General features: G+C 47.1%; 2 protein-coding genes across 2 annotated transcripts in view; both read right to left on the reverse strand.

Annotated features, from left to right (window-relative positions):
* Positions 1 to 4341, reverse strand: part of LOC135883412 (small ubiquitin-related modifier 3) — a 22851-nt gene extending 18510 nt beyond the window's left edge. Inside the window, exon 1 of the mRNA XM_065410511.1 lies at positions 4194 to 4341. Within this exon, the coding sequence (XP_065266583.1) occupies positions 4194 to 4214 (21 nt within the window). The 5' untranslated portion in view covers positions 4215 to 4341. The remainder of the gene's footprint in view (positions 1 to 4193) is intronic.
* An 18192-nt stretch (positions 4342 to 22533) lies between these two features.
* Positions 22534 to 48405, reverse strand: PTTG1IP (PTTG1 interacting protein). Its single transcript, XM_065410387.1, has 7 exons — positions 48252 to 48405; positions 35394 to 35446; positions 29967 to 30075; positions 26548 to 26653; positions 26344 to 26409; positions 24956 to 25002; positions 22534 to 22718 (listed from the first exon to the last, which is right to left on the reverse strand). The coding sequence occupies exons 1-7, from the start codon at positions 48349 to 48351 to the stop codon at positions 22675 to 22677; spliced, it is 525 nt and encodes a 174-aa protein (XP_065266459.1). The 5' UTR covers positions 48352 to 48405; the 3' UTR covers positions 22534 to 22674.
* Between the last annotated feature and the right edge of the window lie 23379 nt (positions 48406 to 71784).

A 71784-nucleotide genomic window follows, 5' to 3' on the forward strand; every position in this document is an offset into this window, starting at 1 on the left:
GTTTAGATTTTTAAACAGCAATGACTGTCCTTTAAGTACTGAGAATGCAAAGTCCTAACCACCCTCTTCATCTTAAGAATCATACAACTATCAGAAACATTCTCCCAAGCTATCAGCAGAAGACTGGTGAGCTCTCCAAGTAAGCCAGTGCCATAGCTCAGGTCAGATCCTCCACTACTAGGTGGAGATTTCACCCTTTCCTTAAAATGTCAGACTCCTCCAGATGAGCACCAGTAAGAGAGAAAGTGATCTTCTCCAAAACAGTCTCTAGAAAAGATTCCAGGTTCTGAAGGGTACAATCCAGAGAGGAAAATATCTATCAGCAGAGCCACAGAAAAGCTATACCAAATACAGCTAGTCAAGTCCAGTCCTCCTTGGCCCCTAGATTGATTCTCCCTTCCTTCGTCTCAAGACTGCTTCCAGCACAGGAAGTTTCTAATCCCAATGGAAGGAACAAGGACCATTAAGAATTTTGTGGACCAAAAGTTTAAAAGCTCACTGGGGAGCGGCTTTGAATATTTGCCCATTGTCCTACAAAACAACTTTAAATCTCCAGTCTTTGCTCACATGTCTTTATCATAAAGTCACCCTAAACCTAAAGTTGCCCACAAAAGTCAAGAAAAAGCTAAAGATTTACAAGTTAGCACTCTGCTTCCTGTATAACTATCTACATCATTGCTAGTTTTTCCACCAGAACCCTTCCCTGCAACATTCTAGCTTGCCACAATATGTGGCTTAGAGCTTTGGACACAGACCTCCAAGGGCAATCTCATTCTATTCTATATAGGTTCTTACAATGCACTGATCACGGTATCCAAACACCTTCCAGTAGCATGGTAAGTGACGTGACTACACACCTGTCATATATTGTTTGTTCTCTCATCCTCTCCTAGAGGGAGAAGTGTGTTCAGGGGCGTATGTTGGTTCGATAGTGTCTGCTCCCGCCCCCACTGCTTTTTTAATATATGTGTTGTTAGGTGTTTATAGTAGAGAAGGCAAGGTGAAAGAAATGCACCTTGTACTTGGAACAGAAAGTGGTGAGGTTTGTGGTAGTACGTAGTCCCGGGGGAGGGTGTCTCCAATGTCTCAGACAACCCCTAGAGAAAGCTCTGTCTTCTGCACAGACAAGCTTTACTCTTATTGTTGAGAGTTCCACTGTGCCAGAGGAGTGGGGTTGTTGACCATGGTCTTCATACCTGAGCTTTAGACAATCTTTTAGATATCCTGGGCCCAGGGCAAGGAGCACTTTTAAGATAATGATTGAGACCTTGAACTTGATTCGCTATTCTGTGGGAGGCCAGCGTAGAGAACAGAAAACCGATGTGATGTGCTCATGGTAGCCCATGTTGCTGAGGAGATGTGCTGCAGCCTTCTGCACTAGTAGGAGTTTCCTAAGTTCTGAAGGTTTCACGCCCATGTATATCATGTTGGTGTAGTCCAGGTGAGAAGTGCCAAAGGCACGAATAACTAAGGCCAGGTCTTTGTCCACCAGAATGGGACAGAGTCTCCTAGCTAAATAGAGATGGAAGAAAGCACTGCTTGCAAATGTTGGCAAGTGAGACTCAGCGTCAGTGAGGAATCCAGGAGTATTCCTAGACTATGGACTGAACTGACCAATTGTGGGTGTGTCTCTCAACCAACGGAAACAGCACCATGGCTGCAGGCTTTTCAAGATACTTTCCTTTTGCCCACCAGCCTCACCTCTGTCATTCAGGCTCCCTTTGGTGAGATTACACTTTTCAGGGGATCCCCCCAAAAGACACCAACGAATTCCTCAGACTTGAATGAGATCTTGGCCAACCAATCCTCTTTCAGAGATTTAACGGAAAATTTCAGCTGCCACATCTCTTTTCCTCCACCAGAAAACAGCCAAAAGCCCCTCTGCAGTGTCTTCTCTAGACCAGTGGTTCTCAAAGCCTGTCCGCCGCTTGTTCAGGGAAAGCCCCTGGCGGGCCGGGCCAGTTTGTTTACCTGCCGCATCCGCAGATTCGGCCGATCGCAGCTCCCACTGGCCGCTGTTCGCCACTCCAGGCCAATTGGGGCTGCGGGAAGCAGCGCGGGCCAAGGGATGTGGTGGCCGCCCTTCCCACCGCTCCCATTGGCCTGGAGCGGCGAACCGCAGCCAGTGGGAGCCACGACCGGCCGAACCTGCGGATGCGGCAGGTAAACAAACCGGCCCAGCCCACCAGGGGCTTTCCCTGAACAAGCGGCGGACCGGCTAAGAGAACCACTGCTCTAGACTACAAAATCTTTTCAGCCAAGTAGCCCATCATCTCCACAGGAAGACTAAAGAACTTTCTCCTCCTGAACCGTACCTCTTGACAGATGGGCTCTGAAGATTATTCACGCAGGTCTTCTCAGTAATTCCCACGCCCTTTCTTTCTGGCCTCCTCACCACCCCATAAAGTAACAAGTGTTATCTAACAGTGTCTCAGATATCACCAATTTAAGAATGATTGTTCTAATTCCAGCCAACAAGAAGTTCTTCAGTTTCTATTCAAGGTTCTTTGTGGGTAGAAAGAACATGGGATTTCAACTTAAACCTGGTAGTAAATAAACCCCATTTCTGCACACAATTTCTGGCTCATATCATTCAAGAATTACCTCTGAAAGAATACCTTTCCTCTGTCAATCTCAATGAGACCTACCTTCAAATTCTGTTTAGTTCAGCTCACCTGTGTTACATTTACTTCACAATTTAGGACAACTGGCTGTGGTACGTAATGCCCTTTGATCTCATCTACTCACATTTTCAGAGAGATGCAGTCATAGCAATAGCGAGTCTGAAACAAGGCAGCATCCAGAATTATCAATATATGGACAACCTGCAGTGAAGGTTTGATCATACTAAAGTGCTTTTCTTAATACGCACAGAACTATCAAGGTGCTGGCGAACCACAATTTTGTTTTTAACCCTGGGCAAGAAACTCAGAAGCTTCCACACATTTCAGAATCAAGGAACTTAGTAAGTACCCACTGGCCATGCCTCCACTAAAGAGGCACAGGTGTAGCCTGTATCAAGCACGTTCTCTGGGCACTGCTGCAACTCTGGTCCTCAGAGAATTTTCTGGGACTACCAGGAAGAGGCACTGGCTCATCAACTGATCCCACCTCTATCTGTTCAGCTTTCCATCCTCTGGTAAAAATCTTTTCTTCTTCTGTGACAAGCCCCTTAATGGCAATATGGCTGTCACGTGGTTCTTCGAATGAAGAAGTGGCAAGTTCACTTTTCCAATTGTTAATATTCTATTTTTCGTACATGTATGGTAGCTGTTTGTAAAATTGGTTATATTTCTCAAATGAACATTGTTGCAATCCCATACTGTCCAGGCAGGTCAATGAAAGCAGGTCAACTGGCCAAGCTTTGTCGCTTCTCAGCTGGACTAGAGCAATGCAATGTACTTGGGCACATATTCTTCAGCATTTAGCAAACTCCACTAGTAGGGAATGTTGCAACATGTCTTCCTCAGCAACACAGGCTACTGCGAGCACACCAAATCCTTCCTCCGCTCACTACAGTCGCTGCATACAGATTTTCAAATCAAGGTCAAAGTCTCAGGTCTAATCTTCAAGGCGCTCTGTGGCCTGGGCCCAGGAGATCTAGAAAGACCACCTACAGCCCCAGGATGAAGACTGCAGTGCACAACTCCGCTCTGGGGCCAGTCTTTGACACCGTGGAATGAAGGCCTCCAGAAACCGAGGTCCGTCCTGACCTCACCACTCTCGGCTCCCAGTGCAAGGTGTATGTCTTTGACCTGCCTTCTTGACCGCGAACACACAGCCACAGGTCCATTTAAACAGGCCCTACCCACTACCCAACTGGCGCCCCCGGGGAGCGACCCCGCAGGCCAGGAGTTAACACGCTGCCGGGATGGGCGGCGGGCGCTCAGCGAATGGGGGCGGGGCGAGCGGAAGGGAGCGAAGCGGACGCTCCCCACGACGGCACGGCGCAGCGCCTCTCCGCGACGTCGCCCCCAACCCCAGGGAGGCCCGACCCGCAGCCTGGTCGCGCTCCCAGCATCCCTCGCGAGCGGGCGGGGCGCGAGACCCCGGGTCCCTTCGCTATGGGGCGGGGCCGGCAGGCCCCAGGGAGTCCGCGGGCCCGGGCTGCGCAGCGGGGAGCCCGCCTCTGGGCCGGGCGCGGGCCCGGCAGCCCCGCGCAGGGTGCAGCGTGCGGCATCCCCAGCCGTTACCTTGGGCTTCTCCTCGGACATGGCGGCGTCGGACGGGTCCGGCCTGGCGGGAGCGCGGAGGGGGCACAGTCACACTCTCCTCAGCTCCCGCGTCTCTCCCGCCGCAACTGCCCGCGAGAGCGCGCTTCGCCCCCCAAATCCCCGGCCTCTGATTGGCTCCGGCGGGCCCACGTGCCTGTGCGCGCTCACGAGGCGCGCTCGCGAGCGATTCCTCATCGGGGGCGCGCTTTAGGGGCGGAGGCAGGTAGCGCTGGGAAGTGCGTCATCGGGGAACCGGAAACGGTGGAGGACGACGCCAAAACGGGGGGGAGGGGCGAAGTAAGTGGTGCTCAGAAAGAGGGGGGTAAAGGGGAAGAGGGAATTCCCCACAGAACCTAGGGAGAGGGGCAGCACAGAGCCCCTCGGGTCAGCTCCTTCCAGAGCTTGGGGGGGGCAAGGGAATGGGGACACCTCCCCCAAAAGCCCTTGGGGAGGGGCAAAGGGAGCAGGAAAGCTCTCCACAGAACCTATGGGGAGGGGCAGCACAGAGCCCCCTGGGTCAGCTCCCCAGGGAGAGTGGGGGAGGGGCAAAGGGGACCCTGCTGTCCTATTGCCTGCCATACGGCCTGGTGCTGCCACTATCACAACTGTTAGACAGAAGCACTTTTGCCATGGGGAGATAGCAAATGGGATATGTTGGGTAGTGGCGGTTTGGGTAGGGGTAGTTCACCTCTCTGAGACACCCAGAGGTACAAATGCAGGTAACGTATACCTCTGCAATAGCACTTTTCACCAGCAGGTTGAGATCAGTATTGTTTTCCCCATTTTAAAGATGGGGAAACTGAGGCTGCATATGGGTATACAAATACTTGCGTCCCCGTGTGTGCGCTCATGACTTCCCCCCCAGCACACCCATACCTACATGTGCACATTCATGGAAACGTATAGCTCTACCTATATGCATAGCTAATGGACACTATATATATATATACACACACACATGTAGAAATGAACATGAACACATACACAGTGATGCAGGTACCTGCATAAACATGTATGATCACATGCACACAGGAAAACAGGCACAAATGTGCTTGTACATGGAAAGACATGCACAAACATATACACTCTAAACAGCCCTCTTGAAAACCCACGTGCACACTCAGGCTGTATCTACATCATAGATTCAAGGACTGGAAGGGACCTCGAGAGGTCATCGAGTCCAGTCCCCTGCCCGCATGGCAGGACCAAATACTGTCTAGACCATCCCTGATAGACATTTATCTAACCTACTCTTAAATATCTCCAGAGACGGAGATTCCACAACCTCCCTAGGCAATTTATTCCAGTGTTTAACCACCCTGACAGTTAGATGTTACATCCTAACATGTATGCACACGTAAGAAAACATGCACAAAGTATACATACACTCTGTTTTCCCATACATGCACAAAACCATAGAAACATGAATGAGCATGCACGTATGCATATATAGCTTTGCACATATGCACATACACAAAACACACAACTGTATATGCTCACAAAAACAAAGCAACCACACACTTGTGCACATACAGCAGTAACATACGTGCATACTAAACGTGTACGCAAATGCCCCTACACAATTCAGACTCATGTACACAAAAGCACACACGTTCATGTACAAAAAAACTGCACATATGTATGTATACATATTTTGGGGGTGTATTTGCCTAGGAATGTATGTGCACAACATGCTAATACATATACAAGACATGTTATACATGAGATCAGACTAGATGATCACAGTGGTTCCTTCTAGCCATGGAATCTATGAAAAGACTTGATACAAAACCACACAAATGTGTACATAATATCATACATATGAATACATGAGTGTATATATGTATACTCACAACCCCTCACGCATACATATGCATGTATGTATGTGCACACACAAGCAATAGTTCACACACGTCAGTGCAACGTACTTCCCGTGTAGAAATAAATATGAGTTACACATAAGGAACAGGGATAGCAGTTCCTGGCTTCCTTACACCATAAATTCCTCTCTTTTGGTGAGGAAGAGAGACTGACTGCTGGTCCCATTACTTTTGTATAGCAGCCAAAGTAATTTCCCACCGTCCAGGATCCTAACAGAAATAGTCTATCTGTTTTTTGTTAGGAATTACTGCATGTGTACCATATGATTTGCAGCAGTTATCTCTTCAAAAGCATTCCTTGAATTGGTATAGCAGCTAACGGTGGGATGACAGAGGTCACCTGCAAACAGGTAAGTTATTTTAGCAATGAAGATAGCTAGGGCCAGACAAGACTGAACCCTAAGCAGTATAACAATTTGTAATCAATGTATAGCAAATCTATGGTCTTCCAGGTACTCTGCAGTTGTCACTCTGTTGCACAACCTGGCCTCTCAGAACTTCCTGGAGTCAAACTAGAGCTGCTGCTCGAAAAGCACAAGCCCCTACTTCCTGAGATAATTAAGAAACTGAGCAGTAAATGATAACTTAGTGAAACAGTTCTAATTCTCTCCAGTAGAGGACAGTGGCACACATGTTGTATGCAGCATAGTTGTAGCTGGGTGGGTCAGGATATTAGAAGTTAGTCCAGTAAAAGATATTACCTCACCCACCTTGTCTGTCTAGTGATACACATAAACCGTTGCCCCAAGGTTATTTTCATAGGAATTTTTTCTCATGGGCTACCTCCCCCCATTCATGATTGTGCAAACCACTCCTTCCATTGATTAATAATACCTACCTGTTATGTAGCACTTTTCATCCATAAATCTCTAATAACATCTCTGTGGCAACTACAACAGTTTTTACATGGAAAAGTAATAGGAGGAATGTATTTTTAGTGGTCTTTTTATATAATTTAGCAGCAGGCAACAAGGATGGGAACAACCATCTCTCCCTGCACAAATCGTGAGGTGCAGTTTGAGAACTTCTGCAGCACCCAGTCCATTAAAACAACAAAGAGTAACCTGATAAACTGAAAATCTATTATGGTATGTTATGTATTCAGTGCTGCTAATAAGAGTCCTGGATTCTGAAGCAGGTGCTCTGTAACTCAGTGATTCCACCACACCTCGATACAGAGAGATCCAGATCAGGTTTAGTCTAGCTGTGATTCTGAGCATGTCACTGTTGGAGGGGCTTTTCCCCTCACACAGCAGAGCTCCCAATCTCCCAGCAAACAGTCCTTTAGAACAAGGGGGGTAAAGCCCGGTCAGGGAAAGAAAACCAATTTGGAACATATGCAGGTGATGATGTTGGTTATTGTTGCTGGCAACTACCCATCAGCTAGAAAACAGATGTTTCTTTTTAACTGTGATTACTAAATCAAAACCCACCCCTCCCACACACAAGTTCCTTCCTCTTTTCCTGCTAATTTCTGATCTAATGCTTTATTCTTTAGCTTACCTCCGCCTTCTTTCCAATGCTAAATTAACTGTTAACATCCCTGCTTCAGTTACAGAAAGCATCTTTTTCTTGGAGTTGCCTAACCCGTATTCCTTTTCTCCCTTTAAATAGTCTCTCTCTTTTGTCTAGGTCCATATCCAAACTAGAGCTGGGTGGGAATTTTTGGATGAAATGTTTTTTTGGTCAGAAAATGCTGATTCATTGAAACAATTTTTTCCCCCACAGAAACAGAAGTTTTCTCAGCTCCAGAATGGAATCTCTGGTCAAAACCAGAGCGAAAACACAAGGACCCAGAATAGACACTAGCCCAGTGGTTAGGGGCACTCACCTGGGAGACCCAGTTTCAAGATCTTGCTCTGCCTGATTTGGAGCAGGGACTTGAAGCTGGGTCTCCCAGATGAGAGCCCTAATCACTAGGCTTTTGGCTATTCTCTTACCCTCATTCTCATTTTTCAGGATAGGTCTTGGATTCATCTTGCTACAGAATGGGAATTTTATTGCAGGATGGACAAAACCTGTTTCACGCCCAGCTCTATTCCCAGCTCAACTAATTGCCCTCCAACCCCACTTCAAGATTTCTGGCTGCTGAATGGAGGATGCTACTGACACTCAGCCAAGCCAGGCATCAGGACTCCTTCCCGTTCTCTGTTCTGAGCCTTAAATCAGCTCTGTTTTTCCAACAGAGTACATAAATCTGCCGGGGCATAATAAGAGAAATAAGAACAGCCATACTGGGTCACATCTATGGTCCATCTAGCCCAGTATCCTGTCTTCCCACAGTGGCCAATGCCAGGTGCTTCAGAGGGAATGAACAGAACAAGGCAATTATCAAATGATCCTTCCCCTGTCCTTCGGTCCCAGCTTCTGGCAGACAGGGGCTAGGGACACGCAGAGCATGGGATTGCGTCCCTGACCATCTTGACTAATAGCAATTGATGGACCTAAACTCCATGAACTTATCTAATTCTTTTTGGAGCCAAGTTATACTTTTGGCCATTACAACATCCCCTGGTAGGGTGACCAGATGACAAAACTGAAATATCGGAACGTGGGGGGGGGGGGGGGGGAGGAAGGGGGCGGCAGAGGGGAAAAAAAAAGCCGCTGTAGCCCCCCCCCTCCGCACCAGCTCGCCTCATCTCCACCAGAAGGTGCCCAGCTGGTGCAATCCCGCAGGCAGCCCCAGAGTGGGGGCAGCACGCCCCAGCCCCCCAATTCCACTCTGGTCCCGCAGGGGAACGAACGGGGCTGTTGCTGCCTCCGCCCTGGGGCGGGGTTTCCCTACAGCCCACCCTGCGGGGCGGCGCAATCCTGTCACCCCAAGTGTGCCCAGGCCTGGCCCGCACCCAGCTGCCCCGCAGAGCACCGCGGGCGGCCCCGGAGTGGGGGCAGCAGCTGCCTCCACCTGGCGGGAGGTGAAGCCCTGTTGGATCCCCGCACGGGCAGCTGCTGCCCCCCCAATCCCACCCATGGGCGCGTACAGGGAGCCGGTTCCCCAGGCGAGACCCGGGGCTGCCCCTGCAGGTACCGCCCCACCCTCCGGCCTGGCCCCAAGCACAGGCAGGACTCACTCACCCCACGCTCCCCTGCGTCCCCCGGGCCTCCCTCCAGCGCTTGCGCCGCCATACAGCTGATCGGTGCAAGTCTGGGAGGGAGGAGGAATTGTGTGCTTGGGGAAGAGGCGGGGATTTGGGGAGAGATCCAAAGGGGGAATGAGGGGGCGGAGTCGGGGGGGGGCGCGAGCCCCTCCGTGCTCCGCCTGTGCGTGGGAGCGGAGGGCAAAATTGCTTGTTTGTCCAGTGTCCCGACCGAACATTGGTCGGGACGCGGGACAAACAAGCAAATATCAGGACAGTCCCGATAAAATCGGGACGTCTGGTCACCCTATCCCCTGGCAACAAGTTTGTGACAGAGTATACAGGGCCCAGAGGCCCTGCTGGGGAGCCTTGGGGTCCTACCACATCCCTTCCCAGAAAAAGAGCAGTGGAGGAGAGTCCTCCAAGGGGCTTAGAGAGGCTGTGGTGGAAGCAGCCTATCAGGGAGGCTACAGGGAGAAGCCAATCAGAGGGTTGCAGGCCCCTATAAAAGGAGCTGCAGTATCAGAGAGAATCAGTTGTTGTCTGGAGCCAGAGGAGTGAGAGTGTTGCTCCTAGCTGCCTGATGGACCTGTTTGAGCATGAACAGAGAAGTTGCTGGTAGGGACTGGAGGAGCAAGAAAGAGCTTCTGGCTGGCTGGCTGCTGGGACTGAGTACAATATTGCCCTGAGATAAGGCTAAAGGAATGTACCAGGGGTTGTGGGGAAGTGGCCCAGGGAAATGTAGCATACAGAAAAAGAACACAGCAGATGGCTGCTACTGATGGGGTCCCTGGGATGGGACTTGGAATAGTGGGTGGGCCTGGGGTCCCCCCCACTAGCCGTTAGGAAAGTGACAAGCCCTCAAGAAGGGGAATTTACATAGGTGCAGGAGAAGGGATTGAAGACCCCAAAGAGGGTCAGTAATTATTGAACTGAGATACACCCTCAGAAGGAGATCAATTGAACTGAATGATTCAGCTGAAGAGCTGGGGCCAGAGAGGATAAAGACATTGTCCCCAGGGAGGGAGCCCTGGGGCACAGCCCCATACCAGGGCCAGGATTGTTTAAAGACTGTGGGACTGGTTAAAGACTGAGCCCAGGGAGGGCTATAGGAAACCAGTGAGGGTACTGAGACAGGCCCCTTGACTGCAAACTGAGCCTGGGGAGGGCTACAGAGACATTCCAGCCAAGAAATACTGTGATAGGCCCCTGTTGGACTAATTAAGGACCTGAACCCAGGGAGGGCTACAGTTTGAGTCTCTTGCTATTTGCTCTTCCAATTCTTTTTTGGCCTGCCTAATTATACTTTTACACTTGACTTGCCAGAGTTTATGTTCCTTTCTATTTTCCTCAGTAGGATTTACTGTCCGATGTTTAAAGAACACCTTTTTGCCTCTAGCTGCTTCTTTTACTTTGTTGTTTAGCCATGGTGGCACTTTTTTGGTCCTCTTACTGTTTTCTAATTTGGGGTATACATTTAATTTCAGCCTGTATTATCATGTCTTTAAAAAGTTTCTACACAGCTGACAGGCATTTCACTTGTGTGACTGTAGAGTGAGAATGCATGTTTAATCTATCTCTAGGTGCGTGGGATAAAATTCTATTGTACATCCATCCTATCAGCCAAAATAGTAGCAACATAATGTTCTGCATGGCTGAGGTTTTGGTATTGACAAATACAAATCCCTGTTACTTTGCTTTAATTAAAAAGCCGGACACTAAAATATTTCCTAGCTTCTGCAATGAAATCCAGTGCTTTTCTGTCAGGCAGGCAGAACTTCATATGTTGCTAGACAGAAACAGCTTGAGCTAGCTACTGGAGTCTCTCACTCTGGTCTTTCTATTCAAAAGGACATGTTGCCTTGGTGCACCCTGCCCAAACAATGTGTCCTTTGTTGAGACACATTGCCTTGGTGCACCCTGCCCAAACAATGTGTCCTTTGTTGAGCACCAAATTGAGACTCCAGGAGCTACCTGGAAAGGCCACCCAGAATCAGCTGCAGCTGGAACTAATGAGAATCATTCCTCCTATGGCTAGAAGGGCTGGGAGCAGGCAGAAGCCAATTGGTCCATCAGGTTGGACAAAAAGGGCTGGCTGCTTTTTCCAGTGTCCAGTACTGAGTGAAGCTGGGATGGGGGAGGAAGGGAAATTATTCTACTCTATTCAGCACTGGTGGGGCCACATCTGGAGTATTGCATCCAGTTTTGGGGGCCCCACTACAGAAAGGATGTGGACAAATTGGAGGGAGTCCAGCGGAGGGCAATGAAAATGATTAGGGGGCTGGGACACATGACTTATGAGGAGAGGCTGAGGTAATAGAGCTTATTTAGTTTGCAGAAGATAAGAGTGAAGGGGGATTTGATAGCCTTCAACTACCTGCAGGGGGGGTTCCAAAGAGGATGGAGCGAGGCTGTTCTCAGTTATGGCAGATGACAGAAAAAGGAGAAATGGTCTCAACCTGTTGGGGGGGGGGGGGAGGTCTAGGTTAGATATTAGGAAAAACTATTTCACTAGGAGGGTGGTGAAGCACTGGAATGAGTTACCTCAGGAGGTGTTGGAATCTCCATCCTTAGAGGTTTTTAAGGCCTGGCTTGACAAAGCCCTGGCTGGGATGATTTAGTTGGTGTTGGTCCTGCTTTGAGCAGGGGCTTGGACTTCTATGATCTCTGTGTTCTAACTTAAGAAGCCTGGCCAGAGCTTAACTCTGATTGCACCCTTTTTTGTCAAAGTCAACACAAGACTGTTTACTGTGATATGTAAGGCCCAGGTGGCCATCCTAGGTTGAATAGTGATTTGATTGCTATAAGACAAGTCAGGGTCACTTGGCGAAATGCTCCTCTGGCTCTGAATTCCCCTTTGGGAAGAAGGGGCTGATGGAAGACCTCCTGAGACTCCTGCATGATGACAGGCCCAGGCTGAGACCTAGTGACTGTATCTCAAGGGGCAACAAGAGGCCCAGTGATTCAACAGCAGCAACATAGCCAACAGCAAGAGAGAGTTTCAAGAGTCAGCGCTCCAGCAGGTGACCAGTCTAGCCCTGTCAGAGTAGTAACACTAGGTACTGGCCTGGCCCTTTCCAAGCTGGGGCCAGGTGATGATGTTCAAGTGGGCAGCAGTAATGGCCCAGTGGGCTAGGGAGACCTGGGCTGTATGGCTCGTACCTTTCCAACCTAGGGACATCCACACCCCCACCAGCCTTTAGAGGATAGCCTAAAGGCTACTATACTTGACAGGATAGGAGTATCCCTAGAGACATATCACCACTAATTCTGGACAGTCTTCCCCTTCCGGGTCACCACCCTGAACTGTTGCCCAATGCCAGCAGGATTAGGCTTTGCCCAAAGGCCCACACTTCAATGGACACTGTAGACTTGGTGGCATTAGAGCAATATTTAGAAGTTCTTCTGGCCACTATTCAGACACGGTATCACCAGCATAATCTCAGCTCACTAGTAGTCATGGTTCAAACTGCCAAAGACCATTGGGCCACAGGTTGGCCCAGCAAGGTTGATCAGCCCAAGCCAGATGGCCACAGGCCCAGCTCACAGAGAACCCACCATTGGCAGGCAGGAGAACCCATAGAGCAAGTCTGCTACTTACTGAGATGCCCTGAGACATTTCATCAGAACTATACCCAGACTTCTGTGGAGGACTGCTGGAGGAATAACCAAAAACTAGCAACTCAATGGTCTGTTTCTGTTGCAGGAAGCCAGGACATATTAGTCAGTCCTGCCTCCTTATGAAGTGCAACTACACAGGATGTGAGGCCATAGAGCTCTGTGGCCTCTGCCTCAGCAAATGATAGGTGCTACTGGGCATATTTGGCCCCAGTATGTGGGGGGCAAATGGTGTCAGGGTTAGTGGATTCAGGATTGTAATGGGATACTGGCCCTGGAAAGCAGGAGGAGATAATTACCTTGTTCCACAGAAGGCCTTGAAGCAGTCATTGGTGGTGGGGAAAGGAAGTTGGTTCTCCTGGGGACAATCAGCTTCTGGGAGAGGGGAGGAGTAGGAAGTGGTCTGGGTTTTTTCTGTAAGGGCCTAGAACTAGGAGCTTTGTGAGGGGGAGGCAAGGCTCCCCTCTCTCCCAGCTAGTACCAACAGGTGTTTAGGGTTATTAGACCCACCTGGGGAGGATTGAGAATGATTTGATGACTGGGCAGGGGTGTCAAAAGGAGGTGTCAAGCCAAAGAGTTGCTGGAGGGAAAGAAATCAACCAGCACCCAGTGGCTGTGAAACCCTGGACTTAAGGGGAGGGGCCAAAAGGGGCTTCTGGAAGTCAGAAGATACTCAAACTAGACCTTCAGAGAGGGGGACTATTTAAAGACCTTTTTGCTGTAAGGTATTTCTGGGGACTCAAAGGGACTCTGAGGCAGGGTGTCGGGCACCAGCTCACGCTAGTAAGGCCTAGCGGCTGGAGTAGAGGTCAAAGCCAGACTTAGTCAGGATGGGTCCAAGGGTCGTACTGGGGTGAGAACCAAGATCAGAGCCCATACGCAAGCCCAATCAGTACTATAGGTGGAGTCAGGTGCAGGCCAAAGGTTGAATCTGGGTAGTGAGGATCAGGGGCATGGGGCAGGCCAGAAGGCAGAGGCAGGGCTGGAAGGGGTCAGTAACAAGGCTGGAGCAAAGTCAGAGTAGGGCAAGGATAAGGCTAGAGCAGGGCTTGGACAGGAACCAGATCAGGCTAGGAGTCTAAAAAGCCTGTTACCCTATGAGGCAGCAGGAAGGTCCCTGGTCTGGCAGGGCTTTTAGACAGATTGATCTGCAGCTCTGGTGGGGTTGGGGAAATACCCAAGCTAGGGTGTCATCTGATCCAGGTTCTGCTTATGGATGGGCTGCCACCGCATGCCTGACGACTGAGTCACTGCAGGGTAAGTCAGTGTAGTTGAGTTGTTGCCACCTGCCTGAGTGGTGACTCAGTGTGATCCTGTCGGCCATGACAGTCCAACCAATAGCAAAGGAACTGGCGTAGGTCTGTTGATGGGTAGGTTTGCCCCTGGTCTTCACCCAGCAAGGGATTAAACTTCATGACCCACTTACTACAGGAAGTGTGGCAGCTCTCCAGGTCAGACCCTGCCAAACCTTAGTTCAGCAGCCCCAGATATATGAGCTGCTAGAGAAGTTTAATCAAAACCAGGGTGAAAAAAATCATGAACACAGACCCCCGAACACTGAGCCTGGCTTCTGCTGTACCCTTTCTGTGGGGTGCAGAAGGTGCTGCAGACATTGCTGGGCTTTTCACGCTGGAGTTACTGTATGGCCAACCATGCACAAGTAAATCTAGATCTCCTTAAGGAAGCTGAGACCACTCCTCCCACTCCCAAAACATACCACAGTACGTCCAGCAGATGTGGGAGTGTCTGGACCTTGTGGAACGACTTGCCAGGGAGAAACTCCTATGATCCCAGCAGACCCAGGCCATCAAGAAAGCGTATCAGCCTGGGAACTGTGTGCTACTGCTACTCCCCAGCAAATGGCAGGATCCATATGAAGAATACTAAATCCACTCAGCCCGTGGAGCAATAGCACCAACACAAGCAATCCATGCACTATGCCAGGTAGTCAATGCCTGAGTACCACCTGTACATTTTTCAACAGAGCAGGCACAGACCCTGCCCCACTGGGAAGCAACCTTGCTCAAAGCTTTGAGAACACAATCTCTGGCAGTATGCGTGGGGAAAGATTCCCAAAACAGAAAACTTTTTTGGCTGGTCTATTGCTTTGGTAGCTTTACACACGTCAAAAAGTTAGCAGTGTTTCCCATGACTGTTGACGCATCCAACTGCAGAACAGAAAAGTGGCTACATCTTATTCAAGGCACACATTGTTCTTTGACATTTTCTAACATGACTTGTGTTCTGTGAGAAGCCATGGCCCTTGATAGAGAAATGAGGGCTAAAGTGTTTTGCTCTCTCTTTCAACATTACTGACACTACATCCCTAGCAACTAGTAAAATCAGTTTTTGACAGTGTTTAGCTTTCCTGCTTTTGCAAGGCACAAACTAGCTTGATACATACTTCCAAAGCTTTTGAGGGATCATTGCTAGTAATACAGGCAGATTTTATCATTTTCTTTTCTGTGGGTAATTCAATTAGTCATTGGAAAAAAAATCCCAATGGTTTGCTTTTAAATCCAGTACATATTGATTTCAGGTAATGCTTAAAAAGGAGTTGGCTTTAAACTCTCATTTGCCAAAATTATTAACAAACACCAGGTTGTGGAGAAGGATTGTCTTAATTTCCTGGCTATGTGCATCTTAACCACTAACATTTTGCATCATCTCTTCTTGCAGCTTTTCTGTTCTTTTAATATACAGCTTCTTTATTCCAATTCTTGTCTTCACTATTACATTTCTTTTACCCTTCCTGGTTATATCCTGTTGTGTCTGTTCTTACTGCTCACATAAAATATACTGCCAACTAGTGGGTGGTACACAATTCAACAAAATCAACTTTAAAAAACAACAACACTGCACTCTGATTAAAAATGAGCACTATATACTTTCAATACACACACTAAATGGCTTGAGAATTGGCTGCCAGATCTCAGAGTAGTTGTCAGTAGGGATTTATCATTGAATGGATGTTTCTCTAATGAGGTTGCTGTAGGGATCAGGGCTAGGTCAGATGCTATGCAGTAGCTTTTGTTAGTGATCTGGAAGTAAATACAAAATTACAGACGGAGCAGAGAAGAATGGTGTTAGAGTGCTGATCAAGGAGACCAAAGGAGTCTAGTACGATGGAGATGGAAATTAAACAGGAAGGAGATGAGAGAGGAATGGAGTAGGGTGAAAAGATGGTGGAGCAGAAGTTACAGTTCAACCGAGTATGAGTGAATGGGCAAAGGGAAGGGGGTGGAAATGACAATGATGAAAGGACAAGGGGCAGTGTTCCAAGAGGCTGCAGTGCTGGCATGATGCTTTTGGTCAGGTGGGTACTAGATTGTGACTTCTGGTTCACACACTACCTTGTAACAGACTCTTTCCTCTCTCAGGACTATCTTAAAATACTGATACTTCTAGCATTGAGAGCAATGGGCCCCTGTGCAGCAAGCCAGGAAGACTGAACAGATCCCAGATGCATGTAGCCATAGCTACCAAGTTTTGGGCCACTCCATGCACATCAAGCAAGCCATAGGTCCCGACTCCATGGGTGCTCCAGGGCTGGAGCACCCACAGAGAAAAATTAGTGGGTATCACAGTCCCCGCTCTGATGAGCTGGCCAAGTTGTGCAGATATGGGAGCTGGGACTAGGACAAACTCATCTGAGGTGTCATTGGCTAGGAACAGCTTCTAATCCCTGCTGAGTTAGGCTGCATTCTGATAGCGACAGGCTTTGTGGCTTACGGGCAACATACTGAACAACAGCTCCTGCTCCCATGATGCCCTCAAGAATGACACTTGCTTTCTAGCTTCTGCCAAGTTCTCCCCTTTTTGGAGCATGCCCAGGCAGAGTCTCCCACACTCTGGCCACACACGCAAACTCACGCTGCTCTGGCTCCTGCAAACTCTACCAGCGAGTGCTCCACCCTGTTCTTAATGGGACAGTTCCCTTAACTGAGCCCAATGTTAACACAACATCCAACTTCACTTCTAAAGACATTGTGCACTAGCAAAGTTTTCAATAATTACAATGATTTCAGGGTCCTATTACATTCTTTTAACATGGTTTGTTTTAATATTGCAAAGTCAAACCTCTCAGAGGTAGGAAGTGCTAAAAATAAAGTTTTCCTATGCAGACATCTGCCCTCTTGTGCATATGCATTCTAAGATCACATACTCTTCCCCACACAGGTGATCAGCAAGGTTTGCTCCCAGGCACTTCCGCTCCACAGCACAGATGTCTTCCCGTCATGCTGAAGGAGCAACTGTAGCTAAAGTGGACAATTATCCACTGCCCTCCAGCCCCTAGAGGGAGACACACGTCACTCTTTTTTAGTGGTTTTACACCACTTTAGGAGGCAGCAATGGAATGGTGGAGATCACAGGACTGGGCTCTAGAACAGAACATGGTTGTGTTTCCAGACCAGACAGCCAAGCACACACCAGGTACATGCTGTCTCAAAAGCTGTGTGACTGGTGTCATAATTCTTGGGGTGCTGATGGGCACCTCCTACTGTCTGGACACTGAAAAATCCCGAGGAGCGATACAGCTACTGTCTCCTCTCACCGAGAACTTTTAAGCCCTTATTTCACCCTAACATGACTGACAGGGCTGAAGAGGTGGGGCCAGCCTTTCCCAGAGTGCTTCCTTAACCCCTCCACCAACAGTGCACGGTTAATACACCCCATCACACTGAGTTAGAGACCTGGGTTCTATTTGCAGCTCTGGCTGAAATAACAGGCTGGACAAAGGTCACCTCGTTTGTAAGATTCACCAGGCTCCCAGGGTAAGGAGATGCAGCCTGGGTCAGTAATAAGAGTTATGAATGGCACACACACAAAAATCATTTATAATGCTCAGTAGCAGAGGTAAGACCAGCAATCCTCATCTCCTGGCTCCTAGGCCAGTTCACTGTCCCCTAGGAAAAAAGTGTTAGGGGGGCAAGTGTCTCTCTCTCTCTCTCTGAACATGCCTGATATCTGGGGAGGCGTGCCCAATGCATGAGTCATGCACGTCTGTCTCCTCAGCCTGTATATCTGCCACTCTAATCTTCCTCCACCCTCACTGTCAAGGTCATTAATTGTATATTAGCATGAACTCTCCTTAGGACACGCATTTTGTATTCTGCCTGTAAAGTGCCATAACAATTTGATAGCTGGATATGAACAAGAATGCCCAGCCCTAGGTGAGGAGGCAAGAGTGGCTAGTTTATAAACTTGATGCTGCCCATTCCCAGCTTCTCTAGCATCAAAGGAACACAGGCCCCAATGCTGCTAGATTAAGCATGGAGGGGAGATATGGACTCTATCAAATTTGAAGTAAATTAGCAGGTTTCTGGATTATGACAAACAAAAAGCCCAATTTGAAAATTTACTCGCTTTACATTGTAGCAAAAAAACAAATGGAAGAAACAAATCCAGTAAATAATTGTCACAAACTAATGAAGAGGAGCAAAGGTTAGTTGATTTTTTTAATAAAATGGAGGAGACTGTAGTCCTTTCCCTCCAGTGATCAATGGACAAAGGAGAGCTTTTCCACTAACAGTGTTAGGGACAAGCAATTCACAAACCACAACATTTTAATCTAGCTAGATCAAAGCTAGCTTGAGTAACAATAGAGTGACACCATGGCAGCATAGGCTAGCCCTGCTCCGCCTGGCTCTGGGTACATACTGCTGCCTGCGAAGCTGCTAAATTATACTGAGTAGCTATACCAGCCAGTTCCCTGTGTGTAGACAAAGCTTAAGTTTACCAACGCATGAAGGTACAGTGGACAATGGTTGGCTATCCCTCCCCCTACACCACTCGACACCTCCCAGAAGAGAACTTGTTTCCCACATACCTCTGACACAATCAGGCTCTAGCCACCCAAGGGAAGAACAGTAAGTTTAAACCCCCAAAATGAGCAAGTTGAACCAACTGATATAGTACAACAACAGTATGCAAAGTGTTTTGAGGAAGGTCTTTTATGAAAGCTTGTAATGTTCTGAACAGGATGGTCATTACAAGATATGCATGCAGACTGTGGTTATGGATCTAGGTATTAGTGTATCTAGAAAATCATGCTCATTTCAGCCACCTCCCAGCAGCAAGGGGCACATTGCAAGCCAGGTATTTACATGAAACTAGCTCCAACTAACATTGTTCAGCACAGGAAGAGATAAGTAAGGGCCATAGGAGTTAATGGAAAGGCATTGAGTATCCCAGCTCTTGAGTCTGGATCATGTGAATGAACATGGATCATCATGGTCTAAAAGAAAAAAAGCCTTTCTAAAGCAGGCTTGCATCTGAGGTTTTTTTTTTTAAATCCAGAATTTGAGGTAGGAGGCTGCCAGTGACCGCTGGATTCCTCCTATGGGTAAAGGGCATGCTAGGAAATAGTTTTAAGGAAATGGGCAACTTTTATTAGAAAAGGGATTTTATTTAAACTTGAAAGTGTAAAGCCTGAAGTAGCATCTTTGTCATTTTCTGTGTAACTTGTCTATGTTTGCTTTCCCTTACTCTTGTTTTTGAAGCTGTGGTTTTTCTATTAAACAAACTTTGTTTTTACTCCAAGCAGTTCTCTGGTGTGCAAACACTGTGGAGTGTGTGCACCAAAGTGAACTGAGAACATGGGGGCTGGTTTCACACCTTTGGGGTAATGAACCAGACAGAAAAAGTTCAAGTGGCTAGTAGTTAAGAACTTGGGGTAGACAGATTTGGGGAGACCCAGGACTGAAGGGCTACTGGTGTCACCCTGGAAGGAGTAACTAGGCTGGTGGATGCCAGGGTGAGCCCTTATGCTTGTGGGCTGGCTACTGGTGTCAGGGGTCAGAACCATAGCTGCACATCACAAGGGCCCCGCAGTTACAGAGTAAGCCATAAAAGAACCCCTTACCAGTGTGGGTAGACCCCCCACACATCATAACCTCAAACAAAGAAAGGGGCAGCCCTGTTGCAGACCTCAGGCAGCAAGTGGCACTTTCATACCTGCTCTTCCTAGCCCCATATTGGGATTCAAACCCTCCCCTCCCCCACAAAAACAAAAAAACCCATGCACATATTAAGAAATTCCCAAGGTTGTGTCCAGGAACATGCAAGTCAGACTGTCTCTGTCTGACTAATAGGGGATGTGAACACCAGACCTGGAGATCCTTATCCGATAATCCCTTACCTCTGGCCTCCATACATCCAAGTCTTGGGGCTCAGTCACAACCAATTTCAGCTGCCATCATGGCATATAGGGCTCCATAGGTTTTAAGTCAGACGAGATAGGTTTACTTGGCACTGAAGGAAGGTTGCTTTATCAGAGCACTAGAATGTCTTCCAGAAGTTTCACAACCCTGACCTGTTTCTGACACCTCCAAATTAAGACTCGTTGCACTGAATTATAGCACAAGACAGTGGAAGCTTTCAATTATTCTTCCTAGCAGCAAGTGACAGAGCTTTTCCAAAGCACTGTCACTTTGTTGAGGGCAGCAGCAGATGATTCTTTTGTTAAGATATCACACCTGACCCTGCTGCACCCAGCAACTAACTTTTCACTAACAAGAGCAGGGGTTAGGGTAATTTAGGGTTGTATATTTTAGACTATCCAAGAAGCGATGCTCCTTTTCACCAAACATGTATACATCTAAATAAGCCAGAGAACATCAACCTCCTTTTCTTTAATATGCCATTTTAAAGAGGGCAATACCAAAAGGAGCACTGTAGTTTATCATAAAGAGGAAACACATATGGCACACTATTTATATTTACTAACTCTGTTTATTTAGCATTAGCCAAGTAATGCATTTAAATATTAGCTATAGGTTCCTTGCCTAAAGTTGTCTGCAAACTGCTGAAAGGAAGGCAGAAAAAAAAAAGTGTACAGATTAAAGACTATATGCAAGTTTCTTGTGCCCATTCTGTCCAGTGTTAGTGGAAGTGAAATCACATCTTACTAGTATGTAGAAGAGCTTTACACAGCTCAGCGCTACTGTGCACTTCAAGCCCATCAACGTCCATAAGGTTTTACACACGATGGATTAGTTTTGAAAGTCTGTTCGAAGTTCAGCTCCAAGGTTTGGCTTTTATGTTGTTCTAGGAGACCAGAGAGCCATAGGAGTGTGACATTACGACAAAGTGTTTTAAGAAGTCCCCAGCAATATTACAAGATCCCAGATGTACTGAAATATCACCTCCAGGTTAGTTTTTAGAAGTCTGCAGGGAAAGGGATCCCAAGCTACCATTCTAACAGGCAGAATTTTCAGGGCAGATGTGTCTTACTCAAAAGACTTTACACAGTATTATACACAAAAATGGCTCCCCTGGAAAACAAAATTGATATTTCAACATTCATCAAAATGTTTATGACTGGTTTGTATATTAATTGACACTTGGCCCTGACTTGAGAAAATTCTGAGATGGTCTGGAATGTAACAATGAATGTTACCACCATTTGTTTTTGTTTCATGTGCCCAAAACACTTTCAAACATTTCAAAAATCAAGCTGCCTCGCCTGTTCAGAAGTGTGTCTCAGAGAAAAACAGCAACTGCTTCCAGCTGTCTGCTCTCAATGTTGTCAGTTATTTGATATATTTTGAGTGTTTCAAGGAGACTAAAACCCATCCCCTATAAGCTGTTTTCATCCCATCTTTCCACTTCTCTATGGCATTTTCAACACATAGATTAGTAACTATTATAGCACCTTGGCTCAAGCCCTAAGGCACCAGGCAACATTCCAGGCTGCTGTGCCTAGGACAATGCAGAACTACCCGAAAAGCTGGCTACTGCACTTACACGTGCAAGGACAGCCGATTATATTAAATGCAGAGCATAGGCCACATTGCAGCTCAACCAAAAGGCTTCACAGTTGCTTCTGCTATATGAAAGCCTTTTCATACTTCTGACCGTTTGGTTATTAGAACATTCTTTTAGAGATTATATACTGCGTCAGCTACAGCATGGGTTTGCCAGCACATTATTGAAAACAAATTATACTTTGCATTGAAGCAAAAGTCAGTCAATCAGGCTTAGAGTAATCAAATCAATATTGCTGAAGCTTTACAGTCTATTTATAATTTTATCTAATGGATCAAAATACTAGTATTACATCTAAGTCTTATATTGTTACAAAATATCAGTCTTGAATTACTTTTATTATAGGAGAAGTTATAGAAAGGCACAGAGGTAGGATAGACTTTTAAACAAAATGAATTCTGAAAGGAGAATTATTTGCACTTCTCAATGAGTAGCTGCTCAGACTAAACTCCCTTCCCCCCTCCTCAGAATAATTAAAAAAACTTACACAAATTGAAAGAATTGCTGAGTAACACACAACTGTACAGGCACTTCAAGTGACACAGTTAAGGCCTTGATGATCTAAGAAGTCTTCTTTTATTCATCTACCCTGATATTCTGAATTGCTGCTATACCTTATGTAGGACCAAACTACCCCCCACCCCTGCCCCAGTCCTGCTCTGCCCTCAGATTTAAAGATTTACTTTATTTGGTGAATAAGAAAGGAGTAGGGCAGAAGGGCAAGACTGGTTCAATGAGCTGTTCTTTGAAGCCATTGCATTACAAAGCGTCTGGCAAGTCAAACAGAAATAGCAAAGATTTAAAATGGACTCCCAGACAATGCTGCACAGTCTTTTGAGCGGTGTTAGAATGTCTTGAGGTAAAGTCAGGTTCTTTCTGGTTCAGTCTCGCTGTTCGTAATAGCTCATTGGGATTACAGTAGGCTCTGTCCCAAGTTAGCACAAAGCTTTCTACTGAAGCACATGACAGTCTTTGGCAATTTAAGGCTATCGCAGCATCTCAGTAATTTTATTTTTTTGGTGTTTGGAATACAAAGTCTCTAAGCCTATACTGTAAAGCTCCAGTTGGCAAAGGTAGAGGAGCTTTGGTGTTGCGTGGTATTTCTAGGAAGACCAGTTAGTTTTCAAATTTGGCGTAAGGGTTCTCTTCCTTAAACAAGCCTGCAAAGAAAAAAGCTCCAGTTAGAGTAATACATTTCAGGATTGGAAGGGAAGTGGGGGTGGGAGAAGAGTAGACAAGTTGAGTGCACTCTGATCTTAGAAATAAATCAAGCGTTTCTTCACTCAATACCAAGTCTGCTTTTGGTCACTTATGCAAGTGTTATGACTCAGTACACAGTTTCCCTCCCATCTTTAAAGGTTTAGAGCCCCCAAAGGTATTTAGAAGCCTAACTCCCATTGATTTCAATGGAAATTGGGTGTGTAAATACCTGAGGCTCTGAGCATGACTGTACGGGCTTGATTTTCAAAAGGGACTCAATTATTTGCACTGCAAATGCTATCATTTAGTTATACATTTGTACTCGCAAATCAGGTAGACATTGAAGTGGTAGCACTTATACCCAAAACAATGAACGCTGCATTTAAGTATTTCTGCCCTGCAAGTCTAACAGAACCCAATTCCATACTAAGATGTTTGTGTAAAGCAGTGGCAAATTTCTCTTTAAACAAAACAAAAACAAAAAACAAAACAAAAAGAAAGAAAGGTCAGTCATGTATTGGCTCTTTCCTCTTTGAAAGATGTTTAAGAAAACAACTGGAAGTTCAAGCATAGGGCTGATCAAAGTGTTTTTTGGTAAAGGTTGGAATTAAAGGAAGAAGTGTGTTCTGAATGAGAGGTCTGGCTAAATGAAAGCTGCAGTAATTCTCCCCACCCCACTTTCCTGAAAGATGTAAAAGGAAAAGTCTGCACACAAGCTCTGCATTGTTAACCTTTCATAGACAGCTGGAAGGAGTCACCAGCTCTACCACAGCCCCTTCCCAAAGGCTGTCAGGCTGCTGTGCCCCCAAGGCTTCTTTCTCCAAAGCAGCCAGCACCAGCTCCCCCACCATCCCTAATCATAGGAAGACAGAGCACACAGACCACTGAGTGTAACAGGAGAGAGCTGCTCACATCCTGGGAGCTGTGCAGCAGGGCTTTGGACCAGGCCAGAGCATGAAGACAGCACAGACTTCCTCATGGCAATAGCTACTGGCTAAACAGAGCCTTCCGGTTCCTCTCCTTCCCCAAAAACATCAGGCCCAGCAGCCTCATCAACTCTTCCCTCATTCCACAAGAGGAATGGGAACAGCAGGCAAGAGGACTTTGTAGAAGACAGTTAAGTCCTCATATCCACAGAGTTCATCCTCTACAGTTCAACATCAGCTACAAGTAAGGGCAAGTCAAGGCCTTTCAGCCTCCTCTCTGTGGCTGCACTAAGAGGGACCCACCCAGGGCCCAGTGGCTTTCCCTGCCCACCCCACCCAAGGGCAGCAGCTTGAACATCAGGCTGTGAAGGCAACTCTGAAACATGGACTCAAGGTATTTGTTTATTCTGCTACCATTGGCTGCTGCTCCCTCAACTGCCCAACCTCACTCTCTCAGATTATGGCCCTCACCCTCCTCTCACCTCCTTTCACCCACTCCAGGATCTCTTCCCTCACTTCAGCCACAAGGAACCCCTCCAAAGAGGGAATAAGGGTTTACAGACACACGGCACAAGAGGATGAAAGGGATGAGAGCTTGATGTCACCTGCTCCCTTTGGTCCAGGCTGTGAGCCACATACTCTCACTGGGTACACTGTTACTCACATGCGCATTCTGCCTGGAGTCAATCAGCTGCAATCGCAGTCTTTGCTAAACCCACTGCACACCTCACACAGTGGCCAGAGATGACCACTGAATAAATTCCCCCACATGCAGCCAGTTCCCCGACAGCCCCCAACCTCACTGCAGGTGAAGAATCTGACCCTACAGAATTATTGTGGAGTAAGGTGCCACTTCTTGAAGGAAGAGTATCTGGCCCATTGGCTTGACAGGTTGTATCCTTTGGCTTGCATTATTTTTAATCACGCATCCTGCCTGGAATCTCAGAGCTTCCTCCTCACCTTTGTTTTGGCAGATTTCAATTAAACCCCAGGAAAGCAGAAAAAACAACATACAGAACAAGCTGACCTGTGTTCCTATCTGGCACTGTGGAAGGGCTGTGTCTGAAGTGTTCACTGTAACTGCATTGTTGTGTTCCTCCCTAAAGTGCAACTGATTATTTGGTGGTAGGGAAGACAATGGTTTGTCTTAGTCTTCCCCACTAGTCATGCAGTCAATGTTTTGTTTATAGCAAGGTATCATAAGTACTTTAGTGCAATACATGGATTTGAAGAATCACTTGAAAAAGAAAGTCACTTCTCATGAATTTTACCATATTTTTTCCGGATTTCATCATGTCGAGATTTCATCTCAGCTCTCCTACAAAAAAAATTAAATGAGACTCAACTTCATTACCTTACACTTTTTTTTTTTTTCTCATCTGTCTCTTCCTATACTTTTTCCTCCGAAGTAACTGTTTCTGGAGCCAACATACATGGGGGGAGGGATAGCTCAGTGGTTTGAGCATTGGCCTGCTAAACCCAGGGTTGCGATTTTAATCCTTGAGGGGGCCACTTAGGGATCTGGGGCAAAATCAGTACTTGGTCCTGCTAGTAAAGGCAGGGGGCTGGACTTGATGACCTTTCAGGATCCCTTCCAGTTCTATGAGATAATATATGGAGATATACCTATTTATTTATATTTATACATAGGGTTAGACGGTTACCAGTCTGCATACAGGTTGTGTTTCCCTGCCCCGAAAAGGCCGTCATGAGAAAAAAAAAAAGCATCAAATGCAGCAACCCAGGACTCAAGTGGAAACCTATCAGAACTAGTTACAGTACAAACAGATTATAAAAAACTGTTAAAAGAACTAAGTATGCAGTGTTGTTGCAGCCATTGGTCCCAGGATGTTGTAGCAGTTGGTCCCAGGAATTAGGAAGACATGGTGGGTGAGGTAGTATCTTTTACAGGATCAGCTTCTGTTTGTGAGACAGATCTGTGTAAGCTCAAAAGCTTCTCTCTCACCAACAACAGTTGGTCCAATAAAAGATATTACCTCACCTACCTTGTCTCTCTAAAAGGAACTAACTGTTTCACGTTCTAATGAGTTAGTATGTTAAATCAATGTTTTCAAATCTTCCCAAGTTTATGTATCTTGACAACATACTTTTAATTTAACAAGTTCAACCAGTCACCTATAGAAATAGTAGTCTCCAGAGATGCTTGATAATATTACATTAAGATTAAAGCATTAACCAGAAGAACAGGGCCTCACTAATGAAATTTACACACACAATACACAGAATTTTTTTAATCCAGTTGCACAGATTGCTGGTTGGAAGTAAAGTCATATGTCCCTTTGAGACCTAGCACTGGGAAGCATTTTTAGGTTCTCCAATGGCTAAGTACTCCCACTGCTGTCACCAAAGGAGCCCCTCATCTTATTGCCCATGGGGATGTTGAGATTGAGTCTGGATGCAGATACCTAGGACTGTGTACGTGATGGTACATTTAAATTACCAACCTCCCCATGTTATTAGGAGCCCGGTAAATATACAGGAGATCAATATTTTACAATTTGAGCAAGACTGAACTATAGCATCCCACTTCTACAATATCAAGACAGAGGTGTGTTGATCTGTTTACAGAAAGTTATTTTAAGCAGAAGATGACCCATTTCTGCCTTCTCCATCCCATTACCTCACATTGGGTACTCACCTCTCTTCTTGCCGTACTCTCCTCTGTTCCCGCTCTCTGGCAGCTTTTTCATCTTCTTTGTCTGGCCTGACAGGAATAATAGAGACTGTCTTAAACAACCATCAACGGACTCTGTTTGGCATTCACCAGGGTTTGGGCATCTAATTAAGTTTTGTAACTTTCTAAAAGTGCTGTACAGTAGGGATTAGACTTTCAGATACTTGCTTTTTGCTCTTCTTTTTTCTGCAACAGCAGTAGCAGCAGATGCAGAGAGCAACAAGGATCACTCCTCCTACCACAGACATTGTGATGATCAAGGCTTCAAAGTTCACTGAGAGTCAAACAAAACATTTATAAGTACAAAAGCGTATGAAGATGTTAAGAAAGTGAGAATTACAATCTTGAGGTCTTTGAGTTATGACACAGAAGCCATTGTTTTCTGGAAGCTTAGTTGCGTTTAAAAAGTCAGAAATATTAGCTTGACCTATTTCAATTTTTTTTGTTTTGTTTTCTCCTGTAGAAAGCAGTACAGATATTACAGTCAACTACAATCATCCCAAGCTGGAAGGCTACCACAGTACAGGGGTGTTATACAATTAACTGATGCATAACTTAGGGTTGCCAGCTCTCCAGGATTGTCCTGGCATCTCCAGGAATTTAAAGATTAATCTTTAGTTAAAGATTATGTCATCCAACGAAACCTCCAGGAATATGGCCAACCAAAACTGGCAACCCTAGCATAACTGTACACTTTAGATACTAGCTATTACTGCACCTATCAAGAACTTGCAAAGACACTGATGTGTTCTGAGATGTCAGACAATGGTTCCTGTGGAAATAATTACCAGCTAGTTGGTATGCTTGTAGGGTGAAGCAATTTAAATATAACTTGATATCAAAGTAATTGATGTTGCTATAACTTACTTGAAAAATTGCAATAGCACAAATTTTAAAGTTAGAATTTATAGCTAAATTATAAAAGCAGTTTTAAGCAGTCTTATTTCAGTCATACGACTGGTAGGGTGTCTTATTTAAGACGTTCTGTAAGCAGACAACAAAACAACATTTTCCAGATCTCTATCATCCTGTCAGTTGCTCAAGGCAAATATACCTAGCTGGAAAGCTCAGACTAATTGTTCAGATATGGTTTTTAGAAACTGGAATTTCATCAGCAGATTAAATCATTTAATGCAGGGGTTCTCAATTTTTTTTTTCTTTCTGAGGCTCCCCCAAACATGCTAAAAAACTCCATGGTCCACCTGTGCCACAACTGGTTTTCTGCTTATAAAAGCCAGGGCAGGCGTTAAGGGCAAGCAGTGCAATTGCCACAGGGCTCCCATGAAGCGAAGTTGCTCAGGCTTTGGCCTCAGCCCCAGGTGGCGGGGCTCAGGGCCCCGGGCTTCAGCTCCATGCAGCGGGGCTTCAGCTTTCTGCCCTGGGGCCCAGTGAGTCTAACACTGGCCCTGCTTGGCGGACTGCCTGAAACCTGTTCGAGACCCCCTCCCCCCACCAGGGGGCCCCGGACCACTGGTTGAGAACCACTGATTTCATATGTTTCAATTAAATATCCCTCAAGATTAATTTAGCAGAAATATCCTTCTTATTTTTAATTCAGGCTAATTTCTTACTGATAGTCTTCCCAAGAACTCTGGACAATGCCATTTCAGAGGTGGGCCAAGGAGACAGTGTACTACAAGCTGGCATTGAGCTCTAACCTGCAAGCCCAGATCGGAGGTCCATTCGCTCACCTTTAAGTGTATTACCTAAAACAGGAGTAGACTTCAGTGGCAGAGCTTTTGGACCTAGCTGAAATTGAAACACCTGCATGAAATTCACCCCTGCTCAGAACTCATCAAAAGTTAATATCAGTCACTGTTTGCCAGGCTCTGCCCTCATCGCCTTTTATTATACCCTCAAAGTTTGTAAGCCAGTGCTCGAGATATTATGGTTGTGATTCCATATCTGTATCAGGCAGGAAAGAGTCAATTTGCCTTCATTTTTCCACTCTATGCTGTAAAGTTTTACTGTTTAACTATCCCCATCAGGAGTAAATGGAATTGGATGTACCACACCTACTACGCAACTGCCAAAGATCAGAGCTGTACAAATCAGACTCAGGAAGGGACACAATGTTTTGTCCCTTAATGCAAGTGATTAGAAGGTAGAACACAGTCCTTGGAGAACACCCTGTTAGAATTTAGGAAAATTGTGTATACATTTTTTTATTAGGATTCCCCATATGCTTAGCATTTTAGTCATGGCCAAGACAGACGCCTCCCACGAGGCTGGTGACAACAGAAACCATTACACAACAAATGAGCACTCTGTTCTAAAGGAGCAAAAAACATCTAACAAGGCACTTCAGTTCCTTCAAGGAAATTTAATGCAACAGTGAATAGCTCTTTATGTAACCACTACTAAAACATTAATAAAGACAAAGGCAAAGGCTTATAAGACAAGAGACTCAGAGAGCAAACCTAGATCAGCCATGTTTGGGTTCACTGGGCAATGCAGAGGCAACACATCTTTGTCTTTCTCCTCAAGACTGCTGCATGTGTGTAACTTCATTTATAGACTCAAGGCCAGAAGGGACTGTTATGATCATCTAGTCTGCCCAGCATAGCACAGGCCAGAGAATTTCACCCCATAATTCCTCCATCTAACTCAATAGATAGTTGAACTAGAGCATCTTTTAGACAGCTATCCAGGCTCATTTTAAAGAATGAATTCTGCTATGACCTTTAATGAAGAGATCCCTGCCATATACTATGACACAAAAGGGAGGAGAAGCCATTCTTAAAACTTGTACAGCTCCAAATACCTGCAGATGTGCCACATCATTCCCTTGGTTAAACGGGCCAGCCCAATGCATAAAGGGCAGGAAGAGGGGCTTGCACCCACAGGAACGGGAGGCTGAAATACTGTGGATCCCATATCAGACATATATAGTGGTTCAGGTAATATCTTTTATTGGACCAACTTCTGTTGGTTAAAGAGAACTTGTTCTAGAATATGGTCTTGTTCAGCCACAAAATTACTGGGCTAAATGGGCAATCACAAAGTGAAGTTCTATGACTAGTACTATACAGGAGGTCAAACCAGATACTAGTAAAGGTCTTTTCTGGCCTTAAAAAAAAAAGTAAGTATAGATGGTATGTCACCATTCATCTTGCAATATTAGCTGTATGTCACTCTTCTGCTCTTCACCATGCAAGAGGACAATGTGGCCCCTGTTCCCAGATTCTAGCCTGTGGACCACCAGTAGTATAGCAAGCATTTGCTGATGTTCTACAGAGACCTGGTTCTTCTTGTTTCCGGCCCCTAAACCATATGAAGAAGTTACTATCACATTAAAGGCTTTCCAAATACTACTTTTCTATGTAGGTAGGTAGTCACGAGTTATTCTATTGACCGCAGAAAAGGAGGTGGTCCAGAACACACAGCATTAAGATGTGGTATTTGAGAACGCTTGATATAGCTAGGATCTCTGTTAAATCATAGTGGCATCACACTAGAGAAACCTGGGGAAAGTTCCTTCTCTTACGTCCAGTGTACAAACAACAAAGGCTGTTGAATTGATAAGGTGCCACCCATTTTTAATTACTGTACATTTTCCACAAAATCGCTAAGTAAAATCCACTTACCCCAGCAGACTCCCCAGCGTGCAGAACTCAACTCACAGAGAGAACGAGGAGGGAAAAGGTTTTTAACTGGATAATCCATGCATTTCTTGTTGCTGCTGCACCAGAGACACTGAAAGAGAAGCAAAGCAAGTGAGATGGAAGTGCAAGATTATTTGAGTGCAATGATACTATTAGGTAGCAAAGGCTATTCAAGCTAAGAGCATTGTAAAGAGCCAGGCAAGTTTACAAACTACAATGCATGACATGCTTTACCATATTCCAATATATTCAAGGGCACAGGGCTGATGAGAGTAATCTGTATTTGACTACAGATAGTTAAGGTGATTGCTATGGTTAAGTGTTAGGTTACATTGTGCTGTGGATATACAGAATAGCAGATTCCTGAGGCATGGTGAAAGCTCAATATCTGCACTTTTGAAAAAAGTTTGCAAGTCATGAATGTCATGCTTTGCTGGTGTTTGTTGGTATGAAAGTGTGCCTCAACTAAGGCTGTCCAGAAACAAGCTTTGTAAATAGCTATGGGTTTATAACAGTTACAGTACATTTTTGTAATATAAAAGGCTAAAATATGCTTCCTATATGAAGGTTGTTGAATAAATAAGGGAGGAAACTTTGTAAACAAATGGAAATGTCGCTTTAAGTCAGGACTTAGACTTAGTTTGGCAAGTCAACTTTTAATATGCAACGTTTGTACTTTTCATCCCAAAGCAAATATGAGTGAAAGCAAGCCACTGATTTTCATACCAAACATAAGAGTGTTACAAAGCATTTTCCCTGGAGCCTACGGGGAATGTTATCATTAGAACCCTTAAAATGCAAATAATCACAGTCAACAGTAGACAGTAATGCAAAGGCTTTCTGGACTACAAGGCTAAATAGTTTCATGAGCAAAGCATTCAATAACTATTACAGAACCAGGGAAATATGAAAGGTTAGTGTCCACCCTAGCTAATTTTTCTTTTATCAGATTCAGTGTCTTCACATACAGTACTCCCCCTCAACTATCACAGGATTAGGGGGAAGTAGTTCTTGAAGTTTCTCTACAGGTCCTGGCACAGCTCTTCGAAGCAGAAGTTTGTGGGAGTTGCTGAAGCAAAGTGGAGATTTACAAGTTGTTTTTTAAAAGGACAAAAAGAGGCCTCAGGGTTGCTCACACTACCTCATAAAATGGGAGACATATGCTCAGGATTGCAGTAGCTCCAGACAAGAAAGGAATCAGGACTATGGGACAGAGCAATCATGGTACAGCGAACAGAAAGAGCACGCAGCAACGCATTCAGAAACCTGGAGATTAAGTAATGGGCTGTAATACTGGCCTAATTTCAGTTGTTGGGTTTAGTACGTGGGTGCTGGTGGTTTGTGCTATACATTAAGTCAGACTAAATGATCTGATGGTCCTTTCTGGCCTTAAACTCAGTGACTAAGTGCTCCTTATTTATCTACAGCTTTTGGGGGGTTCTGTTAAGTAAGATGTGCACATACCTAGAGTAACTGTGTGATCTTAGTATAACATACATCCTCCCTTCCCCTGCATCCTTTACCCACTACTGTTGCATCTTGTCTTGTATTTAGATGAGCTCTTTGGCAAAGGAACTTGCCTTTTTTGTTTGTTGAGGTGAAGACCTAAGTGTGCTGGGTTCTTAACATTTATAGTGCAGGATAGACCAAATGAGCCAATGGAGCTGTGCCACCTATGCTTCTGGCCTATGGTAGCACTAGTATACCAGCAAAAACAACTATAGGACTTGGTCTGAGCCAATGTGGTTATGCTGGTAGTTTGAATTCTTGTGAAACAGGAAGCATGTGAGTGGGCAGTGTTTTACAGGTGCTTTGGGGAGGGAAGGGGATGTATGACTGTCCTCTTTTCCCCTGGCCCCAATGGAAGCACAGTGACTAGAAGTGGCATCATGGAGTTCCATGTTTTCTACAGTGTAGTCAAGGCCTAAGATGACAGTTTCAAAGACATCTGGAGCTGTAGTATAGCCAGATCCTTGTCTGACAGAACCTTTTTTAGAACCAGTTCAGTTAAACCTTTAACTAAAGGTAAAATTTAGCCCTACAACTGGAACTTGAACAAGTTTGTTGACATTAAGACCAAGGTTTGAAAAGTTTTCACAGCTACCACTCACACCAGTACCTCCACCACCTCTACCCAAGACTACACCTATTTATACTGTTTGATGGGGGAATGGAAGATATGGGAATCAAGTCTGTCCTGCCATCCACCTATCAAATCTAACCCAGATGTCATTCCAAAACACCCAGTTAGTAAATTCTGGGCACCAACTGGTATCTCCTCATATAGGAGCTAGCCAGTTAGTTGTACAATGCTTTCATAATTCTCCCTTGTAGAGAAAAAAAAATACTGTGTTCAAGATAATTAACTATCGTGTTCATGTTCAGTCTTATGATCCTAGAACAATGGGCAATACAGTTAAAGACTTGAGCACTCACAAGACTATCGTCTGATTTGAGGCTGCTATGAGAAGTGTATCACATGAGGAGTTTAAGGAGAAGCTTATCAAAGATTTGATTACTAGTATCAGGAAATACTCAGGCACAGTGATGCAGGTTAGAATTACTGACCTCTCACATACTCCAGATAAATGAAGCTTTCTTGCTTTACCAGATATAATTAGTGATGGAAATTGATCGTAGAGCTGCATCAGGACTGGACTGTGACAGCAAAGTGAATTTTTCCAGCAGTTAACTGTATTGTAAAGAAGCTCTAAAGCCGATTTCCAGTGTAATCTAGATGAGTTGATTTTTATTGTTCTTTTATGCAAGTGTCAGCATTGTTATGCCCAGTGTTATTCTAAGCCTCTTGGGATATAGTATTTTAGATTGATTTCCCACAATATCCTCAGCTCAAAAGCTGGGTTATATCAGAGATGCAGTTTATTAGGCAGAGCGTGAGGAACAACTGACCCATAACATTACTGGGGGGTGGGGGGGGGGGGGAAGTCTCTTCATTGCTGTTTCAGTGACCTCTTAGGGTCTGTCTACAGTGCAACGGGGAGGCAGGATGGCAGCACATGTAGGCGTACCTCCCTAGCTTTGATCGAGCTAGCTTGCTAAAAATAGCAGTGAAGTCACAGCAGAACAGGTGGTGGTGTGGGCTAGTCACCTGACCACCCAAATATATAATCAGGATCACAGGTGGGCTTGTGGCTAGTCTAAGCCACTGTACCTTCACTGCTACTTTTTAGTGAACTAGCCTGATGAAAGCTAGGATGGGTACACCTACAGGTGCTCTCATCACATCTCCTGACTGCAGTGTAGCCAGACCCTTAGCTGTTCATAAAGGAAGCACAACTCCTTCCAGAAAGAAATAAAGGATTTAAATTCATTATATGATATTATATTCTTCAGAACATGGAAGCCACAGGATGGCAGAGTAGTTCTGGTAAATCTCCGTAATCCAGAGGTGGGGTTTAGAATAGTCTGCCTTTCATGAAAGCCAGGGGCAGAATCCCAGAAGCAACTAGACATTTTTCTTAAAAGAAATTCAACATAATTGTCTCCCAGAGCACAGCTGAGTGGAACCTATGCATGCTGACCCAGTCACGTGTTAGGGGTATTAACCTTTGTCACCTGGAGGTCAGGCGACTGGAGCCCGGAAATAGGATTGAGTTTCTTCCCATCACTCCTCTGTCACCCCTTTATCAGAGGAGTTATCTTCTGGTGAGGGACTTTTCCTCTTTGTTTCCATCAAGTCAACTAAAATTGGTACTGGGCAAAACATGCTACATGTTGTGCACAACAAGGACTCTTCAGAGGTGTGACAAGCTTTCAACAGCAACTGAAGATGTTGGAGGGACTTCACAGGCTAAGGACACTACTGTTGCAGTCTCAATAGAAGTCTGGCTTGATCTAACTAAATAACCAGAGCCACACAAAAATAAAGCCAAGACAATGCAAAGAAGTCATGGTACTTTTCCATTATCCCCACTGATGCCACAAAGTTCTAGGCTAAATCTATATTGTGGAAGAAGCAGAAACAGGGCTGATTGATTGTAATCCTGAACTCCTTATTATAAAAGGATTAACAGATCCAGATTTCTATTTCTATTCCTATTCAAAGTTTGTAAAAAAAGGTTATGTCAGTTTACTGGATCAAAAAAGAGAGAAGATTGTGTAAGTAGTGGAAGACATGATAGCTTTGAATTCAAAGCTATCCTTTTTATAAGACCTACAATTCCTGCATAGCCAGCTCAGCATCAATTGAGCATATTTTGAATACATAGGTTTGGCTTGGTTGGAACTTTGTAATAGACTAGATGCTGAAGAAAAAAATATATATATATCAAGCGTTAGAGTTTCAAGAGAAGATACAAGAGAGCGGAAGGCCCAGTTAGACTAAGGACTCAACTGTATTCTACTCAGAAATGTCCCAAATGGAAAGCTTGCAATGTGCCTTTCTAGGCATGAGGAATAAACTTGTTTTTGTGTTTACTGTTTCATTTCATAGAACACTGGAGGCTCTCTCAATTTCTTACATTCCCACAGTTAGGGAACATTACAACTCTGAACTTGAGCTCAGAACTGACTGGTATAAGGGACAACTTCATACCTATAAATGTATGGTTTTCCCTAGCCTTAGAGCCACTAAGTTTCACCTATCTGCACCAACATCCACCTTCATCGGATAAGCAGTACAAATTCAGAGACATGTTAACTCTGAGTTTCTCAGCAAGCCAATTTAAAATCAGAGCCCTGACAGTAGGCAGTTAGAGAAAAACCCACAATGTCATTAGAAGACATTTCAGGTGGAGGTCATCAAGGCCCACAGTCACTTTTAGGCCTTCCACAATTGTGTAAGGTTTGCTTCAGTAAGACTACCTCTATACTTGAATTAAAGAGCCAAAACTTTGGATTTTTCCTACCTTTAGAGCCAAACCTTCAAAACTGAGGTATTTGATAACTTCCCCTACCCGCATCTGAATTCCACTTGGGTCTAGGAGTGCTAGAGGAGAGACTCGATTTCCAGCATATCCTCAGATTGTTGTGATCTGTTCTCTCAATCCACTCAGCCCACTGGAGAAGTGAGGCAGTTTGGCCAGCACCCACACAGTGGCAAAAGGAAAAGCAGGACTCCAAACAGTCCCTCAAAATACTGGAGGGGAGCAGCAGGTCATCCAAACAAGGCATGTGACAGAGAACGTCAGAACCTGCAGGGGAAGGCAAGGTTCTTTAGGAACCCTTTCCAAAGGTTTGGATTCAACATTTAAAAACCAAACCAAACCACCACCACAGGTGCTTAGCACTTGCAGCTCCCTTTGTAGTCAGCTGGCATAGTGGCTGCTCCCCACTTCAAAATGCGGAGACAGATCTTGTTCAGAGTTTTGCAAAGCATCTGAACTTTGACAGGTTGAAACAGCAAGTTCACTTACATAAAAGAAGTAGATATGTTTTTCTACTACTTACTGAGACATTTTTCAGGCACTCTTCACAAGTTTTGTTTGTGTATTGAAGACAAGCTGTGGAGAGGAAAAAGAGCCACATCAGTATTTAGCTGGGCCCATACAAACAACATATTGAAAATAAACATTTAACTTTGCTGTATCCTCACAGCCAGGCCATACACATACAGTTTCTAAAAAACCAAAAAAGCCTTGCCAGACATTTTTGCTTGACTAGTTACTCTGTCAAGTGCAGCAACTTCTTGCCTTATTCTTGTGTACTAGTGCTTTGTCTCAGAAAACTGGAGAAGCAGCACCATACCATCAGTATATTCCCACTCTATTTGTGTACATAACCATCTCTTGGTAGAGGCTCCTTTCCACATAATTATCACATGTTGTTGCAATTCTCTTGCCATTTGTGTAACACAATATAAATAGTTTGAGGAGACACACACAGTCTTGAAACTAGATAGCATTACTGCAAGCTTATTATGAAAAGTCTCTTCCATGCAGGTTCATTTTAGGCTGTCTAATGTTTAACTATAAAAACATGCAAGCTACCATAGATTTAATCCAATGTTTTCAGTTAATGTTTTATTACTTAATTGTTGGGGAAGCAGGTTATGCCAGGTCCCAATTATCAGATTTGCAATTAAATAAAAGTTTTAAAAAGAACTCCACCAATTTTGCTCAGTCTCCCATTCACAGTGACCCTCTTGATGAAAAAAAAAAACAACTGAGCTGGTCTTCCTCTTGGTATGAGAGTAATCCCAAGCAGGAGGCTCAGAAACATTAGTTGCAGTTTTTAGTTTTCTTCAAATCCAAGCATGCAAAATCCTTCAAACTACAACAGATCATGATTTCTGACAAACACTCTTCACTACACTCTTCTGTTAATATTAAGCCCTGTTCACGGTAATCATATTCTGTTATCTATAAAGGACAAAACCAAACATAACTAAGGTGAAAATATGGAGAGAGCATGAATTGTTTCCTGACTATTATACACTCAGGATAAATTGTCCCTGAACTGAAGGGCTTGTATACTTCGTTGGTACAATACCTCAGTGGTTTTAGGTAGTTATAAAAAGGTTTATATGTTTTTGTCATTGTGTAGAAGCTTAAACATGCAATGTCTGCAGATTTTAATTTACGGAATGCACGGAATGCATGTTCGCATCTTCAAAACACTGATTTTTCTTCCATATAACTTTGAGAAGCTTATGGACAAGTTAACACTACAAATCCTTCCCTCACATTGTAAACATGAAAATGGATGCAGTGATCTGCCAAAAGCAAGGAGGGTCCAACAGTATCTGTTTTTTAAATATCGCAAATTAAAATACAAACAGTTTGGTATACAAAGTATCCATAAGCCTACATTTTAAAATGCCCATTTAAATCAAAGTGGAGGAAGAAAAATAGCCCAGACGTTAAGAACCATGTTTGCTGTGTTTACATATAATTTTGGTAGCCTTGCAACAAATGCTTGCTCTAGATCAGATGAACTTTTTCTTTATACATAAAGTTCTAAAACAAATATTCAGAACTTGATTTTTTTAATTAATGTTAAATATTTCACTTTGTTCAGTCAGAATTATGTCATCCCCTACAATGTTACCATTAGTGGGCTGAGCAACAGGTGTTCTCCTTTACCACGTTAGTTAATTTGTTCTTATAAAAACAAGTGATGTAGACATAGAACTCTCAAAAGGTGAAAAGTTGTCAGGCATTATGATTGAACCTGTGGGCTGGCTGGCCTCTGCCCCCACACCTCCATTTGGCCCCCATGCCTTAACTTAAACACGATAACTCATGCCCTATTCTTTCAGTCTCCCTGAGAGCCCAGGTCCATTTTCTTAGTGTGACAGCAAGTAGAGATGACCGGGGGGGAGGGGGGAGGGGGGAGGAGGGGAGAAGAGGCAGAGTGAGGGCAGCCGGCTTCAGCAGTGTTACTGAGCATGCTCAGTACAAGCCAAGCAGCAAATCTGGAGGGGGCACGTGACCCCGCATGCCCCACCCTCCACACATCGCCTCTGGTTCCCAGATGAAGTCCAGCTCAATCTCAGTTGGACAGAAATAATTTCAGTTTACAAGAGATTAGGAGCCACAGCAGGACCCTGTAAACAGACCACAAACATATACAGAAGGCTGTTCCTTGGGGATTGCTGTGGCCAGAGTATAGCCCCTGGAGCTGCTCAAACTTACTTTGGAGCTGGACCAGTCCTGGGCAGCTCCCAAAATTCAGCAGTGCAAAAATGGAATAAATCCATCTTTACTCTCTCCATCAGCTGTGACAAGCTCAACATGGCTTCCTGTCAATCAAGGACTGCTTAGCCCTGAGTTACAAAGTCTCCGATAAGCAGTATATTCCTGCACACTTAATATGCCAATTTTCTCAGTTCCTCATTTCTGGGCCTGACTGGTTCCCAACTCTCCCCTTCCCCAATCCCCAGCTGGACTGCAAAGAGGAAGTGTGCTCTCCCAGCCTTCCTTTCACATCCCTGCTCCTAAGAGCCTTCAACTCTGATACTATGGTGAGAGTCATACAAGAGCTTGTCTACACAGGGAGTCATTCAGGCACAGCTATTCCTGAATAAACTCCATGCATAAACGAGTGCCAAGTATCTAGATAGTTAGCCTCTTCCTTGTCCCACTTAGTATAGTGTATGAACACTGCCACTCCTTCCCCCAACACACATACTTTCATAATTCCCCTGCCAACTACCTCCTAGAGCAGTGGTCTCCAACCTCTTTATGCCCAAGATCCCTTTCTGAATTTAAGGGCAACCCAGAATCTACCCTGCTCCTTCCCCAAAGCCCAGCCCCACTCACTCCATCTGCCTCCCCCCCACTGCTCACCCTCCTACTCACTTTCACCGGGCTGGGTTGAGGTTTGGGGTGTGTGTGCAGGCTCTGGGCTGAGGCCAAGGGGTTTGCAGTGTGGGAGGGGGCTTTGGGCTGAGCCTGGGGCAGGTGGTTGGGGTGCAGGAGAGGTTGAGGGGTGCAAGTTCTGGGAGGGAGTTTGGGTGCAGGAGGAAGCTCCGAGCTGGGGCAGAGTGTTGGGGTGCAGGAGGGGGTACAGGGTGCTGACTCTGGGAGGAGGGTCAGAGCTGGGGTTCGGGGTGCAGGAGCGGGTTTGGGATGTGGGATCTGAGAGGGTGGTCAGGGCTGGGGCAGGGGGTTGGGGTGCAAGAGGGGGTACAGGGTGCTGACTCTGGGAGGGGGGTCAGGGCTGGGGTTCGGGGTGCAGGAGTGGGCTCAGGGCTGGGGCCTTATCTCCGGCAGCTCCCGGTTGGTGGTGCAGCTTGGCTGCCGCTAAGGCAGGCTCCCTGCCTACCCCGGCCCCACGCCACTCCTGGAAGGGGCCCCTGCTGCCCCTGGGGGAGAAGCGGGGGGCACATGGCTCTGTGTGCTGCCCCCTCTGCAAGCACCACCCCTGCAGCTCCATTGGCCACAGCTCCCCGTTCCCGGCCAATGGGAGCTGCGGGGGCAGTGCTTGCAGGCAGGAGCCCCCTGGGGCCATGCTAGCCACTTCTTGAAGCGGCCTGGGGCCAGGGAGCCTGCCTTAGTGGCAGCCCTGCTGTACCACCAGAGATCACAATCGACTGGGACATCCTCTAGGATGGACCAGTCGATCGCGATTGACTGGTTGGTGACCGCTGTCCTAGAGGATGTCGATTCCTCCATATTATGGAGTGGCAGTAACTACTCTAGTGAAGGTTGATTATGCATTACGTATATGCATTTAGAATGTGAACTCCTCATTATGTCTGTAAAGACATACTTTGGGAGCACGAAGAATTGAGAAGCCAGCATACAGATGCTTGTGACAAGAGCCTTTCATTCAAAATGTTCATAAAACGCATTGGAATCACTAATGAGAAAGGCATCACTCCTCTGACCTATAAGGTAAGAGATTCCTTACTGCCTTCTTCTGAGAATAAGACTTCTCTCAGTTGGAGGTCAGAGGAGTTTTAACTCATCTGTATGCACTGACAGATAAACCTCAAAGAGGGAAGGAGTACAGCAGTATGGCCAGCCCTGCAAAGATGAGGTGGCAGCTGGGAACTAGCTAGGCAACAGCATCAGGAAGCGAGGTCACACTTAAATTCATACCATGTGAGTCTATTGCTACCTCTAGGGCAGTGGTTCTCAACCTGCAGCCCAATCAGCACAGAGCTGCGGCCCATGTGATATCCTCAGGGCCATACAGGTAGTATTGAATGCAGCCCACTATGGTAAATAGTTTGAGAACCACTGCTCTAGAGGGTATATCTACACTGCAATAAAAGACCTAAAGTACATCCACAGCTGGCCCAGGTCAGCTGACTCAGGCTCCCAAGGCTTGGGCTGTGGGGGCTATAAAATTGCAATGTAGACATTCAGGCTCAGGCCGAAGACTGGGTGTGAGACCCTGTAAAGGAGTGGGCCTCAGAGCCCAGTTTCCTGCCCAAGCCTGAATGCCTACATTGCTATTTTAAGCCCCACAACCCAAGCCAGCTGACTCGGGTTCTGAGACTTGGTGCTGTGGGTTTTTTTATTGCAGTGTAGATATATCGTAGGCATCTGACTCTTGTAACAACACATAGTTGGGTGAAGACACTTAATATATAAGTAATTAGACACTAATAAAATAGATTATAAAACACTGATATCAATACAAATTCACAGTGATCATTATTTGGAACAGGTTTAAACCATTTGCTTAACATTGTAAAATTCAGACAATATTCTGTGACAAGTAGCATTTTAAACAAAAATCTGTTTTCCAAGAGGTTTCTGCAGCAATGATCTAAAGCAGGGGAGTCAAACCTATGGTGTGTAGGTGAGATCCAGCCCACTTGATGCATTTGTGTGCCCCAGATGGCTTATTCAGATTGTGCAGAAAGGCAGAGTTTTAGCTTTCATTTACAATGAAGAGCAAGTTTCTAACTCTGACAGTAAGAAAAGTTTTCAAATGTAACCCAAGTCCGAGATGGCAGGGAGCTTGAAATAATGTCTCTGAGCTGTGAACTCCCCCTCCTGCTATTAATCTCACTGGAATGTCAACCAGAGAGTCTGCCATGACAAGCAAGCTATTGGGCAGCTGGAGGAACATGCAGAGAGGACTGATAATCCCTCCGAATGCTACTAAGAGGGAAAACTTTAGGGACTTAACATGTCATAGAGGACACACAAATAGCAGCCCAGGATAGACAGAGATGGTGGAGCCTTGTGCATGCCATAAGTGATGTCTGACACCCAGGAAGAATTCAGAAGAAGGGTCAACTCTCAAGCCTAACACTACCTTACACATTGTTAGCTATTTAATTTTTAATCGTGGTATTAGATAGGATAGGCAAAAGTGAGAGTGAGCCCACAAATGGAATGGGATGCTTCTGCAGGGAAGGAAATGCAGAAGAAAGAAGGAGACGGAAAAAAATGGGAAGTGGGAAACATAACAGAAATAGCTATGGTTCTAAAAGGAACATACTTTTCCCCAGAGTTGCTATGTTAAACTTAACAAGAGGCCAGGATCCTCAGATAGTAAGTCAGCATAGCTCCACTGATGTCAGTGGAACAACACTTATTAAACTGGCCCTCAGCCAATATTCATTTATACAATAGGCTATAATCCACCCGACCTTTGTTTAAACTGTGCACGGGCATCAGGAGAGATCCTCTCTAGATTCCAGGAAGTACATCAGCTCCAGTTTATCTCCAGCCCCCAAGACCATGATTGCAAATAGAATTTGTCCCTCTTCAAAAACGAGACAGCTGATTAACAGATTGCTCAGCAAGGGTACTGTTGATCTTCAGTGCCAGCATCCCACCTATGACATGGTGGACTGGATCCTCAGCTGATATCAGTCAGTGCTTCAGTCAAAATACACCAATTTACACCAGTGGGGGATCTGGCCCTGTATCTTTGTTACCTCTGAATCCATGGTCCACCATCTTTTCTGATCAGTATACTTGCTGCTGTGTGCCAGAGCTCAGTAAATAAAATAAATCTTCTAAATGACAGGTCTCCCCAATAGTCCCCATTAACATTCGATAGTCTCTTGGTTACCTTAGTGTGCTATAGCTCCATGTTTCCTCCCTTCAACCAAAACAGAGTGTTAGAAATAGAGGAGACAAGACCTCTAAGAACCCACTTCACTAGAATGCTATCTTTCAACTTATCTGCCTCCTCCATCTAGTAAACTTCAGAAAGATTATCTCCTTTTCAAACATAGAATTTGAAGAGCGTTTTTAATTACTGAATGTTTAAGGAGTAGTTGAGAAGGTTGCCCTCTCCCAATTTTAAAATATCAGCAGTACCCTATTTTGGGGGGCTACATCTACTTTTCTTGATAAGATTTTAGTGAAATTATTGAGCATTCAATCAATGGTCTGTGGAAGATGATGCACTACATATTAAAACACCTTTAAAATATCTTTTGTAAACCAGAAAAGAGAAGGGTATTTGTCCATAAGAACATTTTTAGTAATGGTTTTCCATTAGCTACAATGCAGCTGATCAGTTTTGTGTTTTCATTTACAGCAGAGATCAGTCACGTGATTAAGGAGCAGAGTTGTGGTTTCTTTCAGGTTTATATCCTCAGGGTACAGCCCTTGAAGTGAGTCAGCATTCTATGAACATAGGTAAGATGTAGAGTGGTGTGTAAACATCTCTATTTTAGAAGTCAGACTCTGCACTCCTAAACTAGATCTGAAGCAGAGACTTTATAAACTACTAATATTCACTGTGTCATTACTATCCAAGTTGAAGGAGTCGTGGAACAGCCACTCCACACCCCTAAGAACAGTTACAAATGTTGGGGACAGAAGAGAAATCTCATGGGACTTTTATGAGAACACTAATTATATAGTTTAAAAAGTACAGTAAATTTGTGATTCAGTCCAAGATCAGTTAATTCAAGCCAGCACTATTGTTACTGCTGTTTAAGAAGTCCCAATTTCTAAGATCTTCTGACTTTCCAGTCCTTGAATTGTTCAGTTTTGATTTAACAATAATGCAGCTTTAGAACAGTTAATTCAAGCAACAAGCTGATGTGCAGCAAATATAAAATTGGTCAAGTTTAAAGTCTGAATTAAGCTACATTTGCTCTTCTGCTGCTTTCTACCAGCTTGACAGATACTTTGTATGATACAGCTCATTGAATAAACAAAGATACTGCTAACTAATGTAGCAGAATCTCACAAATCTACACTATTGGGAGAGCCCTAATACAAGATAAAGACCTTTCTGCATTATGGTCTGTCTAGGCTAGGAAAGAGGTCCTTTAAAAAAATTGAGGTAGCCAACATGATTTGAAGTGCCTCTTAACACAGATGACCTCTCTCCCCCCCAGGTTACAAAGTGGATAAAAACTGATGATTTTGGTGGGGGAAATCAAATAATTGGATTTTTTTCCCCTTTAAATAAGATTTTTCATTTTATTTAAAATTTAATAATTTTTTCTTGTTAAAAATAAACCTGTTTAAAATTAAATCTGAATTTAATGGAAAATATGCTAAGGCCTAAAATTATAATAATTAAAACATTTAAATAAAAATAAATATGCTGAATCCATGAGCCACTACCAAACACTAAGTTAAAGATTGCACTTTGGAGGGCAAGCTTTATAAATACGGCACAACAGGTCATGTTCTGTATTAAGAGTTTGATCCTGTGGGGTTTCCAGGTGCTGTGCTACTGGGGGTAAGAGACTGAAATTCATCTCTCATCAGGATCATTTCACTGAGCCCACCTGGATAGTCTCTCACTCCTATTTTATAGCTTCTCTCTCCCTGAGCTCTGATTGGCCCAGTTCTCAAATTATGAATATGTATAACTCTACCCCTCATTCATCATTTTCTAACCTACTAACATGTACAATTAAGAAGCTGAAAATATTAAACTCTATAACTCTTTAAATAAATGTATATAGTTATAGTGTACTCTCTTAAGTAGCAAAAAGATGTACCAAAAATAGCATAAAGGCTCTGTTTAGTTGTAAGTCAACATATTTTAATGAATACACCACCCAATGAGAATGCATCTTTCTTTAGAATTAACTGAAGTACAAATGGAAAAGTTGATTGAAATTGATTATTTAAATCTAGACTTTCCACTTTAATTTAAATCATCTACCCAGGTAGGATAAAGAGGTACACTCTTAAAACACACCAGCTTAAACATCTTAAAATTCTAGTGTAGTGATAGAAAGTTGTAGTTTTTAACATGTTTTAACTAGAGGGGAGCCTAGGGTTCATCTTGACTAATTAATAATGCATGTCCTAGTGTGGACAGACTCTTAGTGTAGACAATTTAATACTTTTGCAGTTCTATTATCCAGTTCAGTTTTCATTTTGTTTTGAAAAGCACCTACTTTCACCCCTAATCTAGGAAGACCTTTAGTGAGTGCTAAGGACAGGACCAGTGAAAGTGACATTCTTCACAGGCTAATCAGGTAGAGCCACCTCAATCCTTGGCCCAGCATTCACTGAAACCTTGAGAAAGGCCTACAATGTTTACTACTGGTGCTATTGCCTCATACTGCCCCCCTCCCCGCCCCCGCCCATCTTCTGCTTCTGTTCTTCCAGCTTGTGCAGCTGTTAGAATGCAGGGTGCAGGGCCAGGTTCTTTGTTATTTCACTTTGTTGAAGAATGAAGAAAAGCCAGTATGACATAAAGCAGGGTAGTATGCTATTAGGAAGCTTGCTGCCACCCTGCTCTCTTTGCCTTCAGAAGAAACTCTGGGAAGCAGTGACTCTGAAAAGGACTTTGAGGGTCCTAGTAAATAATCAACTAAACATGAGCACCCAGTGCAACACTGTGGCCAAAACAGCTAATGAGATCCTTGGATGTAACAAACGGGAATCTTGTGTGAAGTAAAGTGGTTATTTTACCTCTGTATTTGGCACTGGTGTGACTGCTGCTGGAATATTGTGTCCAGTTCTAGGGCCAACAATTAAAGAAGGATGCTGATATATTGGAAAAGGTTCAGAGAAGAGGCACAAGAAATTAAAGGATTGGCAAACCTGACTTCTAGTGACAGATTGTTAAACTAAATAGACTCAAGGAGCTCAAAGAGAAGGTTAAGGGGCAACTTGATAACAGTCTGTAAGTACCTACATGGGGAACAAATATCTAATAGGCTCTTCAGTCTAGCAGACAAAGGTATAACAAGATCCAATGGCTAGAAGTTGAAAACGGACAGTCAGACCGGACATAAGGCATCATTTTTTAACAGTGAGGGTCAATAACCACAGGAACAATTTACCAAAGGATGTGGTGGATTCTCCACCAATGGAGATTTTAAAATCAAGATTAAAAAAAAATTGTTTTTTTAAATCTAAAGACATGCTTTAGTTCAAACAAGAATTTTTTCAGGGGAGTCCTATGGCCTGTGCTATGCAGGAGGTCAGATCAGTGGATCACAGTGGTCCCTTCTGGCCTTAGAATCTAGGCATCTGGTAATATTGCTAGATTCCCACTTACTCTTTGGTGATCACATAGCAGCAGTCACCTGAACAGGTGCAAACAGGGGTGGAGGTGGTTAGCCAGGCACTAACCAAGAAGTTGAAATTTTTTCTTTTCGATTCAATCTTTCTGCCATGGCCTATGCCTTTGTAACCTGAGGATTAGACTTCTGAAATGCGTGAGGGGGATGCACTTTAAATCAACTCACAAACGGAAACTTGCAACAAAGGTGGCAGCTTGCTTATTGGAGAAGTTTCTCACAATGAACACCTGACATCAGTGCTTCATGACCTGCACTGGCTGCACCTTGGCTTGAGTGAATTGAAGGGGGTGGTTTTGACCAAGAATCTTAAATGGCTTGCAACCTTCCTATTTGAGATACCTCTCTCCTTGTGCCATGTTATGGCAGCTGCAGTCAAAGCACTCAAGTTGGAGTCCCCTCAAGAAAAGAGGGAACTATTGGGTAGCGTCAGGGTGTTTTCTGTGATGGGCTGTAAATCTTAAAATTTATTCCTCACTGTAGTCAAAAGTCACATGACATCAGGGCACACTTCAAAACCCATCTTCTCCTCTTGTCTGGTTTGGGGAAGCTGCCTTGTTGGTCTGTAATTGTAAAGCATGTCCAAGGAATATATAGCTTTTTGGAAACCTTTTACAGTTTGTGAAAATCTGATCACAAGACCCAAAACCTCCACCCTAAGATTTTGAAATCTGTTAACTAGGAGGAAGAGGGTGGAAACACTGCCTTGGGATGAAGGCAGTTATATCAAGTGAAAAATAATGCTTCAAACTCAAATATTTCTCACCATCCATCATGTTTAAGAGATGCATTCCATGCATTTGTAATACCACTCTGGCAGAGAAATCAGGTAGCCTGTTCAGACTTCTCTGGACCTTCAGGAGGTTAAAATAGAACCTTGCCCTTCCACACATGAACAAGCCACCTCTCAAAGCCTGAAACAGGAGCCCCCTTTATAGCAGTCAGCTATTACTAAGCAATAAGCTATTACTTCATAGTGTTTCAGAGATACAATCTTATCAACACAGTGAAAGGTTAAAAACTAAAGTTATCAAAACTAATAAAATACATAGCAATACACGGTCCTTGCTTTATTTGTTCACTTACCCACCAAGTCACATAATTCAGTAACTGACATCCCTCCACGGAAAATTCGTAACAAAACTACAGGAGAACTTCAATATGTTCTGTAACTTAGACTATCAATAGACAAACACAAACTGCCTACACCATGAATTGATTGCAGTTCAAAGTGGGTAAGTAGTATATTTTTAATTAGAGGGACACCACACCACCAAGTTAAAATCTAGCCAATTTTAAGACAGGAATTAGAAGTAGTTTCAGGCACCCCCTCCAGTTGCCATGATATTTGTTGTGGTTTTATGATCATGTTTCCAGTGCTGAAAGACTTAAAACACAGAGGAAATAGTATATATGGTTGGTTTCAGAATGCTGTTTTCTCTAATCTCTCTCCTTAGTCATGTTAGGTGTTACTTGTAACACTAGCAGATAAACAAGTTTTCACACAAAGGTGTGATTTTAAATTGGTGTTCTGCTAACAAGAGTTTGTAGAACAGGAAAAAAGACAAGAGCCAAGACAATTAATGAAGCTTAAAATTTTAAACTGACAGACTCAAAAGCCTTCTATTGCAATAAGTAGAAAGCACAGAAGTTTTGTTGTAGCATTACTAAGTCTTTAAATATATAAAAAAACTAAGTCTTCAACGTTGGTTTTATAGTCACAAGTAAATATCACAAAATGAAACCTATTTCATCAGAAAGTCTGCTAAATCACTTCAGTGAATCTTACAAGAGGAGCTACAAACAAGGCAAGTACTATCAGAAAATATAGTCTATGTATAGCTACTAACTTTCTTCAGTTATTTGTGATTCACCACAGCAACGTTCAAATTCAATGCACATCTTCCAGAAGTTAAGAGACTGACGTTAAAGCCACTACCACAATGGGGATCTACTTCCAAGACAGATGTCATCTGACACAGTTCTAGTTTCAAGATTACATGCTGCCTAACCACATTTTAATGACTTCCCTGATTAGCACACTCCGTCCAATCTTTGATAAAGCAAGGCTGCAACATGGCCCATTGTGTTTGGAAGACTAAATACCGAGACCAAGTATTGCAAGGCCTTATCTTCACGGCGAGAAAGGGGTGCATTTTTCCTCTGTGTTAGCTGGCAGTAGGGAAAAGCCAAATGAAGACCAGACACTAGTCAAGTTGCTGTGTTCAAACAAGTAAGCAAGTAGAGGTAAAACCTAGGCTCGCAACTCCACCGGCTCCATGGGAATCTACCAACTGCCTTCTCTCCGCTAGAGGCTAACGCGAGTTGTCAACAAGAGCAGTCGCAGGGCAGGAGGGAGGGCATGGGTGGAGGGGAGTTAGTCTCAGATCAGCGTGTGGGACAGGACACTTGGGGGATGTGTGGGGCAGATGGGGTGAGACTAGGGTGACCAGATGTCCCGATTTTATAGGGTCAGTCCTGATTTTTGGATCTTTTTCTTATATAGGCTCCTATTATCCCCCACCCCATCCCGATTTTTCACACTTGCTGTCTGGTCACTCTAGGTGAGACACACCAGAGGCAGGAAGTGAGGGGCAGGACACCGGGGGGAGCGGGGAGGAAGTGTGAGGCGGGGGGGGGGGGAAGGCAGGGCACCAGGGACAGAAGAGACAGGGCAGGGACACCGAGGGCTGTGCGGGGCAGGCTGTGGGGAGGGAGGTGCGGGGCAGGACACCGGGGGGGGTGGGGCATAGGGGGCAGACACCCGACGGCTGTGGCGTGGGGAGGGAGGTGCGGGGCAGGACACCGGGGAGGTGGGGCATAGGGGGCAGACACCCGAGGGCTGTGGTGCGGGGAGGGAGGTGCGGGGCAGGACACCGGGGAGGTGGGGCATAGGGGGCAGACACCCGAGGGCTGTGGTGCGGGGCAGGACACAGGGGGGTGGGGCATGGGGGACAGACACTCGAGGGCTGTGGTGCGGGGCAGGACACAGGGGGGTGGGGCATGGGGGACAGACACTTGAGGGCTGTGGCATGGGGAGGGAGGTGCGAGGTGGGGCATAGGGGAGGTGGGGCATAGGGGGCAGACACCCGAGGGCTGTGGTGCGGAGCAGGACACAGGGGGGTGGGGCATAGGGGGCAGACACCCGAGGGCTGTGGCGTGGGGAGGGAGGTGCGGGGCAGGACACGGGGGGGGGGGCATAGGGGGCAGACACCCGAGGGCTGTGGCGTGGGGAGGGAGGTGCGGGGCAGGACACCGGGGAGGTGGGGCATAGGGGGCAGACACCCGAGGGCTGTGGTGCGGGGCAGGACACAGGGGGGTGAGGCATGGGGGACAGACACTCGAGGGCTGTGGCGTGGGAGGCAGGGCGGGCCGGGGTCTCTTACCTCCCTCGGACGCAGCAGCCGGGGAGGCGCTGTCCGGGGCCATTGCCAGCAGCAGTAGCGCAAGCGGGGCGCAGAGAAGGAGCCCGCTGTCCGGAGCCATCGCGGGGCTCGCAGCTGTACAGCCCAGCGCGCGCAGCCACCTCGTCCGGCCCCGCCCCGCGACCTTCCGCAACCGCGCCGCGAGACCTGCTATTTACTCGCGGGGGCGCGCGCGGCGGCACTCGAGAGCCTGCGACACACGCCCCCTGCCGGGCAACAGAGTCCGCGCGGCCCGAGCCTTCGCCCCGGCCCCGCCCCCCCCAACCGCTCCCCGTCTCGGGTCCCGCCCCCAACCTCTCTCCAGACCCCACCAGCTCCAATAGCTCCACCGCCCCGCCTCGGGTCCCGCACGCCCAGCCGCCCCCCAGCACCACCCCGAATCCGCGTCCCCACACCCGGCCACCTCCCGACCCCTCGGGCTCGATACCTTCTGAGCCCCACGTCAAATAATCCCCCCACAGGCCCCAGCACCCGCTGCCTGCCAGCTCCTGAGCACCCCCTCGCCCACAGGCCCCAAGCCCAAGCCCTCCCCAGCCCGATCGCCTCCCACCCTCTCTCTAAGCGGCCCCAGGGCTGAGCTGAGGGCTGGTTGCAGCGTGCTGTGATTGCACTGCTGTAAGCAGAGTCAGAATGAGCTCTACCCTGACATCTGGTGATGAGCTGTGGAAAAGGACTTCAGGGATGATCTCGTTTGCATGGGCACATCCACCCTGCCTAGCATGATGGACTGCTTGCCCAAATGGTCACTTTGGCTGCTGTGGGATCCCCAGTCTTTGTTATTGGGGCAGGAGTAATAAAGGGTTGTTATCCTGGTTATGTGAATCAAGGACAGTAGAACTGTACTTGGCATTTTATGACAGAGGGACTTGCCCTCAACGAAGGAACACTCGCTAGGCAAGGGACATGGGTTCCACCACAACCCAGTGAATTGAGAGTGGTTGGTTGGTTGGTGTCTCCTTTTCCTTTGAGGGCACTAAACACCATTATAACTCCTCCTTTCTCCACTGTGCAACAACAGAGCTAATTTTGATTCCATTAGGAGTCTTCTTACATGCGATGGAGTTGAAGTTACTGACACCTGGGTCTAAGCATTTGACCTACTTTGGGCTAGTGGTGCAGCAGCACTGACGCTCTCCTACTACCAGCTAAAAATCACTAAGATGTGAGCTCACTTCAAGCTGTGTTAAAGAGGGGGGGGCTGAAGACAAGTTGGCAAGTGGCTAGCATGACAGTTGGTGGCGCGGAGGAGCTGGTAGTGAAGACTGCAGCAGGACCCCATGGAGAGGCGTGGCAATTGACCCTCAACCCAAGCAATGCCCCCCCCCACTTCCACCCAGGGAGGGGGAGCTAAACTCTGCAGATGAACTTCTGAACAGGGGTGTGCACTGACCAAGGTCAGAAACTGTGGATGGGGTGACTGTTGGGTTGCTTGACTTAAGACCCTAAGGGGAAAAGGACACTGCCAAGCTTACTTGGGAGTGGGTCTTTTGCTCATGGTTTGTGTTATGAATCCTGTTTGTGGTGTTTCCCCAACATAATGCCGCATTGTTTCCCTCCTTTATTAAAAGGCTTTTGCTACACTCAGACTCTGTGCTTGCGAAAGGGAAAGTATTGCCTCTTAGAGGCGCCCAGGGGGTGGTATGTAATTGTCCCAGGTCACTGGGTGGGGGCTCAATCCGGTTTTGCATTGTGTTATTGAAACGGCACCCCTAGATACTGAACCCGGCCCTTGTTGCTGCCAACTCTGATGGGCAGAAGGGTTACACTGGCATGCAGAGACACCTCACACACACATCAAACAGGAACTAGTTTAATTCCCCAAACTTCCTATTCAGTTTAACCCAGGAGCTGGACTGGAGCAGAACCTCCTCACTGACCCCCTGGGAAGCTGCTGGCAGGCTGAGCCGTGATGGTGAGACTCTGCCTGCAGCCCCCTGAAAATCACCCACCCACGTTCTGTATCAGGAGTCAGGGAATGTGACGATGAGCAGCGATTAAGTGCTGTGGGAATCAACTAGTCGCCACGTTTTCAAGTTGTTCTACAAAGAAAGGTTGGATGTAAGATATTGGCTTGCAAGATCATAACATCTGATCGTGGTTTCTGGTGGTTTGCACTCTCTGAAGGAGGCACCAATGATTTTGGTTTTGATCTTCTGGGTACTAAAGGAGGCAGAGAGCCTGTGGGAAAATAGTATGTAAAAATACTGTATGATAATGCATATGTACATGGGGACAAGAGTTCTGATAAAGAGCTGTTTACTAACAGAAAAAAGGTGTAGCAAGATCCAGCGATTGGAAGCTGAAGCTCGACAAATTCAGACTAGAAATAAGTCACGCTTTTTAAACAGTGAAGATAATCAACTAATGGAACTATTAACTTAGTAACCCCTTAGATATAGTCTGTAGACACCCAGAGGTCCGTGGACCACAGGTTGAAAACCACTGCTGTAGTCATCAGGGTGAGGTTGTCTAGCCTGTGTTATGCAGGAGGTCAGACTAGATGATCATAATGGTCTTTCTGGCCTTCACATCTATGAATCTATAAGGGTTGAACAGCACCATTCACGCCAATCCTATGATGGAGCAAATAGTATATTATTCAATTTCAGTCTCCCTCCCACCCGCATCACCTTCCACCAGTTGCCTTGTCCCAGTCTCTTTGCTCAGAACAGTTCCAATTTTCCCCATGCACCGTGGCTTCTTATCAGATCTGTCTCCTCCTCCTCACCATCCCCATTCTCCCCCCATGGGATCCTAAGGCCCAGTCTTTTTTTCCCTCTGAGTTAGTCACAGTCTCCTCACCCCCCACTGCTCTTTCATAAATCTGAGTCTGTCCTCCCTCACTGACTCCCAGTCCCCTCACCCCATTTCCCTCTCCAGCTCTCAGGCCCAGTCTCCTCTCCTAACCAATACCACTCCCCTCCTTTTCCCCCACAGACTCTTTGTCCCCTCTGTCAGGCACCTTCCTTTTCCACTCTGCCTGGTTGCCAGCAGGGGGTGGGGACCGGGTCATTGAGAGCACAAGGGGGAGAGTTTCCGTGCTCTCAGTTCTGGTGCCCTGCCCTACACCAGTCTGCAGCAGCTGGGAGCAGCAATTGCAGGGAAAGTTCTGCTTGGTGCCTGTATCCCTGGGCTTTAGCACTTTCTGGGGATGCATGTGCAGGCTAGTCAACAGGAGGAGCTGACAGGGGCTGGAGTATGCTCAGTGAGGAGGACAATATCTTCAGGGAGTTTAGCTACAGTCTACAAAGTCTCTGAGCACATGCAAACTCACCTTTTCAAAGGCTTTTAACTTGTTCACATTTGGGTGGATTTTCATAGGGGATAGCAAAATGCACATTCTGGACACAAAGGCCATTCAGTGCCAAGTTTCAAGTCCCTGCACCAAAAGCATGAAGGTGTGAAAGCTTTTAAAAAAAAACAACTGTACGAATTTTTTTTAATGTGGCACAACAATGTATTCTTTCCCTAGCCTCATTCTTGGAAATGGCTGAACCTTTGACAGAAACTTTCCAAAAATATTCAGTCTGAGTCGGGTGAAATTTCAGACCAAAAGGTTTAAGTTTGGCAAAGTTATAAGCTACTGAAAACAGGGTCTTATTATGAAAAGCATGGGCAACTTTAACAATAGTCAGGGCTGCCAGCTCCACCTATTTGACTACTACTAATAGTGCCAAATTCTTTGCTTTTTCCTCCAAACTTGATCATGCAAAGCTCTCCCTGAAGAAGATGGGAGTTTTAGCTGAATAACTCTTGAGTCCAAGATGTGGTCAGTGCATGTCCCTTAGAAGAGGAGGAACATTTACAGAGAAATAGGAAGCCCAGCACATATGCCAGCTTCAATAACTTACCCTTTCCCCATTCCCTTTCCATTTACTGTGAATTGAATTAATGGTTTCACAGGCTCTGCCTGTGCAAATGATAGGCCACTGTGGGTGCAAGCATTATTTATGCTTACCCAGAACCTAGCTTCAGCTGCTCTCAGTGCTTGTACACATTACCACTTATATCGGTATAATTTATGTTGCTCAGGCATGTGAATAATCCACCCGCCCTGAGCTACATAAATTACACCGACCTAAGCACTGGTGTGGACAGCGCTATGTCCACAGGAGAGCTTCTCCCGCCAACATAGCTACCGCCTCTCGCAGACGTGATTTTTTATGCGGACAGGAGAATTCTCTCCTGTCGGCAGTCTTCACCAGATGCGCTACAGCAGCGCAGCTGCATTGGTATGGCTGCGCCACTGTAGCACTTCTAGTGTAGACTAGCCCTCAGCCTGTTCACAGGATGAGTGGTGACTTAGCCCCAAATACTGAAGAGGTTTCTTCTAGGATGGTAAATAAGAAAAAGAGGAGCTATTGGAATCCTTTCCAGGGCTTGGCATCTTGTTGGAGATGCTGCTGTGGGTGCTAGAATCAGTAAGTTTGGGTGGAGTTTGGCTTTGGAGAGGGAGATGGGGGGAGTAAGGGGAGTGAGTGGAGAGGGAATTGAAGATCTGAATAATTCTGCTGATAGTTTTTTATCACGAGGGCTTGGTTTGGAGCTGCTTGAGGAATTCCAGAGCTCCAAGGCTTAGTTTTTGTGCTGTGATAATCTATTCAGGACTGTAGTAGAGTAAGGGGAGTCTTTGGCTCCACTGAGCACCCAGAAGTCTGCTCTTTATTCTTTCATTAGAATTTTATTTCAGGAAGTAATATATCACTAAGAAGAACATTAAGACAGCGGATCTGAATCTCCTACTTATACTGATGGAGATTAGGAGTAACTCCCTGGAACAGATTTTCACCAGTGTAAAGGGAAAGGAGAATCAGATACAAGATGTATAAGCATACATTCTTACATATGTTACTCCTACTTCTGTCTTTTTTGTCCATAACAAAAGACCTCAAAACAGAAGGACGATCTTGTGGTTAAGGCACTTAAGAAATCTGGGCTAAACTCCCAGCTCTGCCACAAACTTCCTGTATGACCTTGGGCAAGATTTTCAAAAGAGTCTGATTTGCCACACCCACAAGTGGGGCCCAATTTTCAAACACATTCAGCTCCCAACAGCTCCTATTGTGACACTTGTGTCTCAATTTTTCAAGAGATCTCATCACACTAGGTGCTTTTTGAAGTGCTGAGATAGGAACAGCGCATTGGTCCCTGTTGTGGATACTGAACTCTTTGAAAATGTTGGCCTTAACCTCTCTGTGACAGTGTACCCCATAAGGCTTTATGGGGGGGTGCTTATAAATGTGTGTATGATATAACTGGAATAGGTTTTTGCTACCTATGCCATGTAACATATCTATGTAAAGGTTATGATCTACTGGTTATGTTCATCCTAGTTGTATGCAGGCACCATTTGTGTGTTCAAAGTTATGAACATTGGCTGTATAATTGCTAAGTAGTCTTAGATTTCTAAGTAGCCTTAGTTAGAACATTTGGTCACTTCTTGGGAAAGGAATGTGCAAATTAGATGCTCAATCAGAAAGCACTTAACAGACAAAAGAGCTTGGAAGACTCCAATCCACATAAGAAGTCTACCTGAGGACATTCAAGGTAGCTTGTGGGTAATGGCTACTACCTGCAAGTCCTGAGTCATGCATGGACATGTGACTTGCCCATGTGATTCCGAATCTCCATTTTGTGACTGGATTCTACACAGGGTGAGGAGGGGGTCTCCACCAACAAGAGAAGTCTATTTAAGCCCCTGGGAGACCCCTCTATTTTGTCTTCAGCTGGCTAAAGAAGGAGCCTCTCCACACCCCGCCCTCCCCCCCGGATACTTGAAGGAAACTGGAACAAAGGACAGTAACTACAGGGGGTGTGAGCGATTGCTGGACCAAGGCTAAAAGGAGATTAGTCTGTAAAAGGGAGCATTCTGGAACTGGTGAGGATCTTATCTGTATTCAGTTTGATTAGACATAGATTTGTGCATTTTATTTTATTTTGCTTGGTGACTTACTTTGTTCTGTCTGTTACTACTTGGAACCACTTAAATCCTACTTTCTGTATTTAATAAAATCACTTTCTACTTAGTAATTAACTCAGAGTATGTATTGATACCTGGGGGAGCAAACAATTGTGCATTTCTCTCTATCCGTGTTATAGAGGGCGAACAATTTATGAGTTTACTCTGCATAAGCTTTATACAGGGTAAAATGGGGGGAGGGATAGCTCAGTGGTTTGAGCATTGGCCTGCTAAACCCAGGGTTGTGAGTTCAATCCTTGAGGGGGCCATTTAGGGATCTGGGGCAAAATCAGTACTTGGTCCTGCCTAGTGAAGGCAGGGGGTTGGACTTGATGAGCTTTCAGGGTCCCTTCCAGCTCTATGAGATAGGTATATCTCCATATTAAAATGGATTTATTTGGGTTTAGACCCCATTGGGAGTTGGGCATCTGAGTGCTAAAGACAAGCACACTTCTGTGAGCTGTTTTCAGGTAAACTTGCAGCTTTGGGGGAAGTAATTCAGACCCTGGGTCTGTGTTGGAGCAGATGGGAGTGTCTGGCTCAGCAAGACAGGGTGCTGGAGTCCTTAGCTGGCAGGGAAAACAGGAGCAGGGGTAGTCCTGGCATATCAGGTGGCAGCTCCCAAGGAGCTTTCTATGATCCAACCCGTCATGCTCTCAGTGACTGTTCTCCCATTCCTAACACTAGAAACATGCTGCACCTCCTCCTCTACCCACCCTCATGGGAAAGAGAGAGAGAGAGAGACAGTGTGTCCCAGTATCTACTGGGGAGTAAGAGCTGGCCTGGTACTTGTTGACTCGGCAATATCCATTCATGCCCAACATGGTGGGTTGGCTTTGTGATATAAACTGATATAGTCATATCATATCATCACTTGGATTTCCCAGTGGTCCCATGTTTGTATCATGGCCTCTGGGGGGCCGGGGGTTCCCACTCTGGATCCAGATTGTGTGGGTCAGGCCCCACTCTGATTGGGGGTGTTGTGTAATTGAGTGAATTAGTTGGTGGAGGGGGTGGGGTGCAGGTACAGGAGCCTCATGGTAACAATAAGCACATTCTGTGAAGTGGCACCAATCAACACTAAGGGGCGGGGAAACTGGAGCCCTCCATTGTGGGGGATGGATGGCGGTGTGTGTGTGTGTGTGTCTGTTCCCTATTAATACTATTGTCTGTGTTGTCCTGTGGCTGGTCAATATGCCAAACCCAGCGCCCAGCCATTAATGTCCAAGGCAAAGAGCACAATTTACCCTGCGTCTGACGAAGTGGGTATTCACCCACGAAAGCTTATGCTCCAATACGTCTGTTAGTCTATAAGGTGCCACAGGACTCTCTCGCTTTTTACAGATCCAGACTAACACAGCTACCCCTCTGATACAATTTACCCTGGACGGTCTCTTTGGCCTCTTCAGTTTTGTGAGCATGGTCCAGACACAGCAACATTTTCTCCCTGCAAGGGGAGCAGTGTTCAGTTCCATGAGAGGGGGAAGGCGGAAGAACAAGAGACAGGGAGACAGTGATTGGATTGTAAAACTGTCTGATGGAATACCCTGAACTGACTGGTAGTAATCACAGGGGGTCAGAACTTTTGAATGCTCTCCCCTCCAGCCTGGGTGGCTTGGGCCAGGTTTTTGTCCAGGGGAAGTTTTTCTGTGACATTTGACCCAAAAGGGGTCAGTCATTTCTGAGAATCAGCAAAGGGAAACAATCTGCTTTCGTCAACGTAAAGCAAATTCTTGCCCCATTTAGCAACAGTCAGTCACAAAGATGGCTATGGGTAGGAAGGTGACTTGGGGAGGGCAGGAGGCTTCAGGGAAGGTTTGGAGCCAGCACATAGGTTCTTTTAAATGACAGCAACTCTCCCTGTCCCACAGGAAGTTAGGCATGTTGGTACATGAGCTGTACAGAGGCAGATTTATGGAAATGGACAGCACTCTCCCTGGCATGGAGGCTGGGAAGGTGGAGTCTTGGAAGGGTGTTCATGGAGACGGTGTGGGTACTTCACTACAGCCATAGAATAATAGCTCAGATTGAAGTATGCTCAACAAACCTGCGCTCAGTCAGATTCAGTTCGGTCCCTTAACATCCTCCCCCGGTGTGATCCCACAGGTCTCCAGAATGGAAGCCTGAATCTGACAGTCTCTGTCCTCACATGCCAAGGACAGCAGATCCTTCGGACTGTGTCTCCTCCACCAGTTGCCATGCTCTCTGCTCATCCATCAGCGCCACAACTCAGTGACTCCCTCAAGGTACAGTGCCCTCTCCAGGGGCTGGATGGCAATGCTGGGTAGAAAAGGCGGCATGTCCCACCTGCTCTCTGTGCAGGGGAATGTGCTCCAAGCATCACAGCAGGGTTATCTAAAGACAAAGGGATAGGCTAGGTGAGATCCTTGGGCCCCAACAGGAATGGGCTTCCCTTTTCTGATGACTAAGAGCAGCCAGCAATGCTCTGCTTTCCAGCCCTAAATGCTTCAGACACCACTCTGCTTCATCTCCATACTACTGAGCTGGCCACTCTGGGGAAGGCGTCTGGCTTTCTGAATAGCTGCGGGGGCAGCTCTGCCCACTCCTGACTCTGCCAAGCTCAAAGGCCCAATGATCCAAACTCTCAGTTCTCCAAAACCTTTCCGTGTCCCTGAGCCCCCCCAGATAAGGAGGATCTTAATGGGAATTCAATACTTTCTAAGGGCTGGTACAGACACTGTGTGAGGGGTTGGCTCCATCTGTGATGGGTTGGACCCCTTGGGAAGCCACCTGATGTGCTGAGATACCACTGAGTCTTCCTGTTCTGCCGGCATGGGCCCCCTTTAACCTGTCTTCCTGAGCCAGGCTCTTAAAACCTTCTCTAACACACACACAGGCAGGGCCACACCCAGCTGCAGATCAGCTCTGGGAAGACTCAGGATATGTCTACACTATGAAATTAGGTCGAATTTATAGAAGCCAGTTTTATAGAAATCGTTTTTATACAGTCGATTGTGTGTGTCCCCACATAAAATGCTCTAAGTGCATTAAGTCGGCGGACCGCGTCCACAGTACCGAGGCTAGCGTCGACTTCTGGAGCGTTGCACTGTGGGTAGCTATCCCACAGTTCCCGCAGTCTCCGCCGCCCATTGGAATTCTGGGTTGAGATCCCAATGCCTGATGAGGCAAAAACAGTGCCGCGGGGAATTCTGGGTACATGTCATCAGGCCCCCCCGTGAGAGCAACGGCAGACAATCGTTTCGCGCCTTTTTTCCTGGGTTACCTGTGCAGACGACATACCACGGCAAGCATGGAGCCTGCTCAGCTCAGCTCAGCGTCACCATATGTCATCTGGGTGCCGGCAGACATGGTACTGCATTGCTACACAGCAGCAGCTAATTGCCTTTTGGCAGTAGACGGTGCAGTATGACTGGTAGCTGTCATCGGCTATCTGGGTGCTGGCAGACGTGAGACTGCATTGCTATACAGCAGTAGCTCCTTGCCTTTTGGCAGCAGATGCTGTATTACGACTGGTATCCATCGTCGTCGTACTCCTCAGTGAGTTCGGTCAGAAGCGCCTGGGCAGACATGTTTTGTCTCCTGGAGACTCAGTCCTGCCGGCAGTCCTATTGCATCGTCTTGACGATGATGGCTAGCAATCGTAATGCAGCATCTTCTGCCAAGCACCCAGAAGATGCCGATGGCTATCAGTCATGCTGCACCGTCTGCTGCTAGCCTAAGATGTAAAAGATAGATGGACCAGATTTGTTCTGTATTCATTTGCTTCCCCCTCCCTTTGTGAAATCAACGGCCTGCTAAACCCAGGGTTTTGAGTTGAATCTTTGGAGGGGCCATTCTGTGTGACAGTTATTTGTGTTTCTCCCTGATGCACAGCCACCTTTGTTGATTTTAATTCCCTGTAAGCCATGTCGTCGCTCGCCCCTCCCTCCCTCCATCAGACAATAGTTTCGCGCCTTTTTTCAGCCCAGACACCATAGCACTGGGATCATGGAGCCCACTCAGATCACAGCGGCAATTATGAGCCTATGAACACCATACACATTGTCCTGGAATATATGCAGAGCCAGAACATGCCAAAGCAAAACCAGGCGAGGAGGCGATTGCAGCGCGGCGAGGAGAGTGATGAAGAAATTGACATGGACATAGACCTCCCACAAAGTACGGGCCCCAGCAATGTGCAAATCATGGTGTTACTGGGGCAGGTTCATGCCGTGGAACGCCGATTCTGGGCCCGGGAAACAAGCACAGACTGGTGGGACCGCATCGTGTTGCGGGTGTGGGACGATTCCCAGTGGCTGCGAAACTTTCGCATGCGTAAAGGCACTTTCATGGAACTTTGTGACTTGCTTTCCCCTGCCCTGAAGCGCAAGAATACCAGGATGAGAGCAGCCCTCACAGTTGAGAAGCGAGTGGCAATAGCCCTGTGGAAGCTTGCAACGCCAGACTGCTACCGGTCAGTCGGGAATCAATTTGGAGTGGGCAAATCTACTGTGGGGGCTGCTGTGATCCAAGTAGCCAACGCAATCAAAGACCTGCTGATATCAAGGGTAGTGACTCTGGGAAACGTGCAGGTCATAGTGGATGGCTTTGCTGCAATGGGATTCGGGGCGGGGAGGGATAGCTCAGTGGTTTGAGCATTGGCCTGCTAAACCCAGGGCTGTGAGTTCAATCCTTGAGGGGGCCACTTAGGGATCTGGGGCAAAAACAGTACTTGGTCCTGCTAGTGAAGGCAGGGGGCTAGATTCGATGACCTTTCAAGGTCCCTTCCAGTTCTAGGAGATAGGATATCTCCAATATAAAAAAAACAAAACAACACCACTGTGGTGGGGCGATAGATGGAACCCATATCCCTATCTTGTCACCGAAGCACCAAGCCACCGAGTACATAAACCGAAAAGGGTACTTTTCAATGCTGCTGCAAGCCCTGGTGGATCACAAGGGATGTTTTACTAACATCAACGTGGGATGGCCGGGAAAGGTACATGATGCTCGAGTCTTCAGGAACTCTGGTCTGTTTCGAAAGCTGGAGGAAGGGACTTTCTTCCTGGACCAGAAAATAACCACTGGGGATGTTGAAATGCCTATAGTTATCCTTGGGGACCCAGCCTACCCCTTAATGCCATGGCTCATGAAGCCATACACAGGCAGCCTGGACAGTAGTCAGGACCTGTTCAACTATAGGCTGAGCAAGTGCAGAATGGTGGTAGAATGTGCATTTGGACATTTAAAAGCGCGCTGGCGCAGTTTACTGACTCGGATAGACCTCAGCGAAACCAATATTCCAATTGTTATTGCTGGTAGCTGTGCGCTCCACAATATCTGTGAGAGTAAGGGGGAGACATTTATGGTGGGGTGGGAGGTTGAGGCAAATCGCCTGGCTGCTGATTACACGCAGCCAGAGACCAGGGCGGTTAGAAGAGTACAGCAGGGCGCGGTGCGCATCAGAGAAGCTTTGAAAACCAGTTTTGTGAGTGGCCAGGCTAAGGTGTGAAACTTCTGTTTGTTTCTCCTTGATGAACCCCCACCCACCCCCTGGTTCACTCTACTTCCCTGTAAGCTAACCACCCTCCCCTCCCCACTTTGAGCACCGCTTGCAGAGGCAATAAAGTCATTGTTACTTCACATTCATGCATTCTTTATTAATTCATCACACAACTAGGGGGATAACTGCCAAGGTAGCCCGGGAGGGGTGGGGGAGGAGGGAAGGACAAGGACACACTGCAGTTTAAAACTTTAACTCTGATTGAAGGCCAGCCTTCTGATGCTTGGGCAATCATCTGAAGGCCCCCCCACCGCGTTCTTTGGCGTCTGGGTGAGGAGGCTATGGAACTTGGGGAGGAGGGCTGTTGGTTACACAGGGGCTGTAGCGGCAGTCTCTGCTCATAGACTCATAGACTCATAGACTTTAAGGTCAGAAGGGACCAATATGGTCATCTAGTCTGACCTCCCGCATGATGCAGGCCACAAAAGCTGACCCACCCACAACAGAATCTTCCAGCCTGCGACCCCTGCCCTATGCTGCGGAGGAAGGCGAAAAACCTCCAGGGCCTCTGCCAATCTACCCTGGAGGAAAATTCCTTCCCGACCCCAAATATGGCGATCAGCAGAACCCCGAGCATACAGGCAAGATTCTACAGCCGGACCCTCATTTTACCCGTGATGGCCCGTTAATGCCTAATTGACTAAAATCACATTATCCCATCAAACCATTCCCTCCATAAATCAAACCATTCCCTCCATAACCAAACCATTGCTCCTGCTGCCTTTCCTGCAGCTCAACCATATGCTGGAACATATCAGTTTGATGCTCCAGCAGCCGGAGCACCGACTCTTGCCTTCTATCAGCAATCTGACGCCACCTATCCTCTTCAGCCCGCCACTTGCTCTCTTCAGCCCGCGATTCAGCCTGCCACCTCTCCTCTCGTTCATATTGTGCTTTTCTGCACTCTGACATTGCCTGCCTCCACGCATGCTGCTGTGCTCTGTCAGCGTGGGAGGACATCTGGAGCTCAGAGAACATATCATCCCGAGTCTGCCGTTTTCTCCTTCTCATCTTCACTAGCCTCTGTGAAGGAGAAACATTTGCAGCTGGTGGAGGAGAAGGGAAAGGTGGTTAAAAAAAGACACATTTTAGAGACCAATGGGTACACTCTTTCATGTTAAATTTTGCTGTTCACATTACACAGCACATGTGCTTTCGTTGCAAGGTCGCATTTTTCTTCTTATATTGAGGGCCTGCCGGTTTGGTATGAGAGATCACTCACGTAGTGCCAGGCAACAGAATTCGGCTTGCAAGCAGCCATGGTAAGCCACAGTCTTTTGGCTTTTTTAACCTTCATAACATGTGGGAATGGTTTCAAACAGCAGCGCCCTCATTTCCCATACCAAGCACCCGTTGGGTTGGCCATTTAAAATGGGTTTGCAATGTAAAAGGAGGGGCTGCGGTTTCCAGGTTAACATGCAGCACAAATCCAACTAACCCCCCTCCCCCCACACCCACACCCAATTCTCTGGGATGATCACTTCACCCCTCCCCTCCATTGCGTGGCTAACAGCGGGGAATATTTCTGTTCAGCTGAGCAGGATCAGGCACCTCTGAATGTCCCCTTAATAAAATCACCCCATTTCAACCAGGTGAATGATATCACTCTCCTGAGGATAACAAAGAGAGATAAGGAATGGATTTTGTCTGCATGCCAGCAAACACCGGGACCATACGCTGCCATGCTTTGTTATGCAATGATTCCAGACTACGTGCTACTGGCCTGGTGTGGTAAAGTGTCCTACCATGGCGGATGGGATAAGGCAGCCCTCCCCAGAAACCTTTTGCAAAGGCTTTGGGAGTACATCAAGGAGAGCTTTCTGGAGATGTCCCTGGAGGATTTCCGCTCCATCCCCATACACGTTAACAGACTTTTCCAGTAGCTGTACTGGCCGCGATTGCCAGGGCAAATTAATCATTAAACACGCTTGCTTTTAAATCATGTGTAATATTTACAAAGGTACACTCACCAGAGGTCCCTTGTGCGCCCTCAGGGTGTGGGAGCACACCTTGGGTGAGTTCGGGGGTTACTGGTTCCAGGTCCAGGGTGATAAACATATCCTGGCTGTTGGGGAAACCGGTTTCTCTGCTTCCTTGCTGTGAGCTACCTTCATTGTCTTCATCATCATCTTCCTCGTACCCCGAACCCGCTTCCCTGTTGCATGCTTCTCCATTGATCGAGTCAAAGCACATGGTTGGGGTAGTGATGGCTGCACCCCCTAGCATGGCATGCAGCTCTGCGTAGAAGCGGCATGTTTGCAGCTCTGCCCCGGACCTTCCGTTTGCCTCTCTGGCTTTGTGGTAGGCTTGCCTTAGCTCCTTAATTTTCACGCAGCACTGCTGTGCATCCCTGTTATGGCCTCTGTCCTTCATGGCCTTTGAGACTTTTTCTAATATTTTGCCATTTCGTTTACTGCTACGGAGTTCAGCTAGCACTGATTCGTCTCCCCATATGGCGAGCAGATCCCGTACCTCCCGTTCGGTCCATGCTGGAGCTCTTTTGCGATCCTGGGACTCCATCATGGTTACCTGTGCTGATGAGCTCTGCGTGGTCACCTGTGCTCTCCATGCTGGGCAAACAGGAAATGAAATTCAAAAGTTCGCGGGGCTTTTCCTGTCTCCCTGGTCAGTGCATCTGAGTTGAGAGTGCTGTCCAGAGCGGTCACAATGAAGCACTCTGGGATAGCTCCTGGAGGCCAATACCATCGAATTCCGTTCACACTACCCCAAATCCAACCTGGAAAGGCCGATTTCAGCACTAATCCCCTTGTCGGAGGTGGAGTAAAGAAACCGGTTTAAAGGGCCCTTTAAGTCGAAAAAAAGGGCTTCATCGTGTGGATGTGTCCAGGCTTAATTTGATTTAACGCTGCTAAATTTGACCTAAACTCGTAGTGTAGACCAGGCCTCAGTTTAAGGGACTTGCTCCAGCACTCAGATGTCCACCTCCCTTGGAGTGCAGACCCAAAGATATATTATGAAATTCACCCCCTCCTTCAATGTGGAGAGAGGTGTGCACACTTCTTGCCCCCCACCCCCCGTTATTAAACCCAGTTTCTGTAATTTCTAATAAACAAAACAAATTTTTCTCCCAAGAAACTGCAGTTCAGTTTGGTTTGGAGTCTCCCTATTGCCCTATTTGTCTGGTGCCTGCCACTCATGTTTCATGTCTGCACTGGGGCTTCCGAAAGTGGAGGGAGAGACACGTGCACTGTTGCCTCTTGATACAGGCGGTAGGGCACATTTCGCAGGGAGTGAGCAGGGCAAGCTGAACTCAAGGCATTAGGTGCCTGTAAATAATCACAGAGCTGTGTCCGATAAGCACTCTGCAGGCTGGGGAAGAAATGGATCCCCAACTATTAGTGAGGGTGAGGAGTGGCACCTTCTCTCCACCCCAGGGATGGCACACTAACAATTCTGGACATTGGGCAGGATGGAAAAAATGAACTGTCAGGGTGGAGCCTGGTCCCTCAATCTCTTAGCACCATTTTCAGGATGCCCGTCAGCTTGCCAGTACACTTGTCCGTCTCCACCAGCCCATCCAGCATGGTGAAGCAGAAGAGCATCAGGTACTACAAAGGCAGGTGCTTTGCGAGGACCTGCAGGGAAAAGCAATAGGGCGAATATGAAACTAATTCCCTTGGCCTGGACTCCCAACTAACACTGTACTAAATAGGGACTAAGGTTTGGCTGTATTTGTCCGGCACTAAGTTATCTGCTCGTGGGAAATTGGAGCCTATAACTGAAATTTCAATCTGGCAGCTCCTGCTTTTCTATCTCAGTGACTGCATTGTTGGGGAAACCCAAGAAGTTGGGGACACAAATTCCTTGTCAAGTGAAGGGACGATCTCTCTCTGTAGAACTCTCTCTCCAGCTACAGTCTCTGTTACTCACTGCTGAGGCGTCGTTGCAGCTGGGATAATCTTGCTCCCCACTCACCATATACAATCCAACAGCACTAAGGAATCACTCTCAGGACCAGAGCTCTCCACACCCCATCCCAAGTTAGCTGAATCCAGCTTTAGCTGGCCAGGTGGGAATTCCCAGCCCGCATGAGTTCTCAGCTGGTATAAAGCCAGTGCCCCTGGTTCCTGTGCCATCTGTCTTCACCAGTGTTGAGAATGTGTCGGGGTGGGGTTAGAGCATAGCCAGACTCTCCTAATCCTCAACTTGCACAGGCTCCCTGGAGGACCATCACATGCTGGTGTTAGAGTAGCCCATAGGTTGCTCTAACTTACGTCAGGGGAGGGGCTGACACAGATCAGTGCACAGAATCAGGAGCTGTATTGTAGATGCCCCTCCCCGCTGTCCTGGGCCAGGCAGATCATGATGTAGGAGAGAACGTCCCCCTCACTATTTCTCTATAAAGATACTTTTCTGCCCAGCGTCTCACTCAGACTATGCCCCAAAACACCCCACAGTGTTCACAACAGAGATGAAGCCAAGGCTGTGGAGAGTGCAGGGCAATGGGAGCACATGGGGATGGGCCCATAGTGATGCCGAGAAGCCTGTGTGTCTTTGAAACTGAGAGATAGCAGCTGTGTAGTAAAGAACAGGGGCCAAGAGCTGAGCCCTCTGGGTTTCTGTGGCAGAGATGCTCCTGGCACAGAGAAGGTGCCTCCCCAAGGGATGGCAGAGGCAGAGCCATGAGCAGAGAAGGGCTGGGAGTAGGTCAGTGTCAAAGCAAAGATGTGTATGGAACTGTCGGACAGGAGTGACACAAGGAAGCAGATGGGGGAGGTGCTGTTCGCAGTGGCAGGAATACATGAAACAAGGGTAGAGAGTCAGGACCAAGCACTGCAAGGTGAAGGGATCAAGGGAGGAGGGAGATTTAAGAGACTAAGTGCTTCCTTTGACCTGGTGAAGGGGAGAGGCCAGGACAGCACTGTAGATACCAACCCACTTCTGCTATGTGGACCTTTGGATAGGGCCAGAGATTTAAAGTGCCATGTTCTCTCTGTAGCCCCAGTCACTAGGTAACTGCAGGGAGATGGCAGAGGGTTGTGAGGCTGGAGAAAGTTTGCTTCTGCTCCATCTTACCTTTTCGAGGAGAGAGATTGAGATTGAGATAGGAAGTCTCAGACATAGGGTGAGCACTAAAGGGCGGCAGCCCAGTCACAGGGCCTTGTTTTGCAATGGGCCTCAGCTCTTGGGCCACAGAACAGAAAATGTGGGAGTGGGCTGGTTGTTCTGAGCCCAGATCTTTGTGGACACAGGATCACCCTCTTGCCCCATCTCTCTGTAAATGCTGCTGGGGAGCAGCAGAGTCCATTTTGCTGTCACTCACTCACCTTGCGGAGGGCTCTGAAGCTGCAGAACATGAAGAGCTGAGTGCTGGCTCTTACAGCTCATCCCCATTCATGGCCTTGGAGGAGCAGAGCCATTTCTGCCAGTGCTGAGGGAACAAGGAGGAACGTCTCTGAGCAGCAGGAACATCAGACACACAGCTGACCAGGATCCAGGTTACTCAGCAGGTGAATTGCAAGGTTCCCCCAGCTTTGGTGGCAGGTGGGAATTGCAGCCTTGTCCATTTCTCACTAATCTCTGACTGGATAATAGAGCTATGCCATCTCACCCATGCTCAGCACACCTTGTAGTGGGAACAACATGCTGCTGGTGATACAACCATGGGTGGCCTTGGCCTCTTCTTCCTCAGAAGGGAGACTGGAGTTTCCTGATGTAAGCAGGGGAATGGTGCCGCTATTGTGGGGAACTTTCCTGGCTTATACACTATCCTGGTGAAATGGGCTAGGGAAAGGATCTGAGTCCTTGCTCCCACTTCCTTTACCCCCAGGCCTGCCTCAAGGGCTCTCCTTCCACTCTCCTGTGTTGCAGAGTCCTCGTATCCCTGACAAGGCTGAGCCCAGGATTCCTGGGAGACTCAACCCCCAACCTTGTTGTGGTCACTTAGGGCAGGGGCTAGAGCAGGGGTAGGCAAACTTTTTGGCCCGAGAGCCACATTGGGGTTGCAAAACTGTATGGAGGGCTGGGTAGGGAAGGCTGTGCCTCCCTAAACAACCTGGCCCCCACCCCCTATCCGCCCCCTCCCACTTCCCACCTCCTGACTGCCCCCCTCAGAATCCCTGACCCATCCAACCCCCCCGCTCCTTGTCCCCTGACCATCCCGAGACCCACCACCCCTAACCGGGACCCCACCCCCTATCCAACCCCCCCTGCTCCCTGACTGCCCCCCCCGACCCCTAGGCACACCCCCAACCCCTGACAGGCCCCCCGGGACTCCCACACTTATCCAACCCTCCCCATTCCCCCCGAACCTCCACTCCATCCAACCGCCCCCTGCTCCCTGTCCCCTGACTGCCACCCAGAATCCCCCACCCCTTATCCAAGCCCCACACTCCCCGCCCCTTTACCATGCCGCTCAGAGCAGCATGTCTGGCAGCCGTGCCGCCCGGCCAGAGCTAGATATGCTGCCACTCTGCCACCTAGAGCACTGCCCGCGCAGCAGTGTGGCTGCAGGGGAGGGGGGACAGCATGGGAGGGGCCGGGGGCTAGCCTCCCTGGCCGGGAGTTCAAGGTCCAGGCAGGACGGTCCCGCGGGCCAGATGTGGCCCACGGGCCATAGTTTGCCCACCTATGGGCTAGAGTGTCCCCACTCTGGGGTGCTCTCTCTGCACTGGATGCTTCCCTGACCCTGATCATTACATATAGTTCAAAGCAAATACAATTTATTAAACAGCAATCAATTTAAAAAAAACAAGGATAAAACAGGAAAGGTTAAAGGAAAACACATCACCCTGCTCTGTGGCACGGGGACATCACAACCAGCGTCTCTGGAACGTCAGGGAAGTTCACAGTCTGTTCCTCACACATCCCAGGCCTCCTTCTCGGGCCTTGGGTGTGCTGCAGGGATGCTGCGGAACAGACACTTGCTCTGGCAGTGGCCACATGCTCTCAGGCACTAGGTGGCAGGACCTTTCTTCCCAGCGTCACCCCCACCCCATCAGGGTTATGATCCCCCTCCAAGTCTGGCCTGCCAGGCCTCTTGGCTGGGGGCATCTCCCTGCACTGGGCCCTCTGCCCAGGGTCCCCCATCGCTCTCCCCAGCTGCTCACTGCATCCTGTTCCGGACTGCTCCAGCTCCACTCTGCCTCCAGCTCCCTGCGCTGCTTCTCTGCCCCTGATTGTTGCAGCTCTGCTCCCAGCACAGCTCTCTGGGATGCGCCTCTGGCCCTGGTTACTGTGACTCTACTCCCAGCACAGGGCTACTCCTCGGGCTAGTGCAGCTCTGCTCCTAGCTCAACTCAGGCTCCTGCTCTCTCCTTAGCTCAGGCCCAGGCAGCTCCAGCTACATGGAGGACAGGACCCCTCCTCCTGACTCCCTCATTAGCCTGCTTGCCCTGTCAATTGGGCTGACTTGGATCACTGGCCTCTCCCCATTGGCCCTGGGGATGGTCAGTCTCAGGGTCCTGGTTTCCCATTGACCCTTCCCCTTCCTTTTGGTACTGGGAGATGGCCAACCAACCCCCCCGCCGCCAGTTTTAGTAAGGGGCCAACAGTCCCCTTACACGGAGGCATAAGGGAAGGAACAGATATAGACGTCAGAACTGAGACTGGTCCCAGCATGAGCCAGGCTGGGATTTGATGGCAGGAGGAACCATTCACTCCCCACACTGGGGATTCTTTCAGAATTACTAGTTGTAAGGGGACTTGTCCCCTTACTAACATTCAGTGGGAGTGTTTTGGTTGGCTAGCTCCCAGCACTAAAAGAATGGGGAGAGGCCAATGCTCCAGGTCAGCCTGATTGACAGGGTGGGCAGGCTAATCAGGGAGTCAGGAGGCGAGGGGGGTCCCGTCCTCCGTGTGAGCTGGAATTGCCTGGGTCAGACAGAGTGGGCCCAAGCTGAGCTGGGGAGCAGAGCTGTGCCAGCCAGAGGGGCCAGAAAAGCAGCCCAGGAAGCAGGTCAGAGCTGGGAGCAGAGTCACGGAAGCAGCCTGCAGAGCAGACCCTGTGCTGGGAGCAGGGCTGCAGCCACAGAGCCAGAGGGGCCAGAGAAGCAGCCCAGGGGACTGGAGGCAGAGCAGCAGAGTCAGTGCTGAGGCAGAGTAGAGCTGGAGCTAGAACAGTGGATCTGGAGCAGGCTGAAGCCGGGTGTGGTGAGCAACTGGGGCCAGCCAAGGGGGGACCCTGGGCAAAGAGCCCAGTGCAGAAAGACACCCCCAGCCAAGGCTTCTTGCAGGCCAGACTGGGAGGGGGATCTTAACTCGATGGGGGGCTGACGCAGGGAAGAAGGTCCCACCACCCAAAGCCTGGAGGTGTGTGGCCACCACCAGAGCAAGTGTCCAACCCGCAGCATCCCTGCAGCCCAGCCAGGGCCTGAGAAGGAGGCCTGGGACCCACAAGGAACAGACTGTGCACTGCCCTGATGTTCCAGAGACACTGTTTGTAATGTTCCCTGCCACAGAGCGGGGTGATGTGTTTTCCTTTCCCATTTTTCCTTATTCTTTTTTAAATTAATCGTTGATTAAATAACTTGTATTTGCTTTAAATTGTATGAAATGATCAGTGGGCCAGGGAAGTGTCCAGTGCGTAGAGAGCACCCCGGAGTGGGGACACCCTAGCCCCTGTCCTAAGTGACCACAGCAGGGTTGGGGGTTGAGCCCCCCAGGAATCCTGGGCGCAGCCTTGTTGGGGTTATGCGGGCTCTGCCAGACAGGAGAGTGGAAGGGGAGTCCTCAAGGGCAGAGAGGCCTCTGGGTAAAGGAAGTGGGAGCAAGGACTCAGATCCTTCCACTCGCCCATTTCACTGGGATAGTGCAGAAGCCAGGAAAGTTCCCCACAATAATGGGACCATTCCCCCGCTTACATAGTGATCCAGTGGGCACCAGCTGTGGAGCCAGAAACAGAGGGACAGATCCCCTCTGGAGCAGGCAGTGACTTTGCTGGGGAAGCTGTGCACATGGGATGATAATACTGAGTCCTGCCCTATAGCTTCACCCATTCACAGCACTTTACAACCAGATTAGTGCTCTTACAAGTCAGTAATCAGGGATGGAGCTGCATAAACTCTGACCCAAAGGCGGAGTTAAATCAGCCTGTTGGGAGTTAGCAGGGAGCAGCAGCATCCAGTTCTCATTACTGTGCAGAAATGTCCCTTCCCCTTCTTTCATTGCATCTGTGCCTCCCAGGCTGTTGGGCTGAACAGCAGCTTTCCACAGCCAGTAAGTCAGCCCCAAAGACATACCCCAGGTGTGAGATATTGATCAGGGCTTGTTGACAATTGGTGCTCCCAGGCAGGCTTTGTCATCCCTTCTGAGGATTGCCTGCAACACATACAGCACAGAGTCAAAAGCAAGAACTGGAGTCTCTAAATGCTGTTTGATGCCCCCAAAGCCTCAATGCCCTGGAGTGCAGTGTCCCATGGAGCCAGGAATTTGGCCTGGTGGGAGGGGGACTGTAATGCAGTGGTTCTCAAACTATTGTACTGGTGACCCCTTTCACATAGCAAGCCTCTAAGTGCGACGCCCCTTATAAATTAAAAACACTTGTTTATATATTTAACACCATTATAAATGCTCGAGGCAAAGTGGGGCTTGGGGTGGAGGCTGACAGCTCGCGACCCCCCCCATGTAATAACCTCCCAACCCCCTGAGGGGTCCCAACCCCCAGTTTGAGAACCCCTGCGTAATGGAATGCTAAACTCTATTATACTGTTCAGCCATGAGAGGGCACGGTGTGTAAAATACCTTATTTAAATGAACCTCAGTCACACCTGGCAGAGCATTAAAGGTGCTTATGATGAATACAGCTGGTGTGTATTCTGTGACCAGTTCATATCTGGTATAGGGACATGACATGATGGCAGGAGTAAACTAAGAACAGAAACAGAAGGAAAACAGCAGCCAAGGTTGCAGACACAAGAAACAGCAACTAAGGTTACAGGATCTCATCAACATGCCACTCTTCAATGTTCCAGAGAACTTCAGCTTTGACAAACCTTCACAATGGATCGACTGGAAGCAGTATTTTGTAAGATTTCAAATTGCAAACAAACGCCACAAAAACTGGGAGATATACAGGTATCTTCTTTAATTTATGCTATGGGGAAGCAAGCAGATCATATCTTTAAATCCTTCAACTTTATTGAAGACAGTCAAAGATGACTATGAAAGGGTTCTGGCTATGTTTGATGCATACTGTGATGGGGCATACCTACCCCACGCCAGCCCCAAGAGGGTTAACTCTGCTTTGCAGGCTGAGAAAGCCCCGCCCCTCTGGCCGTGCTGGGCATGCTCAGCCTCGAGGCAGCATATAAAAGGTAGCAACCCAGCTCAGTCTGGGCAGGCTGCTGGAGGGGAAGGATGCAGGCTGTGAGCTCTCCATGGAGATGCTACAGGCCCCAACTGTGGGACCAAGGGTACATCTTCACTACCCGCCGTATCGGCGGGTAGCAATCGATTTATCCGGGATGCGATATATCGATCCCCGAACGCGCTCACCGTCGACTCCGGAACTCCACCAGAGCGAGCGGCGGTAGCGCGGTCGACGGGGGAGCAGCGGCCGTCAATCCCGTGCCGTGTGGACCCCAGGTAATTCGATCTAAGATACTTCGACTTCAGCTACGCTATTCACGTAGCTGAAGTTGCGTATCTTAGATCGATTTCCCCCCCCCCAGTGTAGACCAGCCCCAAGGCTCGCAGAGTGCCAAATAGACTCCAGGCTGCCTGATGAGCCCCAAGAAGGGGCCACACTGGTGGGAGCCTGGCCATATGAGGACCCTAGAGACCCAGAGGAACTGGGGAGCTTTGTTGAGGGGGAAAGGGTAAGAAGCAGCCTGGGGACTTAAACTTTTTGACAGTGAGTGAACCAGGGAACCAGTCTGTGTTTTGGGAGGATCCCTGCTGACTCAGTGGTGAGCACCCCTACTACTGACAGGGCCCTGGGCTGGGACTCAAGAGGACTCAAGCCCTCCCTGCTCCTCTGAGTGGTGCCCCACTCCCCCAACAAGCCATGCAATCCCATAGAGGTGGGCTACTATGCTGACTCTGGCCCTTAAGCCACACTGCCCCATGTAGAAGGGCTGCTTACTGACTCTGGCCATTAGGCCACACTGCCCTGGCTGGAAAGGCTGCCCTATTGATGCCAGCCACTAGGCCAAACTATCACAGCCATAGTAAAGGTAATTGGTATAAGAAGTAACTGGCTGCGGTACGGCCTTTCCCCTTCTTTTGGGCCACACATGACCCGACACCCTGTGGCAGGGTGTACCTACCCTGCGACACATACTTTGTACCTCAGAGGAGTGTGGTTTGTGAAAGAGCATGTTTTCACCTGAGAATTCAAGAATGAGGGGGAAATGTAGACTGTTTTATAAGAGCTGTCTATGCATGGGCTGGAAACTGATTTTTGGGAAAGCAAAACATGAATATACCAAAGACAGGCTGTTTGTTGTGTTAACAAATATTTTTCACATCAGCTACAATTGGAGAAACTTAACCCTAGCCACAGCTATTCAAATAGCAAAATAGTCTGAACTGGTGAAACAGCAAAACCTAGAGAAACTTGAAAAACTAGCTTCGAAACTATAAACAGACATTCAAGTGTTAAAAGTAATCATCATAAAACCCCCGAGGCAAGGAGAGAAAACTTCCAGGCTAAGAGGGACCAATTCTAGCCTACACGTACAAGATGTGGAAAAAGTCGTATCCCAAGAGATGATGCATGTCCAGCCAGAGGCATGCGGTGTAATAAATGCTTGAAATATGGACGATTTGCAGCTGTTTGCCACACCGAAGCAGGCAGGGAGTTGATTCATGTTACAGACAAACAAGAGCAATAGATCCCAGAAACAATCACAGAGCCTGCCTGGAGAGTGAAACTAAATATTCACAGCAAGACTATTGCCTTTAAAATTGACTCAGGAGCTGAAGTTACAGTCATCTAAGAATGGATTTACAGTCACCTAGAATCCCTCCAAGAGCTGAAGTCCCCTGACCTAGCTCTGACTAGCCCTGGAGGTATTCTGAACTGCATGAGCCAGTTCACCACAGAAACA

The sequence above is a fragment of the Emys orbicularis genome, chromosome 9 (genome assembly GCF_028017835.1).
Source record: "Emys orbicularis isolate rEmyOrb1 chromosome 9, rEmyOrb1.hap1, whole genome shotgun sequence".
NCBI lineage: Eukaryota > Metazoa > Chordata > Testudines > Emydidae > Emys > Emys orbicularis.

Coding starts and splice junctions, on each gene's coding strand:
- PTTG1IP (XM_065410387.1), bottom strand. CDS start 48,351: ATGGCTCCGGACAGCGGGCTCCTTCTCTGCGCCCCGCTTGCGCTACTG. Junction 30,076..35,393: donor AGTGCCTGAAAAATGTCTCA/GTAAGTAGTAGA, acceptor CTTCTCTTTCAG/TGTCTCTGGTGCAGCAGCAA. Junction 22,719..24,955: donor TGAAATCCGGAAAAAATATG/GTAAAATTCATG, acceptor TTTTCTTTGCAG/GCTTGTTTAAGGAAGAGAAC.